The sequence below is a fragment of the Staurois parvus genome, unplaced genomic scaffold, assembly GCF_062004578.1.
Source record: "Staurois parvus isolate SC_StPar_1 unplaced genomic scaffold, SC_StPar_1.0 ptg000070l, whole genome shotgun sequence".
NCBI classification, from domain to species: domain Eukaryota; kingdom Metazoa; phylum Chordata; class Amphibia; order Anura; family Ranidae; genus Staurois; species Staurois parvus.
The window spans coordinates 3,660,978-3,733,066 of record NW_028317866.1 but is presented as its reverse complement, the minus strand read 5'-3'; positions in this window follow the sequence as shown (position 1 = coordinate 3,733,066).

Here is a 72,089-nt window from a genome sequence, read left to right as displayed (position 1 = left end):
GGTCATGGCAGAAGTTTCTGGTTTGATTTGAATTCTTCTGATATCCCGCAAAAATGTCATCCTTCTTAGTGCTCAGTTATGAGTAGTGTGTCTTTTTTTCATCAGTTGATGAGAGAAGTAGATCATTTTAAGCCTAGGCATTTTAGAAAAAAGAAAAGCATGGTTTTTTATTTTATTTTCCTGGCATGTATGGTTCTCTATTACTTGCCTGCCAAGGCTTAATTCTATTCTAGGGTGCACAGTGTCCCAATCCCATTAATTTAATGTAAGTAGACCTCAAAACTGGTCATCACCTTTAAAACCTTTACAAGAATACACAACAGATTTATTTTACCAACAAGCTAGAATAATTGTCTTCGTTTGAGCACCATTAAAAAGGTTTTGTTTTTATTCTTTTGGGCTAAGTAATTCTCTAGTAAGTGCAGGTATTTCAGACCTTGAATAACTCTAATTAAGAATAGTTCTCATTAATGGCCATGAGCCGCAGGCTAAATAAATACATTTTTTTATGTGATGAAAAAAAGTGTTAATTGAAAATCTTCACATCTCCGCAAAATTCATTTGTCCCCTTGTTCTTCCTTTATGGCTGCTGTTAAGATTAAAATTCTTATTGGGGTCTTAAAAATTAACTGAACGAGAGGAAATGTTGCTAGAAGCTTCAGTTAATGACAAGGTCACCACCACTGTCAAAATCAAACAAAATGTCACACTTGAATGAGGCTGAGATGTCTATGTGTCCCAGGATCTTGGTACAGAAAATTAAACAAGTGTTCCTCTGGTAGCATTTTTCCCAGGCCTGCTACTAATGTATTCTCCATTCACTCATTTTGGTTTGCCAATAATCCCAAAACATATGGAGTCTCTTGACACAAGCCTGTAACATGAAATCTATTGAGGACGGGAATAACAAATGATGAACTGATTGAAAAGGTCTGCTAAATGTACCCTGGGGGACATCCGTGAAGAAAAATCTTTTATACTCCACTAACAAATACAAATATTTAACATATTTTGTGCATACTTTGTTTTATGCTGCTGAAGTTATTTTTTTTTCAGTATCTATAAAATGAAACTTCAAGTAGATCTAAACTCCTAACTGGGGGAAATTGAAGTTGAAGCACTGTGCATACCACGAACAATTGTCTGTTGTTTTTTTTTTTTTTAACAGTTTTGATCTTTTGTTCAGCCCGTTTTGCATTGTAACTTTGCTAATTTTCTTCAGCATTATTAACCAACTTCCTGTCTTCATGCATACAAAATGAGTGTTGGTATGATGGTTGTAGTTTCCAGTAAAATGTAAAGGGACAGGATGACAACACTGGTTAGAAATTTACAGACAAGGTCAGAGTGTTGTCACCCCATAACAGGAAGTGCCCAAGCAAGAATCTTCATTACAGGATTACCAGGTACTGTTTAACCTCCCTAGCGATATTCCCGAGTGTAGCTCGAGGTAAAATGTCAGTACCAAAAGCGGTAACCCCGAGCTACACGCGGGCTTACCATGCGGCGCTGCATAGGGAGTCCCTGCAGAGCTTACCTGGTCCTGCGCTCCCGCGATGTGTCCCCTGCAGCGTCCCTGGCCATCTCCTCCGGCCGATGCTGCCATCCAGCTTCTGTGTTCCGGTCCCTGTGACGTCGGGACGTACGGACGCCGCCGCAGCCGCGGCGGGAAATTTGAAAATTTAAAAAAAATTTCATTTTTTTCCAAACAAATTTTACATAGTAAAACATTGCTGTTTCAACCCATTTCACATACATTTTGTCCCTAGTGCTTTGTCCTGTGCCCTGCCTGCATTTTGTCTGTTCTTTCTGCCTGGAAACTGTCCATGGCGTCCAAAAAGCGTCCCTTTAGGTCAGAAGCGGGTTTAGACCAGCTAGAGAACAGCGATAGTAAATGAGAACCATTTGCAGAATTGAGTGATAATGATTCGTGGGGAAATTCGTCATCAGACACTGAAAACGATTTTGTGACTTTGCTCAGCAATGTGTGAACTTGGCGCTATATTTCAAATTTCAGTGTTTTTGGTTTGATTATTGAATTAAATTTATTATTATATTATTATTTTTCATGATTATTTATTAAATTATAATTTATGATTTTGTGTTTCAAATTTTATCCTACCCGGGATGTTTACTAGACTCTTGTTCGGACAGATTTCAGTGAATTATTCCTAAAAATTACAGCCTACAATAAAAAAACTACATATTTCCATGCAAAATAATGGTACCGCTTTCAGCACCAAAAATCTGAAATAATCATACCGCTAGGGAGGTTAATGAACACTGCAGATTTAAAGCTTACATCAACCTTGAGCAAAAAAAGAAATAATGAACTGCCCAGCCTTTCGGCAAAGTAAAAAAGCAGCTCTGGCTGCTATGCTTTCCTTATGTCTAGCATTGACCCATGCAGACTTATCCACTTACTGATTCAGAGCTGCTCATCCAGCATCATTCAACCCACTTCCTGTGAACTCAGAGTGTCAAGGACCCACCCACTACCCTGGACCCACAAGAGAATACTGTAGGGATGTAACAGAACATATCATAGCACTGGTTTCTTCAGCAATTAGGATCCATTCACCAGTGAAAGTGAATGGGTCAGGGGTGTTCCAGTAGTGTAGATGGACAAATAGGGGAGTCAGTCCTAAACATGAAGTTTAAAAAGATTGAAAATAAATGTTGTATTTACTTTGGCTTGTCAAATGTTATCTGAGATTTTAATGAGTGCTTTAGGTTTGCTTTAAGCTTGTATTTATTACATACACTCACCGGCCACTTTATTAGGTACATCTGTTCAATTGCTTGGTAACACAAATTGATAATCAGCCAATCATATGGCAGCATCTCAATGCATGTAGGCATTTAGACGTGGTGAATACAACTTGCTGAAGTTCAAAGCGAACATCAGAATGGGGAAGATAGGAGATTTAAGTGACTTTGAATGTGGCATGGTTGTTGGTGCCAGACAGGCTGGTCTGAATATTTCAAAAACTGCTAATCTACTGGGATTTTCAAATATAGCCATCTCTAGAGTTTACAGAGAATGGTCTGAAAAAGAGAAAATATCCGGTGAGCAGCAGTTTATACTATTGTATTCTGACATTGGCTGAAAGCACTGATCGAATGCTGGTTTTACAGTATTACTATTTGACAGAAGCCATTCTGTTGAACAGACAACAGTGCACTCTGATGTAGAGACAGCTAGTTACTGCTCAACCAGCTGATTTTTGGTCTTTGTATACCCTGCTTTACACCATAGGAAACAATTTATTCTATTGGTGTAGCAATTGATTGCTACTCTTTCTATGGACTACTCTTAAATAAAAGTTGCATTGAGGAAGATGTCAGTGCAAATGTTGTCAATCATTGTAGCAAACAGGACAATTTTTTTTTTTTTCGCTTAGTAATAACTCATTTACCTAGCACAGAAAGGAGAAGATTTAATGGGGTTTTGTTAGTAAACTCCAATGAAATGAGCCTATTTTTAGTATGCTACTCAGTTGGCATGAAGGTTTGGCATCTCAGAAAGATTAGAAAGGTGGAATCTCTAGTTCATTTATATATTGGATGTAATTTTAAATTGTTTTTTACTCAGTTTGTGAAGTTACACATTACATCTTAAAGTAGAACTATAGGCAAAACCTTTTTTCTCATTTTGGATAGCATAAAGGGTGGTTATTACAACTGTCAGATTTTTTTTTGCCATGTGTGTCGCATTGGCAAATCCTTGCAAATTAACATAATCCATTGGGGCCCCCTAGGTCACCAGAACTAGTGCCCCCATTGGGAGATTTCCCCACTATTACTTTTCTGGGGAAATACCAAAATTTGGGATTTCCTTTTTTTTCACTTTCAAGGATAACTGTAAACAGAAAGAATAGGGTGAATCTCCCTAACGGGGATACAGACAGTAATAAAATATATGCAATAAACATAATAGGTGTTCTAATCCAGCTTTTCCAAAACTAACACAAATGTTTTGTCTTTAGTTAGACATTAAGATCACAGATCCTGTACCTGTGGGATTTAAACTTAATTTTCCTGTAAGAACTTTTTTTTTTTTTGCTTTACTTCAGAGTTCTGCTGGTTAGCATGTGTAAACTGCTCTGAAATCTCCTCAACAAGATGTTGGGTTTACTAATCAGTAGGTTTCAGACAGGAAAACTGAGTAATGATGGACTATAGCAGATGTAACAGGCTGATGGTCAAGTAGGTACAGACAAGCAGAGCTGTGGATAAAGGGGTACCACCAGTCCTCCTGTACGTGGCCCAGGAAGCTGTCTGAATCAGATGTGGGCAGGGAGGGTGATCAGCGTGGCGGGGGGGAGCAATTACTGAAACCGATCCCTTGTATGGCTCCCTCTGCAGCAGCTGAAAGCTGGCTTCTTCTCTAACTCTTGCTGGCTTTCAGCTGCTGCAGCTGGAGCCATACAGGGGATTGGTTCCAGTAATTGTCCACCTGGTGTGCCTATCACCTTTCCCGTGCATCATACATTTCCCCCTGCTGCCCAGGCCCACCTGTGTGCCCTCATCCCCACAATGTTGCTGGCTTCCCTCCCCTACTTCCCACCAGCAGCTGCAAGCGCACAATAGGATCCTTCAGGATGGAGAGTTGGGGAAGGGTCTTCTAAATATGCCACATTTACCAGCCCCTTCCCTTTCTGAATGAACACAATAAGTGATCGGTACCAATCACTCATGGTGTTCATTCATAACTGAAGCATAGTAAACTGTGTTGTTTTTTTCTTTGAGGAGGGCCTTGCCATGTTGCCTGTATGGGGCTCCATGGTTTCTAACAGCAGCCTTGCAGACAATCTCACAAACACAGTCGAAATAATACGCTGGAATAATCCAAGGCATGAACAGTGAGACAAAAGTCAGAGACAGACAGACTTCATCTAGTTTGTCTTTTTGCTCCATGCATGAGCAAACAGACAAACCTGTTATTCGGGCTTAGACCTGAAACTGTGGCCTCTCTTTAAAGTCCAATAATTAAGGCAAGTGAGGACAGGCATGCACAGCAGTGTCCTGAGTAGTGACAGGCAGATGGCAAGAGTTCAAGGATGAACATAAAAGAGAATCAATGCAGGCAGGGAAGCCTGAGAATGTGTATGTTTTTCCCCACCCCAAAACACTTAAATCACATTTAAATGAAGAAAACAATAAATAGTAAAGGTCTGAGTCATTTTAAAATAAAGAATATTTAAATAACATATATCTCATTAGAAAAAAAAACCTTAAATATAATTCTTATGATTGATATACAGCTTGTAAACTTGCTAACATATTTTTTTAAGAGAACATAATTGGCACTGTTGAAAGGTCTACCATCTGTTTTGTTTCTGTCACACATACTTTCCATGATAAGATCAGTTATACTTGTTTACCTTTTATGTTTTGTACATATAATGCTATGGCAAGACTTATGACACTAAGCCCAACAGGACAGAATACAGCCAATCAGGGGTTGATAGTGCATTCTTGGAAATACAGTATATCCATTCTCCAATTACAGTAATCATTCTCAGAACAGCAGAGAAATGGTTCTTTATCCATTAACAGAGTATTCATATTCTCATGAATATTCTTAAATATTTATTTCTGCCTAGATGATTGTAATATCATGTTGGCTTATGAAAATGTTAGGTCATAGCTACATGTACTGTAGACAATGTAACTGTTCTTAAGCCTGTGAGGTTATAGGGTTCAACCACAGCTAGCTACTCTACCCGATCTACAAGCTGGCTTCTTATATTACATTCTATACCCCAAAAAAACAACATTTTATTTTTTTTATACCTTTTTGGCTATGATTTGAGCCTTTATTTGTTTTATCAGAAACACATATATGCCCCATTTCATTAAGCATCTCAAGGGGGCTGTTTAAAATACATAAACAAATGTATACATTATAATCCATCTCAACCTGTTTGGTTTTTTTGATAAACAGGTATTTTCAAGGAAAGATAGTGTTTTCATGTTTTGTTTTGTTTTGTTTTAGAAATGTTACTTCCTTTTTTTTTAAGGGTCATGCAGCTGGGAAGTCTGTGTGATTTTGTAATTTGATTTTAGCTCTACTTAATATCGAATAAATTAAAATGTGTGGAAAGTTACATTATTTTATTAGGAAGGAAGAATAGAAAAGCATTGTAAAGATGCAGAAACATAAAAATGGTTCTAAAGACAGCTGATTGACAGCCTTAAGTCTGTTCCTGTGAGCTGTGTGGAGGGGGTATGTCTCTTCCCTCTAATCAGTTCTCAGAGCTCTCCTGTAATTTCAGCTCTCCACCCCCTTTTTTCTAAACACTCAGACAAGCTTTATACATTCTGGACATTGAATGGATGTAGAAAAGAGAATACCGCAGATAAACAGGTACAGCTTATGTAGAAGGATTTGTTTCATCTCCGTGAATCACCTGAGGCCAGTCACTTCACTGGGTATATGTGAGGATTTACAAACACTTGAATGCATTAATGCATTAACCCTTCTGGGTGCAGCTTTTCCTCAGCCCCTTTTATATATATCTGAGCCCAATCTTGATTTAACAATGTGCATGAGAGCTTTGGCTCTCCCAGATCTCTCTCTGCTCATTCTCTCACACAGCAGCAGGAGCCATTGGCTCCTTCTGATGTCAATCACAGCCGGTGAGCCAGTGAGGAAAGAGCGGAGGGCAGGGCCTAGCCATGCTCTGCGTGCAAATAGACAATGTCCATTCACACAAGCATGGCTTGCGAGTTGGGGGCACATAGCGGGGGGGGAGGAACCAGGACCACCAGCAGGGGACCCAAAAAGAAACCATTGCACAGAGCAGGTAAGTATAACATGTTTTTTTTTTTTTTTAATTACAAACTTTAGAATTACTTTAGGCATGATGCAACATTAGCCAACCAGTTGTTGTTATGTGCATGTATCATTTATGTATTACATTTTACACAATAGAAAGATATTAATTCTCGGTGATAATATATTTTTACAATAATCACATCAAATTTGCAGGTTTATTAAAAGAAAATAAAGAGAATGAAACAATTCAACACAGTATTATACATAGCTTATAAAAGTCATATTTCAACATTTAAAGGGCAAGTATAAAAATTTCATAAAGCCTATTATATGACAAAAGCTTAATGATTAAATACAGTTTAAAAATAAATACCTTTTGCCCTGAATGAGTTAAAATATAAAATAGCTCTTGCTGCAATATTTACCCTAACTCTGGTGATGCTCCCTGCAGACTTATTGCTTTGTGTTCCTGAACCAGTCCTCCTGCAGGTTAAATGATCAGTGAGAATGGAACTCATTCAGAATATCATTCTTGGGCCTTATTTACACTTGTGGTTGGGGACAATAAAACTGTACGGTTGAGCTGAGTTTTTAAGTCCTTCCAACCACTTCAGCTTAAGTTGCAATGGCAGTGAATCTGGGTGTATACATACTGTTACAGCAATGCTTTGCATCACAGCATGCCAACATTTATTGCCCCCATCAAGTAAACAGGGCTTCACAGAAAACACTCTACAACATTGAGGTTTATAGAAGATAAAACAGGTGGCGAGGAATGAAAATATTGGAGTGGAATTGCTAAAGACTCTTTGTCCCTAGAGCATAGTAAATGTGGTAAAACTCTGCTGATTTCCACCATCCAATCAGGTCTGAATGTCTTCAGTTTTAGGAGAGGCCCCCATATAAATTTAAGGGAACTGGATGCTCAAGGGCGAGTTAGGTAGATTAGGCCAGGGTCCTCACAGACTTTTATAGGTATGTTGCCTGACCACCTACAGTCTCCAAAGAGGACTCCATACAAATTTAAGAGGACTGGCTGCTCAGGGGGCGGGTTGAGTAGTTTATATCAGGGGGACTGGGCAAAGTGTGTTAGTTAGTTTGGATCAGGGCCCTGGTACACTGTATAGGTCTTTCATCTGAGCATCTAGTCTTAGGAAAGGACCCCATACAAATTTAAGGTGGGTGACCACTCAAGAGCAGGAACTGGGAAAAGTGGATGTGTTCTTTATCAGAAACTACACTTACACTTTCTGGCAACTTAAAAAGACTTTCATAGTAGTTGATTGGTTTTACTTGTTGCTTGAACTTGCTCTTTAGTTTGCAGTCCCACATGTTTTAGATTAAATATAAAAACAACAAGGTCAGTTTATTTTCCAACATTTTTGTTATGCACTTACTTCTGAAAAAGGCATACGTAATATGTAACTTGTGTTTTACATGGACTACATGTGTCTTTGTTATAAACTCAGTTATTGAAAAACATTACAAATAAGTAACATGACATTCTGCTAAATGAATATTAAAAATATATATATATATATATATATATATATATATATATATATATATATATATATACATATATATATTTGCAGAATAATAAATGCCTAAACGTGCTGGCAAAGAGAACATTGTCAGGCATCATGAATATAAAACAGACTTTAATTCTTTTGTCAGGCTTTTCCATGTTGACAGTTAGAGAGGAAGGTTAATGAGTTCTAGGACCCAAACTGTTTTACAGTGTTAATGAGGTCACATACTTACAGTAAGTACACCAATTTTAAATTAATCCCAGGTTTAAATGTCTCAATTAAATGTATCACTTTTGGCAACCATTTATGGCTAGACAGTATTACACTGGCTGAAAGAACAGAACTCCTTCCTATTTTTGATAACCAGTTATAGGGATAATTGTGCATGTCACAGCTGGCTCTCTGTAATTTTACAACACCATCAGTGTTTCTTTTAGAGGAATGTGAAATGTTATAAAGTAAAGAAAACTATAACAATATTGCTTAGGGTAAAAGGGCTTTATAGTCTGTCCTTTCTGTTTGTAAAGGATGTCATCTTTTATAAAGGCCACATAGTCCTGGGCAGGGTTGCTAACTCACCCCTTTAATTACTGACACTTCTCAATAAGGGCATGGTCAGCCTAAGGCATAAGTGAACTAGAAGGCTGCTTGGTGCCTTTGGCTATCACAGGGGCCCCAAGTGAACTTGCATAAATAATTTATATTGCCACATGGTTTTCTAACCTAGTTAATATGTAAACACAAAACATGAATAGAATGGAAATAAGCACACCTTTTGCTCTGTTGTGAAACCAACTAAGGCATTACAATATGTTACATGTGTTTGTGTCAGCTAGAGCATAACGTCATGCTGATAAAATAAACTGTACACATTGCGATGTTCTGTTCAATAGCACTATGCTGTTAAACCTCCACTATGGAATGACAAGATTGGTTTCTCCATGTTTGATTTCCCTATCTGTACAGACTCAGACAGTTAAAATGCAATTCTAATCATACCAGGAGCTTCATTAGTACTTACATTGGTAAACATTCCTTTTCTTTTGCCCCAACCTATGGTGCAGCTATATTGCAGATTGCTAGAGGGACCTGATATACTGTTAGAGGCAAACACTCAGCTCATTCAACAATCCCTCTGCGATCAATTCCTAGTAGTTTAACGCTAAACTCCAGGTTGGGCACACATCTGACCAACCACCCCCTCGCTTGCATGTTCTTTTGTATATATTGTATAATACATACTAGTTTTCTACATCTCTTTGTTTTGATAACAGAATGTGTGTGGTTTTCTACCTCTTTCATTTGGTGGTGGGCATTCCTTATCCGTGTGCTCAATGGCAGCTACGTGATGATGTGTATGCGTCACTTAGTATGTCAGTATTATGAACCCAGAGCTATATGATGATGAACCCTTTAGGGGTGTACTTGGCTTTCTAGAATCACAGAAAGTGGCATCCTACTATTGTGCTGTTTACTTTATTTTGTTTATTTTTTGGTTTACAGTTGAATTGGGCTTGAAAGACCTACAAGCACAGATGGCTGCATGTTGTCCTATTGAAAAGTGGGAAACTTACACAATTAATACTTGACAACTGTCACAGCTCTGTCCACAGCAGAAGTATGCAGAGACCTGGCATTCCTGCAAGTACCTTGCATGGCCACAAAAATGCACACTGGCGAACATCTATGCGCATTGGCACACAAATGAGAGCCAGAACACGCATGTGCACTGGCACACAGTTACGCATGCATTAGCCCAGTTTGGTGCCAGGCGGCCTTTATAAAGAAGCCCATCACTCTCTCAAATTGCTGGTTGATCTCTGGCTCCCCAGTACCATTGTCCCATGTTCCCTGGCTATTGTGATCTGCTGTTATTGACTCGACTTGTGCCTGGACCTGTCTTCCCTGCCTTTTTCCTGATCTGACCTTTACTTGGCTAACAGATATTCTTACTTGCTCTCGTTTGTATGACCCCTGCTTGGCTAATGGATATTCTCACTTGCTCTTCTGTGTATGACCCCGGCTATCCATCTGACTACGTCTGCTCTAATCCCACCTGGCATCTGATCTTGGCTCCGACCAGCTACTCTGCTGTCCTCTGCTACTCTGAAGGCCTGCTATCTCTCACAGGTGCCACCTGTCTGCAGACACCATTCCAGGGAATCAACTCTGCTCCTGGGTGTACCTCTGACAAGCATCCTCAGTCAGATCATCTTTACAAGCACTCCTGCAGGCGATCCATGATACTTTGGGCCTGACTCCTTCTGTCCCATCCCCAGGAGAGTCTGGAACTTAGGCATGAGGAAAGCCCTCTCTTCATTGGCCTCCAGCACCAGGCACGTCATAACAACTATTAACTGGTTAGAAAAAAAAGACATTTTTACATTTTTCTAAAACCTTATTGGCAGACTTACTGAAGATATTCCATAAAATAGGGAAAGACTGGGTGTAAAATGTTTGTATTGCTTGCAAAGTTGGAAGACAGATTTCTTAAGGCTCACTCACAAGGGTAACTGGGGGTGTATTAAAGGAAGTGGTTGAGCCATGATATTGCCACCTCCAAATTGCCTACCTAAACTGCAGCATTCAGCTGCTCAAAACTGTACACATTTCATGTGTGTGATGCTTGTTTCGCAGTTTCTTCAAGAATGTTGCATCTGGCAGTCAGTACTGCTGACAAATGAGATCTATTTGCTTCCCTTTTCCATTCCCTTTTGCAAAATAGGACAAATAGTCAGCTAGAAATATTATTCAGAGGGTTTTTTAGGAAAAACATAACACATGGGGATATTGGGGTAGGGGCAGGTGAAAGGGCCATAATGTTGAGACAAGGGTGTGACATGGATGGATGACATGGGAAAGGTGAGGAGCCAAATGTGTAAGCGATGATGGAATGATGGAGGTTGGTAGGGATAACTGGGAGTCATGAGAGGGACCCTGTGAGGTTGATTTACTAAAACTGGAGAGTGCAAAATCTGCTGTGGCTGTGCATGGTAGCCGATCGGCTTCTAACTTCAGCTTGTCCAATTAATCTTTGGCAAAAAAAAAACCTAGAAGCTGATTCTATGCAGAGCTGCACCAGATTTTGCACTCTCCAGTTTTAGTAAATCAACCCCTATTTGTGCTTGGATCAGGAGGAAGGAAAGCAGTGTGGAGAAGGCTGGTGGCATACTCTCCATGTGCATCTAAGAAAGCCTCTCCTTGCAGCTGAACTGCAAGTCAAAAGATAAGTCTGCATTTCTCGCTTTAATGAGAGGCTTGCCAGTCTCAAAATAATGCTGCAGCAGAAGACTGCCCAGATGTTGTTTTTATCCCACAATGTATTCACCTACTGACAGCTTAAGAGATGGTCCAACCTTCTATGTATTGGGGCTCGCTCCTATTCTGTCTCAAGACCCAGAGAACACTTTATTAGAGTTTAAGATAGAGACAGATGCATATACTATATTTGTGATAAAGTTTAAGAAGATAGATAGACAGATAGATAGATAGATAGATAGATAGATAGATGGATAGATAGATAGAAAAAATGAACGTAGATGGACATACAGATGAAAACTGTAGGTATAGTGATAAAGAAGGCAAGATACGTATATGCATATCTCTATACCTGCCAGATTCATGGAGCCAAGGATGACACCTCCTCTAACTCTACAGGTGTTGGTGGGTTAGATAACCACTTCAAGTCCGACACATACTGTACCTCCTTGGCATAATGATGTAGCATAACTGTTATATACTTACTGCCATTTTGCACTCAGGATAACCCCTATATTATCAGATTACAAACCAAACAAGCCCCTGCTGTCATTAAGACCAAGTGTATTATTTTGCAGTACTAGTACAAGGTGGGCGAGGGTAAATAGAATAGTGAAACTCTACTACTAATCCCCACTTACTGAACTTGGACAATGCCCATAATTCAGAGTGGCATCCATTATCATGGCCAGGGGCGGACTGACAACTCATGGGACCCCCGGGCAATAGGGGATCAAGGGGCCCCTGTGCCCTTGCCCACACTCAAAAAAGCTTATAAAAAAGGTACCAGGGGCATTTCATGGGGCCCCCTACTGACCCCGGGCCCTCGGGCAGTGCCGAGTGCTCGAATGGTCAGTCCGCCCCTGATCATGGCTATCTTCACTGAACTGCTCACTCCTGACTCCATTTTGAATGATTTGTTGTGCTGGACCAACCAGTGTGGGTGATTTGAATGCCATCAGTACCTCCTGCAGAAAGGAGAGCTGCACCAATGGATGCAACCCCAAATAGCGCAAGAAAGGTAACTGAGCAGAGGCTGTGATCAGTGGTTCTTACATTACACTTACTCATGCCCACCTTGCACTTAGTCCATAAAATATAGATGATGTCTTCAAAGATACAGTGGAAAGTTCACACAATTACACATCCCAGTGCATCCCTTATTCAGATAAAAAGTAGTCACTTATTAGGGAGGGATAAATATTTGAATTGAATGCTCAGGAGGACTCAGTCCCTAAGCATGGGCTATCATGGTCTCTAATTTAAGTGAATGGGAGAGAAAGGACAACCCATCTTTGTGGCTGGTAGCACATAATTTTTCATGCCCATGGTAATGAGGCCTTAGCACCACATCTACATTTTAGTTTATTTATTTGTTTTATTGCACTTTTGATCTTGATGGTTTCTGACAATTTTTATACTGTCAGAAGCAAATGAAATACTGCCTTTATTCCACTGCCAATCTATCATGTCTAGCTTTGTGCAATAATGACCACTGAAATAAAGGCAATTATCACATTTTTATTAAAAACCTAAAGAAAACTAAACCAATCTGGAAAATTATTAAAGACTAAGCAAAAAATCTGTCACCTGCATTATAATTTAGACTTTTTAAAATATACTATAGTAATGTGGAGGTCCCATTGAGCACAACAAGGAACATGTCACATTTCCACTTCTGGAAATGTTTCTGCACAGTCTTCGGGGTATGGGTTCTCTGCAACAGAATGAAGCTCTGCAGTGGAAGAGGTTAGAAAAGGTGAGTATTTACTTGTTTTTTTTGCAGACAACTTTTGCAATATATTTAAAGAATAACTTCACTTTTGTTGAGATAAAAACAGTCCGCTCTGGGTAATCACATGGCATGGATTTTAAACTTTGTTGCAGATTCCTACCTGTTTTTGCTCTGAAGGAATAGCTCTTTGTTAGACAATGTCCTGTGAAGAGTGGGTCTTAATAGCAGTGACTAATTAATTTTAATCAGCTGCTGAACTTGTGTGAGAACTGAGTGTTCTGAATAGAAAAGTTGCAGTGTTTGTATCCCTTTGAAAGTAATTAACCCTTAGGGAATATTTCACCAAAAATATTTTTTTTGTTGCTGAAGAGGAAGCCTAAAATCTGACTTGTATCTTAGTGCAGACTTCCAGGGAAATCAGTGAGCCAATCACACAGAAGCAGAAATTCACATTTCTATGGAAGTTCTGTATATTAAATGTGTACAGAAGACCTGCAGATTGTCATATTGCATTTTTACAGAAAATTAAAGCAGCTGCAGATTAAAAAGAAAAGGTAATTTTAAAAAATAAAATTAATTAAAATATGACTTGTGTAGCAAGTGTATATACTATATTATCTTTTTTTATTTGGTATTTTTTTCCCGCAAAAGTGGAGTTACCCTTTAAGCAACAGAGCCACTTAAAATGCTTGCAAGGAGAATATACATATGTATTCCATGCACAATACCTGGAACTGTGTAGCTTAAATCTGAAGTCAGGGATAAGCAAATATTGTCTAAATACAAGAGGCTTGAGTATTCTTACTTGCATTGTGGCTTGCTTTGTGAATTTATTCCAGATCTGTGCAGTAATTCAGTGAGAAACTTTGCCTCTGTGTAGGAGATTCCTGTAAATGAATCTCAGACACTGCAGCTCTTCTTTTCTTGTGCAGGTTGCAGGAGGACTGGTGATTTTTTTTTTTTTTTGGGGAGGGGGGGCTTTGTTGTAACTTAAAGTGATTATAAACTTTCATGGTCTAAAAAAAAAGGGTCATACTAACCTGTTCTGTGCAATGGTTTTGCACAGAACAGCACTGATCCTCCTCTTCTCAGGTCCCCAATGGAGCTCCTGGTCAGTACCCCCATAGCAATCCGTTTACTATGGGAGCACTGTTGCATGTTCACTTCTGAGCCAGCTCTGTGTCCATTAACACACAAAGCGTGGTTCGGCCTGCACCACTCTCTCTTCTCACTGGCTATGATTGACAGCAGCAGGAGCCAATGACTTCTGCATTCATTAAAATAAATTCTGCTTTTAGAACCACTTTAAAGGTTTTATACTTTTTTCCACATTTTTTTATTATCACATGAGTGCAGATCATGCTCCATTAGCTTATTCTCCTGCCACATATGCTGGCCAAAGTGACAGCAAATCCTAGAAGTGGTGTAATACATGTTGCTGGCATGTTCATTCTAGTTAGGGAAGATCAGTGAATGGGTGAATGCAATGAATAGGATTGGGTGCTACTGCTGCATTTAAGTCAAGCTAAATGTGAAAGTTTTGCACAGAGCAGCACTGATCCTTTTCTTCTCAGGTCCCCAATGGAGCTCCTGGTCACTCCCTCCTGCTGAGTACCCCCACAGCAATCTGTTTACTATGGGAGCACTCGTGCATGTTCACTCCTGAGCCAGCTCTGTCTGTCCATTGACACACAGAGCGTGGCTCGGCCCTGCCCCACTCTCTCTTCTCACTGGTTATGATTGACAGCAGCAGGAGCCAATGACTTCTGCATTCATTAAAATAAATTCTGCCCTTAGAACTACTTTAAAGGTTTTATATTTTTTTCCACATTTTTTTTTATCACATAGGGGACTAAAAGTCCCCTATGTGACAGCATTTTGTTTAGGTGGGATCTCTTTAATGATATATCAGAGGTCTATTTGAGCCCTGATGTCTTACCTGAAAGCCAATTGAGTTCAGATCATGCTCCATTAGCTTCTTCTTCTGCCACATATGCTGGCCAAAGTGACAGCAAATCCTAGAAGTGGTGTAATGCATGTTGCTGGCATGTTCATTCTAGTTAGGGAAGATCAGTGAATGGATGAATGCAATGAATAGGATTGGGTGCTACTGCTGCATTTAAGTCAAGCTAAATGTGAAAGTTATAAAAACAAGTACACATCCTAATCACATAATGCCAAAATTTGATGTCATTAATGCTGTCTGTAAAAATGTTACCATTCCATAACACCATATACAGCTTCCTGTCTGCCCTATAGCAATAATACTGCTACAGGGCATCACAGGTGCGCTAAATTACATATACTGTATATATACATACACGTGATTTTGCACTTCCGGGTAGGGGGCGTGCGCGAGCTGCATGCACGCTCTACCTGCGGCACTACTATTCACCAGCATCCGGTGATCAAGGAGCATTATCAACAGTGGGAAAGAACTGTATGCAAACAATACAGTTCTCTCCCCTGTCAGCTCCTGCACACTGTTTTGCATGGCTCTGCATAGCAGAGCCAAGCAAAGCAATGTGCTTACAGTTGAAAGCACTAACACAGCACACAGTAAAACAGCACACAGCAGACAGTTAACCCTTTGATCGCCCCAGATGTTAACCCCCTTCCTGCCCATTGCCATTAGTACACTGTCAGTACTTTTTATTAGTACTGATCACTGTATTGGTGTCACTGGGGATGTCAGTGACACCAAGCCAGTTCCCTCCAGTGTCAGAATGCCCACCACAGTCCCGTTATAAGTCGCTGATCGCTGCCATTACTAGTAAAAAAAAAATTCCAGTTTATATACCACCATTTGTAAACGCTATAACTTTCACTTAAACCAATTAATTTACACATATTGGAATGTGTTTTAGCAAAGACATGCAGCAGAATAAATTTTTACCTAAATTTATGCCGAAATTTGATTTTTTTAATTTTTTACTGGACATGTTTAATAGCAAAAAGTCAAAAATTGTGTTTTTTTCTCAAAATTGTTGGACTTTTTTTTTTATAGCGCAAAAAATAAAAAATGCACAGGTGATCAAATACCACTTAAAGAAAGCTCTATTCGTGGGGAAAAAAGGATGTAAATTTAATTTGGGTGCAGTGTTGTATGATCGTGCAATTGTCAGTTAAAGTAACAAAGTGCCATAATGCAAAAAATGGCCTGGTCAGGAAGGGGGGGTAAATCCTCTGGAGGGCAAGTGGTTAAAAGCATTTCCCAAACATGTAATGTAAAGGACTGGTGTTTTTTCCATGTTGCCCATGAAGTTGCATTAAAAGGTCTAATGATGAACCAGATGTACCTGTGTTCGGTTTGGGATACGTTTGGCAAACGTTACCAAAGTTGGTAGCTGAAACTCAGAAATCAGTTATTACCATTTTCTAGGTTAACCACTTGCTGTCAACTGTACACATATATACGACCTTATTGAAGCAGGTCTTCTTTCATAAGACCTCATGTATGCATATATGTGTTTGTGCTGGGAGTGCAAGAGTCCCAGGTCTCGTACTAATGATCTGGAACCAGGAGTCCTGTTCTAGATCACCTGATCACTGTGATAGCCTCTGGTGATCAAAGTGATCAGTCACTGTTTAGTTTACTACTGTGTTTTTTCTCTTCTGAATGCGAGTGTTTTTTCACTCCTTGCGAGTGAAAAAAAATGAAAACAAACCAAAGTGTGACCGAAAAAAAGAGAACTAAAAAAAATTAAAGAAAAAATAGATAGATCAGGGTTTCATCTAGGTCAGTGTGAGGGTTTGGGTTAGGTTCAAAGGTCAAGTTCAGAGTCAAAGGTCAAGGTATTTTACGTAGGATTAAAAAAAAGCATTTTTAAATTAGTATCATCGTCAGTTGGTGTCAGTGAGTTTTATATAAACAAAGCAAAATGCACACTGTTGTTTCTTGACCCTATTACGGGTACAGAGAGCAAATAACATCCATGTATGTGGCATCTCTGTGATTGTCAGGAGAAGGAGAATTTATTTTGGATAGTTCTTTGGTTGTAGGCTATGGTAGGTTATGGTAGTAGATTGATTTTTTTATTTTTTGTTAGCACTATTTTTTCTGTGGCGTAGTACATAATATAGTTATATGGTAGTAGCAAGAAATATACAGCTTTTAAGACCAGATAAAAGCCAAATTTGTCCTGAAAAGACAAGGTATTTATCTGGACACACTAAGTAGTTGCAATGATATGTACAGTTTTATTACACGTCAAAGTTACATTGTGTTCAGGAGTTAGGATTTGTTTTACCCTCTGTCATGAAGGGGTTTATAGGCAATGGATTGTCAAACAAATGGCATGAGGGACAGCACTGCCCTGAGTGGCGTGTACCAATGCAACAGAAATATTTAAAAATACTTTTTGGAGGGGAGCGGCAACTTTAATAATGAGTAAAATGAATAATTAAAAATGCTAAATTCCTGTAAATAACAAACCTGGGGATATCCTCAACCTGTTTTTGAAGTAGCACATCTGTGCAATGTATACAGCCTACTACAGCAAAACTGACATTTGCAAAGTAAAGAAAAACAATGTTTAAAATGTCAGTAAATGACAGCATCCAGCATCTTCTTTCTGTTTGTAAACAAAATGGTCAGGTATTCCCTTAATCTATAACAAGCTTTTATTCTAGATGAGGGTCTGGTATAGATGTAAAGGGGGATGCAAAGAACAAACAAAAAAAAGTATGGGGTCTGCCTCAAAATCCATACTAGGCCTTCACCTGCACCACACCAGGCTGCATGTCCTGAACATGGGGAGGATACTGTGTGCATGAGTGGCTTATCAGAATATGGAATTCCCCTTTTAAAAATAAGGAGCCCACAGATAATGGCTGACCCTATGTGAATGCTGCTTCTGGAATGACAGCAGTCACTCCGTCAGTTGTTCCTCCGAAGCCTGGATAATATATGACAGCATGGGAATCTTTCCCATTTAATAGCGTGCAGCAACAGCCCTGAAGAAGGGAAAGACTTTTGTCTTGAAACACATTGGTTTGATGTACTTGTTGTTATTCTCAATAAATGCCTCTTAAACACTTGCCCTCCAGAGGATGTACCCCCCTTCCTGACCAGGCCATTTTTTGCAATACGGCGCTGCGTTACTTTAACTAACAATTGCGCGATCATGCAGCGCTGTCCATAAATTACATTTATGTCCTTTTTTTCATACAAATAGCGCTTTGTTTTGGTGGCATTTGATCGCCTCTGCGTTTTTTATTTTTTGCGCTATAAACAAAAAAATGTTTACAACATTGAAAAAAAACAACATTTTTGACTTTTTGCTATACAACATATCCAGTAAAAAAATAAAAAAAATCAAATTTTGGTATAAATTTAGGCCAAAATGTATTCTGCTACATGTCTTTGCTACAAAAAAAAAACATGTAAATTAATTGGTTTACGTGAAAGTTAAAACGTCTACAAATGACGATATATATATACTGGAATTTTGTTTTTATCTACTAGCAATGACGGCGATCAGCGACTTATAGCGGGACTGCGGCGGGCATTCTGACACTGGGGGGGGGGAACTGACTTACTGCCATTGACATCCCAATGACACTAATACAGTGATAAAAAGCACTGACACTGTTCTAATGACACTGGGCAGGAAGGGATTAATATCTGGGGTGATCAAAGGGTTAACAGTGTGCAATTTTACTATGTGTGCTGTGTGTGTTTTCCTAGGGAAACATACTGCTGTGTATCTCTCTGCTGTGTTGAGAAATACACAGCAGCATGTTACTGCTGGCAGGAGAGAGACCTGTGTTGTTTACACACAGGTCTCTCCCCTGTCAGTGGTTCTCGGCGATCGCTGGGAAACCCCCCAGCTGGGACCCAGTGGTCGACATCTGTAGCTGCCAATGGCAGCATGGGTAGGGCAGTGCACATGTGCCCTCTACCCAGAAATGCAGAATCACATATATACATGATTTTGCGTAGCCCTGCTGTCCTGTAGCACTATTTCTGCTATAAGGCGGTGGGGACATGCTTAACCATCAAAATTGCATTTTTTTGGACATCGGGTGCTCCTTCTTTCCTATTATTCCTATGTCAATGAGTAAGGTGAGTAAGGGGTACATTGAATCCTTACTCATTTACAAAGTAAACAGTAAATAAGAACACTGTTTCTTTTTGACCAGTCCTATATACTGCTGCTAAATGTATCACAGATATGACTAGGCCAAACACTCATTTAATTTGTTCAGAAAACCTTCAAACAAGCAAAATTCGAACTGATAGCTCATTCCTAAAAAGGACTCTCCCTGCTGTAAATTTTTCTTTTTAGCTTGCTTTGATAAACATCCCTCATGGCAGTGCTCAGCTCCCTATGATTTTAAATAATATTTTGCCTATTAAAGTGGAACTTCACTCTCTCAGTCAACTGTGACTACTTTGGATCCTTATGCTGCCAACATTAGTAAATAGATAAGAAAGTATTTCATATTTATTTGTTTTAAACTATGTTTTCAATTTCTTGAGTAACTTCCTAATTTCCATGCCTAGGCAAAAGATGTCATACATCCCAGGAGTCTTCAGGAGGGGGGGAGAGGCTTTTTCAGCTAAGCACACAATCCTGCTTGCATGCCTGAACTAAGGGCAGATGAATTCCAGGAAGTAATTGCTATATGAATAATCTGCCCATACTCAAGTTGGCCACAGGCAGAAACGCTAGAGGGTGTTTTTCTAAGTGATTTCTCAGCTAAATAAGGCATGGAGCTATGGATGGATGGATAGGTTTGCTTTAAACATTAAAAATGAATTAAATACTGCTTTTTGTTTGTTGTGCTCAGATACAATGTAGCTCCGCTTTATCTGTGAAAAGGCCAGAATTTAACAACAGGGTTAGCCCCTATAGATTTCAATGTGATTTGCTGTTATGTTTGGGTTTCATGAATTTTAGACAGGATTGATAAACCCTGAAAATTTAACCTGGGAAGATACACCCATCTCTAATTGTTCGCAAAAAATATATGACTGTGTTTTTCTAGAGCTGCAGAGAGTCTTTGTCTCTTCCCTTAGCTGCTTTCCTGCTGTTTTTTGGTGTATGTGTCCATAAGCAGCCAGAGAGGGCTATAATAAATGAAAATTCACAAACTGTAAATATGTTGTTGTGATTCTTCATCTTTATACCTGTGATACAAGCCACTGAGTGTCTGCAATACTAAACAAGATGCATAGGAATTAAAAATAAACAATGTAACTATACAGTATAAAACAAATCAATAAATTATAGCAAAATGTTGGATGTAGTACACAAAGAGACTCACCATTAATACAACAAAAAGTCTTGAATAAATTATTTTACATTAACCAATCCATTTGATAATAGCAGTATAACGAGATAAAGAATTACAGTATATCACAAGCAAATGATTAAAGGGTCATTGTAAAGTCTCCTTCACAAAATAATAACAATTCATATTCTAAGCATCTGTCCTCATCCTTTAATTACCTTTGACTAATAACTTGTTACACAAGTCCACTAAGAGTACAAAATGTTTATACACTTGAATGCACTAATGCTCTGCTTTTAATTACGAATAAATTCTAAAATGATCTGTTCAGGTGAATATTATTTAAACATGTACTGTAAATACTCACTTTGATGGATACATGTGGTATTTCAAAATCTTTACAACTATCACGGAAATCACCACTGATCTCAGAAAATCATGTGTTTTAGCATTTGTTTTAGTTTTCCTTTACTTTTGGTAATGTAAGAATAACATGGTACAATTATGCTAAATTTTCCAAGTTAGCCATATTATCAAATGGCATCACTTTAAAGTTTTCTGTGCATTCTCACAGGAGACTGTTCTACTAAAGATGTGAGTTCCACTGGCTGTTGTTCTCTGAGGGTGCCACAGGAATGGCTCTCCCATAGTTATTAAAGCTCAACATGATGCACATCTAGCTTTGCAAATACAAATTGACACAAGTTTAATGACACAATTGACACAATCAATAAATGTTTTTTATTCTGACATAAATCCCCTTAATTTATGATAGGAGATCAGGGATTGAAGAAATAAAGTGTGTATAGAAAATAATCACCCCCTTTAAAATAATCATATTTTGTTGCTTTGCAGCCTGAAATGAAGACAGACACAGTTTTTGTTTTATCCAGCTGTATTTACTCAGTGCAGCCTATAACATCCAAGTGAAAGATATAACACCAACATGTCAGAAATATTTTTTATAAATTCAAAAACAGAATCACTGAGTTTGGAAAAAGGACCACACCCTTGTGTTAGTATTTTGTTAAACCGCCTTTTGCTTTAATTACAACCTTTAGTCTGTTGAGTTATGTGTCTACTAACTTTGCACATCTAGACTTTGCAATATTTGCCCACTCTTCGTTACAGAACTGCTCACCTTCAGTTAAATTTGATGGTGACTGGGGGCGTGGTCTGCCGCGGCTGGAAGATGGCCGCATAGAGAGGGAGCTCCCGCCGGCCGGATCCCTCTGAATCGCCGCACAACGGAGCGGGGTGAGAGAGAGCTGCCACAATATGGGGAAGACTGACCGGACCTCATCCGGTGCCCGATCGCGCTCCCCATGGAGCCAGGGTGTGCAGGGGAGACACATACAGGAGCTCTTCCGCTCCCAGCAGCAAAGGGAAGGGCCGCAGCCATCTCATTCTCCTGCTGCATCCCCCTCCCCCTCCCTCTCTACGGCTGCTGACACACCTCACCCTCCCTGATCTGACATGCAGGCAGCCCCAGACACAGTGCCTCAGCATGATGTCCCCCCTGCCTCACAATCTCTGTCCCTAAGGGATCTTCAGGCTGTGGCAGCTGACATTAAGGCCACCCTGACAGCCACACTCACTGCAGCATTGGGGGATCTGCATAATGATTTAAGGGCCATGGGTTCGCGATTGGAACACGTGGAATCCGCATCCAGGCAAACTGGATCCGCCATCTTTGATTTACAACATCAGTCAACGATACACGCGTCAACTATCAGAGAACTCCACAGGCATATTGAGGATTTAGATAACCGTGGCCGCAGGCGTAATATCAGAATCCGCGGTCTCCCAGAATCAGTAGAAAATGCAGATATTCCCAAGGCAGCAATGGCCATATTCAATAACCTCCTTGGTCGCCCGCCAGCAACCCCGATTGACATCGAACGTGTGCACAGAGCGATCCGCCCCAGGAGGGGAGACGCAGACCCACCCAGGGATATCGTTTGCTGCCTAGTAAGTTTTCCGCTCAAAGAAGATGTCCTCCGATGTGCTAGAGACAGAGGGCGCCTTCTATATGAGGGAACAGAAATACAATTGTTTCAGGACTTATCCAGCACCACCCTACGCCAACAGCGCGCTTTACGCCCTCTTCTGGATACGCTCCGATCGCGTAACATTCCGTACAGATGGAGGTTCCCCTTCTGTCTCTCTGTACAAGTTGGTGGTCATTCTTATAACCTGCGAACCCCTGAAGAACTGCCCTCTTTATGTGCCTCCATAGACATCCCACTGATTGACCTGCCTGATTGGTTCAGCTCCATGAGACTACCGCTATCCCAGGATTTGGTAGCCGAGGACAGTGCTATGGATTGGCGCGGTCAGTCTTATCGTAGAGGGCGGATGGCCCCATCGACCCCTCCGAGACCCCTCATAGGGGACGCCACGACTACCTTCAGCCCGACGGCCTCTCCGGCGCACAGGAGGCCACGACGCGAAACCTAATGGTCCCTGTCCTTCCCTCAATACTGCTTCTTCGATGCATACCCTGCTGAGTGTTTACATTCTACTGCGAATGCGCACCTTTTTTCGTCCACTCGCCCCAAATGTTCCAGTTGCGCACTTGCGCTCTCTGACCAATGCTCGTCGGACTCCTATTTTACTGTCTTTCCTACTTATCCGTCAAGATTACAGCCTGCGATTCATGGGACTCTGTCACTATCCTATACGAAAAATTTTGGGCCTCCACAGTGCCTTCCTGCCTTCCAAGAGGTCGGGCGTTGGCCTCATTCTAGCTGACTCGTCCTCTCACAAGAGGGAACAGTTTCTGGGCTCTGCCTTGCTAATCGTCACCTAGTTCTCCGCATCCCACAGCGAGTCCTCCGCCTCCAGTTGGTTATCGATTTGTGCCGTCTCCCAGCCTTCTATCTCCAATTACCATCCGGATGCATCCTGGGCGATGAAAGTCCTCCAGCCTCGTCTTCCTGGCAAGCTCTGAACTTCGCCCTCACGTCTTTGTGGACGTCCTGCTGCTCGCTTGGGGCTGTTCTGTGTTGATTTGTTCGCCCCCCCCACCCTCTCTGTGGACATTGAAACGCCTGGCCTTCCCAATCCTTCAGAAGTGATCCCTGCTCAATTTGTAACGTATATTTTATATTTTCTGTGTGCATATGTTAGTGTCTCTAAAATTCCACCGGGGGGTGGTTTGAGGGGAGGTGGTTATTTTAGGCGGGGACGGGTAACTGCTTTTTTTTAGGGGAGTGTTACTGTTCGTATAGTCAGTGGAGTCTGGTTGTGTGGATGAGCACCACCTCTCCCCGCTACTGGTTAGCCATTTCAACATGTCATTGAACCATATCATTCTCTCCAGCCCGGCTTTCACTTGGCCGAAATGGCATACCTAAGGGCCTGTGTGCCTTTGCTCACCCCCATGCTCACTTCCCTCCGCCTCCTCCTCCCCACTCCTACGCCATTCCGAGAGAGGTGATGCTCGCCCCCTTTGCTTCCCTGAGGGCGCCAGCTACTATATTTGTGTGTGGGGGAAGGGGGAGGGGGGTTTCCTGTGTCTTATTTAGTCCCCTTGATACTTATATTTTTGTGGGATTGATGACGGGCCCTGATCATAGGGGTCTTCATTGGTAACTGCTGAACAGGGGCTTATTGACTGCTCTTGTCATGCTCATTCATGTTTTGATATTGTTGACTTGTTATGTTTTTGCCTTGTGATGCGGTTTGCCTGTAATATGTGCAGGGGTCTTTCGCTATTCTCCGTTTAGCGAGGTGCCCCTTTACTGTCTCGCGCTCACCTTGGCTTAGGCTGTCCTTTCCACATGCGTTCACTCTGTATGTGCCTATACACTTCTTTCATACTAAGTGTAGCTAGACCCCTCGCTCGGCAACATTTCACTTGCGATACTTCTAATAAATTTGCCCAGGTCTTCTTCTTCTGCATGTTACATAACACTTCATCCCCCACGGAAGACCGGTACCCAAACCTTCTCTGTGCTCCACCCCTGCGGACTCCTGACACCACTTACCTCTCTCGAACCCCGCCCCCTTATTCTTGCCTTTTTTTTATAATTTCTTATAGGGGGCTACCGGCCGGCGGATGCGCACTTCCTGGTTTTACGCCGACCTCGTTCCCCACACAGTGAGCTCGGCGAGCTTCCACTGATCCTTTTCTTTTGGCTTCTATCTTTATCTTTTTTCTGAGCTTCTTTTTTTATCTCTGTGCTCCTCTTCCTTTTCCCCATCCTTTTCCCCTTTTTCTGTTTCTCTTTCTCTCACGTGGAACAGCGGGTCTGTTCCTCAAGCCGTATCCTATCTATAATCTTCTTTTCCACCCCCCCTTTTCTTTTTTTTTTTTTTTTCTTCTTTCCCCTCCCCCCTTTCTTTTCCCATCCCCCGAATCCTCGGCATACCGAAGCTTCGGGCTCCGGCTTCGCCTTCCAGCAGTCATGCTTTCTTCCACCTCACAGCCGGGACAATTGTCTCTGAAACTCCTTTCACTTAATATCAAAGGTCTGAACATACCCGAAAAGCGCTCCATGCTCCTCTCTTACTTACACAAACAGAAAGCGGATGTGGTCTTTTTACAAGAAACGCATTTTCGCCAAGACTCCATTCCAAAGCTTTACAATTTCTGCTTCCCCACGGTCCTCCACGCCACCAACCCCCTGGCTAAGTCTAAGGGGGTTGCGATACTAATCGCCAGACACCTCCAGTTTCATATAACAGATTCCATGGTGGATCCTGAGGGTAGATACCTGTTTATAAAGGGAGTATTCGCTAACAGACCTATCACATTCGCCAATGTCTATGCCCCCAATGTTCAACAGGTCTCCTTCCTGCGCTCAATCGTCTCTGCCCTAGCCGCTTTCCAGGAAGGGTTACTGGTACTTGGAGGCGATCTGAATGTCCCTTTGAGCCCCGTGCTAGACTCCTCCTCGGGTAGTTCTTTTTTACCCTACAAGGCTCTCAGGCAAATACATATACAATTACAGCTTCTACAATTACATGACACCTGGCGTACACTTTACCCCACTGTTAAAGATTATACTTTTTTTTTCCCCACCACACAATAAGTATTCTAGGATAGACTATTTTTTTTTGTCGCAACCAGATCTCCCTCTCCTCCATGCTGCTACCATAGAACCGATGGTCCTTTCCGATCATCATCCTATCACCATGACGCTACGGTTCCCCATCTCGCACCCGCGCTCCAAATACTGGCGTTTGGATGCTTCCCTTCTTGCAGATGCCGCTATTGTTCAAGAGCTTCGCTCTAATATGGCTGAATTTTTTTCCTTGAATGGCTCGTCAGACACCTCACCCATCACACGATGGGAGGCCCACAAGTGTGTCATTCGGGGCAGTATCATAGCCATTGCGACGAGACGTAAGAAAGCCAAACAGGAGCATCTGAAGCTCCTCTCAGATAGGATCCGCTCTTTGGAAAGAGTACACAAACAGACTCTGGCTGCGTTGACCCTTTTGGAACTCACGAGTACACGCACACAGCTTCTCACGGAACTGGGTAAGGTGGTTAGAAAAAGGTACATTCTTTCACATAAGCTGTATTATGAGTTCGCAAACAAGAGCGGGAAATTTCTAGCCAGAGCTCTTCGTGAGAAACGGGCTAGTATGACGTTGCATAAAATCAGAGGCTCTGATGGCATTGAGGCTACATCCAACCCCGATATTGCCACCCATTTTGAACGCTACTATAAATCTTTGTACAACCTCCCTCAGGAACGTCCCCCTATCCATTCGGACAAATCTAGAACTGCCTTGATCTCTGAATTTCTCCATCTCTACGGTTCACCCGCCCTCTCAGAGGATCTGGTGCACGCTTTGGAAAATGATCTCACTTTACTTGAACTGCAATCCGCAGTAAAACAGATGAAACCGGGGAAGAGCCCGGGCCCTGATGGTTTTTCAGTAGCCTATTATAAATCTTTTTTAGATATACTGGGTATTCCATTTCTCGCTGCTTTTAACACTCTCGCTCAACCTTCAGGGTCGCCTAACCACCTGTTGGAGGCTCACATTACAGTTATCCCCAAAGACGGGAAGGACACCACCCAGGTCTCCAATTATAGACCCATTTCCTTGCTGAACGTGGACGTCAAACTATTCGCTAAGATCATTGCTAATCGTCTTCTTCCCTTGCTTCCCTCCCTGGTCGATTTGGACCAAGTAGGATTTATCCCTGGTAGAGAAGCCAGGGACAACACTATCAAGGCCCTTAATCTCCACCACTGGCTTCGCAGGTCTAACACTCCGGGTTTTTTCCTCTCCTTGGATGCAGAAAAGGCCTTTGACAGGATTGCCTGGGATTACTTGAATGCATCTTTAGTGGCACTGGGTCTGGGTGAGAAGATGCTTAACTTTATAATGGCCCTCTATTCTGCACCTACTGCCCGGGTCCGGGTGAACGGCCATCTGTCAAACTCCTTTCATCTACGGAACGGTACACGTCAGGGATGTCCCCTCTCCCCGCTTTTGTTTGTCCTATCCCTTGAGCCCCTGTTACGGAAAATTCGTTTAAACCCTGATGTTAAAGGAATCACGGTGGCAGACAAGGAATATAAGCTTGCAGCTTATGCGGATGATATTCTCTTGTTCCTGGCAGACCCTCATATCACCCTCCCGAACCTACTGAAAGACTTTGCCCTTTTCAGATATTTGTCGAATTTTAAAATTAATTTTTCCAAATCTGCCGCCCTTAACATTACTTTGTCTGCTGAGCTAGTCTCTGCTTGTGAGGCCCAATTCCTATTTCACTGGGAAAGGGATTCCCTAACTTATCTCGGTATCCAGCTCACCAGTAACCTTGATGACCTTTATGTGAAAAACTATCTTACCGCTCTTCGCTCTATGCAAGAAGACCCCCAAACACCCCCATTTGAGGATATTACCACCTCCATGCTTTACTGTAGGAATGGTGTTATTTGGATGGTGAGCTGTATTGGGTTTACATCGGACATATTGTTTAGTGTTGAGGCCAAATAATTCAATTTTAGTCTCATCTGACCTTAACGCCTTTTTCAATGTGGCCTCAGAATCTTCAAGGTGCGCTTTTGTGAGATGGGGAAACAGCTCTCATTGTTTGAACACTGTTTGTGTGGAAGTAAATTAATGTTTTGACAGACATTCTGCGGTTTAGCCACAAGACGTCACTGTTTTTTTAATACAGCCTCAGACTGCATAGATATTTGTATATTCATGAAGAGGTGGGGTTTTTGCACACAGAGTTGGAGAGAACAGGAAGGAGAGAGGGAAGCCATGTTTTAGGGCATGGTGAATAAGGGACCGTGTGAGCTGAGAATCTGATGACATCCAGGTGTGAAAGCATCCCTCAGTAACCAGAGCTGCAGCTGAGTGAAGCTGATGAGATTGCTGCCAGAAAGCTGATGAGATTTCTGCCAGGAATGCTGATGAGATTGCTGCCAGGAAGCTGATGAGATTGCTGCCAGGAATTCTGATGAGATTGCTGCCAGGAAGGCTGATGAGAGCAGAGGAACTAAGCAACATATACGGCGAGAACGCATGCTTGTTGGAGAGACATTTGTGCTGTTCAGAGTCACCAGCGGATGCAAAGCAGACGCGGGTCGGTAAGATCGTGCACGCACCTCATTTCAGTGTTGGCGCCTTGAGACTGAGTCTAGGCCTATAGTTAGCTAGTTAGGGTCTCTGTTTGTGTCAGGCCACAAGTGTTGTTACTGATCATTGGAAGGACTCCTCAACTTAAAGTGATTTATCCCGGAGATCTTTTGACAGTGCCTTGCCAGTTGCCACCCATAATTCAGTTGCACAATCAGGGGTTGAAATGCTCCAGGAAAGCTCTTTTCATGCTGAGCTAATCAAAATGAACACAGCTGATCACAGTTGAAGGTCAAATAGCTTTGTGTGCCATTGAGAAAGTGATTAGCTACTACTGGTTGAGTTTACAAGTCATTTTTAGAAGAGGGGTGATCCTTTTTCCAACTCAGTGATTCTGTTTTTGATTTTTTTTTTTTTAATTTTCCTGACATGTTGGTGTTACATCTTTTACTTGGATGTTATAAGTTGCACTGAGTAAATACAGCTAGATAAAACAAGAGCTGTGTCTGTCTTCATTTCAGGCTACAAAGCAACAAAATGTGAATATTTTAAAGGGGGGTGGGGTGATTCTTTTTTATACCCACTGTATATAAAATATGTTTTTCTTCTTTTTGTCATTGTAACAAAATCAGGTTCAGTGAGTTAAAAATTAAATAGTCCTTGCCATTACGTTTTATTTTATTTAACTCTTGGGGCATATTTATAAAGCAGTGACTGTGACAATCACTGCAGGTGAATAAATCACTGTAAATGAAAAGGCATGATCCTTGAAAGATTCACAATAATTATAAAATATGTACTATATAGTAATCATCATTTTAAGATTACTTTATGGTTCTCTAAATATATTTGAAACTGCACATTATTATTATTACATCGAGTTTATATAGCGCCAAAGGGTTTGCTCAGCGCTGTACAATAGAGGGGGGGACAATACATGGCACAGTACAACAATAACAAACAACGTACGAGGGGTAAGAGGGCCCTACTCTTTCGAGCTTACAATCTAGGAGGGAGGGGGTAAAGGTACAGTAGGAAGTGGCTGAGGGGAATGAGGGGTGGGAGGAAAGAGGGAGAATGGCCGTTAGGTGAGGGTGGGGTAGGCTTCCCTGAAGAGATGGGTTTTGAGGGAGCGCCTGAATGTGAAGAGGGAAGGCGACAGTCTGATGGATTGGGGCAGTGAGTTCCAGAGGATGGGGGAGGACCTGGAGAAGTCCTGCAGTCGTGCATGGGAGGAGGAGACCAGGCAGCAGGATAGAAGGAGGTCCAGTGAGGAGCGAAGGGTACGGGTAGGTCGGTACTTGGGGATCAGGTTGGTGAGGTAGTCAGGGGCAGTGTTGTGAACGGCTTTGTAGGTCAAGGTTAGAAGTTTAAATTTGATGCGTTGGGCAATCGGGAGCCAGTGGAGGGAGAGGCAGAGGGGGGTGGCAGAGGTGGAGCGGGTGCTGAGGTGGATGAGTCTAGCCACTGAGTTCAGGATGGTCTGGAGCGGGGAGAGCCTGCACTTGGGTAGGCCGGTGAGAATAGAATTACAGTAGTCAAGGCGTGAGATGATTAGGGAGTGTACTAGAAGTTTGGTGGTGTCAAGGGTGAGGAAGGTACGTATCTTGGCAATGTTGCGGAGATGGAGCCTGCATGTGTTTGTGAGTGATTTGACATGCGGTTGGAAGGAGAGGTTTGAGTCAAGAATGATGCCAAGGACTTTGGCTTGCGGGGCGGGAGTGATAGTGGAGTTGTTGGTGATGATGGATAGGATGGGGGGGGGGTGGGCAGGGGGAAAGACGAGGAGCTCAATTTTGGAGAGGTTGAGCTTGAGGAAATGTAGCGACATCCAGTCTGAGATGTCATTTAGGAGGTGAGTGATGCGGGCGGAGATAGTGGGGGTGAGGAGAGGGGTGGAGAGGTAGATTTGGGTGTCGTCAACGTAGAGGTGATAGTTGAAAAGATACCTGGATTGTTGTATCATACCTATTTTGAAACCAAATTTAAAGCGAAATTAAACCCATCATCTTAACAGTTTCCCAAAATAGTTACATTCAAGGCATGCCATGAAATGGGAGGATGTTATCCATCAAAATAAAAATGCCCATTTCCTTTACTAATAGTCAAGGGAGTATAAAAACAAAATAGCAGGGGGGTGGGCAATATGTACAGATGCATAAACAATTTTAAAATTGTATTCAACTAGGAGCAGTGATTTTTATATGCTTAATGTGGGACATTAAAAATGTCCAATTCATTACCACTTACCGTCTGGAAGATTTACCCCAACCCCCCCCCCCCTTAATGACCAAGCCGTTTTGTGCTATTGGTACTGCGGTGTTTCAAATGGTAATTGTGCAATCATGCAATGCTGTACCCCCAAAAAATTTGTGCCATTTTTTTCACACAAAGAGAGCTTTCTTTTGGTGGTATTTGATCACCACAGAGTTTTTTATTTTTTTTGATATAAACAAAAAAAGACCGACATTTAAAAAAAAAATTTACATTTTCTACTTTCTGTTATAAAAACATCCAATAAGCTCAAAGTTAGTCATAAATTTAAGCCAAAATGTATTCTGCTACATGCCTTTAGTAAAAAAATCCCAATAAGTGTATATTCATTGTTTTGCGTGAAAGGTATAGCGTCTACAAACTATGGTATAGATAATGGCATTTACGAAGCTTTTACTTTCTGACTGCCTATCACATTTCTTGACTTGCTAAAATGCAGTACAAGCAACCCCAAATTACCACTTTTTGGAAAGTAGACACTCTAGGCTATTTGCTGAGAAGTATGTTAAGTCAGTGGAATTTTTTTTTCACACTTTTTTGGAAAAAAAAATTTTTACACAAGGTTGTCATTTAAATGATATATTGCTCACACATGCCATAGATATATGTGGAATTACACCCCAAAATATTTTCTGCTACTTCTCCTGAGTATGATGATACCACACGTGTGAGACTTTTTAGCAGCCTAGCCGCATACAGGAGACCAAAATCCAATGACCACTTTGAAAGCCTGAAGGTGTGTAACTTCCTCATTTCACTTCCTCACTACCTATCACAGTTTCAGAGGCCCTGAAATGCCAGGATAGCACAACCTCTCCCTCTAATTATCCCTTTTTTGAAAGTAGACATTAAAAGGAATTTAAAAAGAGGCATGGTGAGTATTTTACCAATCTCAATTTTTGTCACAAGGATTTGAAAAAAAAATACACTTTCGTTTTCTTTCTTAATTTTCCAAAAACTTGTGGCAGCAAATGAGATCTGCAAAATACTCACCATGCCTCTTAGCAAATACCTTGGAGTGTCTACTTTCCAAAAACGGGTCATTTGTGGTGGGTTTTATACTATTTTGGCATTTCAGGGCCTCTGAAACTGTTATAGGTAGTCAGGAAGTGTAATGAGGAAAGTCCTTTAAAAGCCTGAAGGTGCTTATTGGATTTTGGGGTCCTGTACATGGCTAGACTGCTAAAAAATCCTCACAAGTAGTATCCCCTTCCTCAGGATAAGTAGCAGAATGTGTTTTGCGGTGTAATTCCACAAATACCCATGGCATGTGTGAGCAATATATCATTTAGTTGACAACTTTGTGTAATTTTTTTCGGCATTTTCCAAAAACGTGTGGTAAAAAATTAATTATTCTATTAACTCAGCATGCCTCTCAGCAAATATTTTTGGGTGTCTACTTTCCAAAAAGGTGTCATTTGGGTTGGTTCTGTGCTATCCTGGCATTTTTGCCCAACATTAGCATACATCACTCACTCTTTCAATCACTTGAAGCAAGGTCTTTTCAGACATGCTTTGTTTGCATGAAAAAAATCTGTATTTTTTTGCTAAAAAATTATTTTGAACCCCCAAACATTATACATTTTTTTTAAAACAGAGGCCCTAGAGAATACAATTGTGGGTGTTGTAATTTTTTATGTCAAACAGCGATTTTTATGCAGCGATTTTTAAAATGCAAATTTTTTGGAACTAATACTTGCTTTTGCATTTTAATGCACAAAAACACAATATATTGGCCCATTGTTTGGTAAAATATAAAAGATGATGTTATGCCAAGTAAATAGATACCAAACATGACATGCTTTAAAACTGCGCACACCCCATGCAAAGGCAACAAACTACAACAAACTAAACTTACAGAGGAGGTCTAGTGCTAGAATTACTGCCCTCGATCTGATGTTCGCATCGATACCTCACATGCATGGTGCAATCACTGTTTACATATTGAGATGGGGCCAACGCTTGCATATACCTTTTGCGCTCGACAGGGCACTTGATTTTTTTAAATTATTTATTTTCCTTTTTTACATTTTTATTTATTTATTTTTTGATCACAGGGAATTTAAATATTCCCTGTGATAGCAATAGACAGTGACAGGTATTTTTTCCTGAGAAATCTTGGGTCAATTAGACTGTAGATCTCTCCTATGCCCTTAAAGAATCTGATCACACCAAGATTAGTGTGATCAGATGCTTTCCTATTTTAAAAATGGTGCTGTTTATATCAGGCAAAACCAAAGTGATGAAATGCTCGGAGCTTCCGATTTCTTAGACCATAGAGATGATTGGAGCCATTCCAGTCTCTGATCAGCTCTATGGTCAGCAAGCAGAACCACCAGCTGCATTCCTGGGTTCCCCAGTGGGACAGGAGATCCTAAGAAAGCCAAAGAAGGCATACCCTCCCTCTGCTTGTAAAAGCAATCCAGTGGCTAATTAGCCACTAGGATTGCTTTTACATGAAGGCCGACGATCTGCTGAAAAAAATAATACCAGGATGATGTCTGTAGCTGCAGGAATCATCCTGGTATAACCGCTCAAAGTTTCATGCAACCTGTGGGCTGAACCAAAACACGAGAACCCAACAGATTCCTCCATTCACAGTGATGTGGATGAAGAAATCTCTGCCAGAAAGTGTGTGGTATGCTCACTGTTAGAATATACTGCCCTGCATCCACCCACTTCTAATGTTGAGCATATATGTAATATTCTTTTTTTCCTTCAGCCCATGGAAATATAATAAATATATTGTTGTGCATATAAATTGCTTTGGCCCTCAATCAAATTGTACAAATCTTCTGTGAAAAACAGCTCCAAAAAATCAAGGGGAGTAATTAAATTAGCTGTTTCCACCTGATTTCCAGGTTGCTCAGTGAACGGGGGAAGTACGGGTGCAGTAGAATCTGTGGGCTGCCAATCAGGATCTGCAAGCACGTCCAGAAGGACACTATGGGCTCCCTGGGCCTACAATATATGCAATTTCTTGGTGGCTATGGGATGCTACTTGTGCTCGCCACTGTACAAGCTTGTACTGCACTAATGGAACTCACCACATCAGCAAGTGATACTGCAGTGCTGGTATGAAAAAGACCAGGATGTACTAGGCGGCTAGTGCTCGCAAGGTAGTACTAGTACTGACAATCTGCTGTATATGAGACAAGTCATGTGTTCCTTGCACTTCAGCTTCATGGGGTCAGGTACGACTGAACTTAACAGGGACCTCTTCTCCATCATCTGAGATACCTGATGGGGTGCCTCTGCTTTCTAAAGGTTTGTATTCTGAGGCGGATTCTGTCAGAGAGGTTTCCCCTTTGCTTTCATCTGACATGCTCAAAATCCTGTAGGCCTTTTCACTAGTGTACCTTTTTTTGGACATTTTGGGCTCTAAATTTACAGGTACCTAGTCCGACTCATGAGAAAAAGATCACCTGGCTGTCAGGGACTGCTTGAACCGCTACCAATAAAATCCACCTGCTAGTGCTAGCAGAGATCAGGCCTGATTCTACTAACTCTGTGGTTTTGCATGCAATGTATCACAGGTTACAGTGATCAGAAATTACACTGACACTACACTTCTTGTTAGGGGTGGGTGGGGGATTGCGGTTAAACGCAAGTGCTGGCAGCGAACAGGGCTTATCCAGCTAACACTGCATTTTTGGGGACACTATTTCTAAGGGGGAACTGGTATAGTTCTGTTTGTGATCAATATATTGATCCGTACAAAATTATATTAGTAATGATGGTGCTCAGTGACCTATAGCGTGAGTGTGATAGTGTGCAGGCAATCTAACGATAGTTGACCCTGCCTGGGAGGGGAGCTAACTAACCTTAATGCTATCTGACGCGGACGTCTCTAGTGGCAGTAATACAGTGATCAGTGAAAAATACTGTAAACTGATACTGTAACTAATGGCACTGGCAGGGTGACAAGGGGTAATAAAAGGGTTAATGTGGCAATCAAGAGGTTAAATGTCTCTAACTAAGGTGTGTGGGTGCAACGTGCTGCTTTTACTCGAGTGCATTTTGTCTTTCTTCTCCCTGGAACCAGCTAGATCCTGTACCTGTATTTACAAATACAGGCACATCTTTGTTTCTCCATTCGCTGTCAGAGATTAGCAGAGTTCTAGCCAAAAATCACTGTCTGAGACCTGTTGACGTGCATCTTCTACAGCGAATAACAGCAGGGATCAGCAAGGAGGCACGAAAATGCGTGCTCTAAACCCAGTAGAGCGAAGCAACGTACGGGTATATCACTTTACCTGTAGCTACCGCCCATCCATAGTACATTGTGGGTGGGCAGCATGCAGTTAAAACAACATGCTTGGAAAGGAAGGGAGGGAGTCCTAATTCTGCCTGTGGAGGAGTGCATCTCTGTAATGTACAGAAAGTGATGCAACAGCACTGACATTTTACAAAGGCAAAAACCTTTAAAATTGCTGGCAGATGACTTTGAGAGCTGTCATTGGCATAAACAAGAGAGAAGCAGCGCCATCTAAGTGCAGCAGTAAAAGCAAATAATTTATTTCCATAAAATTGGCAACTCACAATAGTAGTCAAATGAGCACTTGTCAAAGTGGTGTAAACCGCTGTGCAATGCCTGGCTGGTCCCGCTGCAGGCAGGTCTCCAATGCACTGTCCTTGGCTGTGCTGGTGGTTCCCAGTACTTCGTGGTCAGTGTGGATCCACAGGGCAGGTGGGCATGATGTCTGCTCCAGGTACAGCAGCAGTAGACGTGGCATGCATTCAGAGCATGCATGCTCCTTCATCAGGCCTGATGACAAGCATTCATTTGACTACTACTATTGTGAGTTGCAATTCTGGAAATAAATTATTTTCTTTTATTGCTGCACTTAGATGGTGCTGCTTCTATCTTTTTTATGGTTCACACAAAGTTTCTTCTAGCTCTTTTGAATCGGCTGCCACTAAGTCAAGCATTGCTGTATTATTCCTTAACCACCTTTGGACTTTAGGGACTTTACTTGTGTGGTTAATATACTAGCCATCACTTTATACATCTGGTCTTTTTCTTCTTAGTGTTCCAAATATTTAACTTGTTACAGCTTTCATTGGCAGCTTCTTTGTTTTTTTTTTGTTTTTTTTTATAAAGCGCACATACCTCTCTAATAGTGTATGTATTTTTAAGGGACCTTTGAAGCTATTTTTGTGCTTTATTTAAACAAGGAAGCTGGCAATGACAACTGTCAAAGTAATTTGCTGCCAACTTAAATAGTATAATTTATTTTTCATTTTTTTATCTTCGTAGATGTAATTTTTGCTGTAGCACATCCTACAGCAAGAATGATCAAACAATGCATAGAGTCCCCCAAAAATACATATAATCTGGTATGGATTTTATGGGGTTACCTAATGCAAAAAAAAAAAGAAAGAAAAAAATGTATGAGGTCCTTCAGGGAAATCCATACCAGACAACCAATCATCAGTTAAAAACTTGTCATAAACAGAAAAAAAAACAGATGACCTGGAAGATGCAACTGATCCAAATGGTGACACTAGCCTAAAGTCATCAGCTATATAAGGGAAGAAGCAGGAACAGGGGTGACATAATTTACCAAATTTGGCCATGGCCATGTTTGGTCAATGACAGTACCCAATTATAGCCAGTGATTATATTTGGGCAGTGATGTCACTGATATCCCCACCCCTTTACCTAAAAAGATTGGTGATTCCCAATGATCTCAGTGGTTCCTAGGGACATGGCAGGTGCAAGCACCCATGCCATATTTAGGAACAAGTGACAGCCAAAGTTCAGTCAGTTGTAACTGATTGCATGTGTAGTATTATGACAACTGCAGTCAAAACAGGCCAAGATAGCAGCTTTTTGGCTGTAAAGGATAAGAGAGTTAGTTTTTTTTTTAAACACATGTTTTTTGTTATTGCAGTTAGAAATGTTTAACCCCTTTCCATCCTTTATCTGTATGTTAATGTTCTGCAGCAAAATTTACTTGCTGGCTATACATTAATAAACACCCTCTGAAACACTAATCAACCCATTGCAAGGCTGGTGACTTTCAATCCAGGCTAGTGACAGCTCTGACCTCTATTGATGATCGGGACCCTTTTAGCATGGTTTTCATACATGAGATTACTGTCAATTGTAACACGTGCAGATGGCAGAGCAGATTCCAAGGTGAAGGCAAAGGTTCCACATACAATTGCAATTAAATAAATCTGAACTATAAAAAATAGAATTTTAATTGTTTTTACAGATATTTGTACAATTGCCAACCTATTATATAAAGCAATTTTTTTTTTTATTAAAGAGGAACTTTAGTCCTCTTAATCATCTCTCCGCCCTCTTTCACAATACTTCTATTTTTGATTGTCCAGCGCATGTACAGATGCATCAAAGTGCTCTGCCTGACCTTCAGGGTCCTGGCAGAGCCATGTGTGTAAAAAGCCAGGTATACTGAATCCCTTACACACAAACAAAGTTTTTCCAGCTAGCCTGCAAAAAAACCCCAAAAACACAAAATGGCCCTATCTGCCAATCTACATTAAAAACAGAGGTTTTATTTACACATACATTTGTACCTCCGTTTACGAATTTAATTTGTTCTGTGGGACTTTTCGTATTGCGATAAATTAGTAAACCGAAACGTGGTTTCCCATAGGAATGCATTGAAAACCAATGAATCCATTTCGGAGGTTAGAAAAAAGTTAAAAAAAGTATGTTATCTCTTCAAAACTCTTTATAAAGTGCACTTTAAAGGCATAAATAATGTACAAGGACATGATTAAAAATTAATTCGTAATGCATTGAAAACCAATTAATCCCTTCCGGAGGTCAGAAAAAAGTTAAAAAAGTCTTATCTGTTCAAAACTCTTTATAAAGTGCACTTTAAAGGCATAGTACTGTACAGGGACATGATTAAAAAAAAATTGTAAATGCATTGAAAACCAATTAATCAGTTCATATTGCGAAATAAAATTGTAAACTGAGCCATTATTTTCAATGGATTTTCATTCGTAAACCGAAAATTACGTTAACCGAGGAGTTCGAAAACCGAGGTACGCCTGTATTTACAAATATATGTCGAAGTGGCACTTCCTCGTCAAATCTCCTCTGTAAAGTGTGGTCCTAAATCTTATATTTGAGAGTCTCCATACTAGAGGTTATATAGCAGTGTTTAAATTAAGGGCACATATGCCTGGAGGTTGCCCATTCCTCGTGAAAAGACACAGAGACACATTAGAAAACCCAGCAAATGACAGATGAAAGTGTTCAGTGTGTTCCCATGCCAAATTCATTGAGCAAACTATGCAAAAATGGCAACCACCCCAATTTATATCCAGGTTTTAACAATTTGCCCTCCAGAGGATTTACCCCCCCTTCCTGACCAGGCCATTTTTTGTGATATGGCACTACATTAATTTAACTGACAATTGCGCTGTCATGCAACGTTGTACATACATTAAATTTATGTTCTTTTTTCCCACAAATAGAACTTTCTTTTGGTGGTATTTAAACACCAGTGAGTTTTTTATTTTTTACGCTATAAACAAAAAAGACCAACAATTTTGGAAAAAAAAAATATGTTTTACTATTAAACATGTTCAATAAAAAATTAACAAAATCAAATTCCGTCATAAATGTAGGCCAAAATGTATTCTGCTACATGTGTCTGCTAAAAAAAAAATCCCAATACGTGTAGATTAATTGGTTTACTTGAAAGTTATAGCTTCTACAAATGGTGGTATATATACTGGAATTTTTATTTTTTACTAGTTATGGCGGCGATCAGCGACTTATTGCGAGACTGCGGTGAGCATTCTGACACTGGGGGGAACTGACTAACTGCCACTGACAGTGACACTAATTCAGTGATCAGTGCTAATAAAAAGCACTGAAACTGTACTAATGACACTGGGCAGGAAGGGGTTAACATCTGGGGCAATCAAAGGGTTAACTGTGTGCTGTGTGTGTTTTATGTAGTGTGTTTTGTGTTTTACTGTGTAGACAAGCTGCTTTATATTTCTCTGCTGTGCAGAGCAATACAAAGTAGTCTGTTCATGCTGGCAGGGGAGAGATCTGTATTGTTTACATACAGACCTATCCCCTGTCAGCTCCGCCGGTGATCACCAAGTCCCAGCTGAGAATTGGCATCCAGGACCTTGTGAATGACATGCCAAGGAGCCAATAGCGGCGCAGGTAGGGACTGGCACGCGCGCACCCCCTACCTGGAAATACAAAATCACATATTTGCACATGATTTTGCGCATCCCTGCCGCCCTGTAGCAGTACTTCTGCTATAGGGTGGTTAAGTAGTGGTTAAAGTATGATGCACATGGAAAGGCTTTGCAGAGTACAAAGAAACAAAACGTTTTTCCAGCACACTTACCAGGTATCCCGAAAAGAACAAAATGGTGCCTTGATGAGGCAGTGAGGCTTCTGTATATATTTGCAAATGTGTGCAACTAAAACCTCTGTTTTGAATGAAACTTTTTAAACAGCATAAGGTAGTAAGTGTGCTGGAAAAAATGTGTACATTTGTACTGTGCAAAGCCTGTCCATATGCACCTTAATTTAAAATTTAGTCTTAAAGTTATGCCATTTTTGTATAGTACTGGAGACCCTTGACTATCCAGGCCTCATGCTTGTGTGAAGGGAAACTTGCAAGGGCCAAAAGTTTCTGCCAGTTCTTTAGGCTCAGCAGATATGTGGGCAACATCATTTTTTCCTAGGCAAGAAAGAAGGAAGTTCTGCCTTGTAGCACAAAATAATAAAAAAGCAGTTTAAAAAAAATATCCAATTGTGGGAGAGGGAGGAGACTAGGGCCAGGGGCACACATACACTGTCTTTTGGGGGAAAGGTCTGGTTTAGAAAGCCTGTAGTGTCAAGATCTCAATAGCTCAAGCTACAATGAATAAACACAAGTGAATGACATAAAGGAGTCAGCACTTATTCGATAGCTGTGTCTGAAATTTTAACCTGACAAAATTAGCCTCGAGGTAGGTATCCTCTGCCATGCTGGAAGTGCTCTGAGGATTCTTTATTGCTTATGTTTTATTGTATACATGCTTATGTTTAAAACAAAGAGTGTATTAGTGTATTAAAAAAACAGACATAAAACAAAACAAAAATTTCAAAACTGACCCCAATAATTTCCTTTATAAGATAACTTCACCTTTAAGGGGAAAATAATAAATTCACAATTTTTTTTGAAGAAAAAATGTCCATTTATTATTTTTCCTCATCAGGAGCCTGAAAAGCATTTCATCGTGTTCATGATCATTAGATTATGGATACAATGTCAAGCTCCTGCAGACACATCCTTCAGCTTTCTGTCCTTGCATGTACAGGCTGTCGATGGAAAAGCTGGGGGGCATGTGAATGGACTACAAGGGCACTGAGCAGAGCACTTGTAGCCCATTGAGGATTACAAGCTGCCTGCCGCAGTGGCAGATGGGACTTAGTTTATTCATTCACAGATTGCTATGAATGAATTGAATGGAATGCAATGGTGAGGGGGGGGCAAAGCCATGCAAAAGCAGCACTGATTTTAATTGTGACAGAAGCTGTGGGGTGAGGAACCCCCACCCACTATCACAGGAAAGGGGCAGCTTAGGAGGTGAGGGGGTGCTGGAACATGTTAAATGTTACACCCAAAATACAAATGTAACATGTAGCATGTTCCAGAGGTAAATTTAGCCTTTAAAGCAAAACTCAAGCCAAAAATGATTTTTGGACATTTGTACTGTAAGCAGGGGTGGACTGACCATTCGAGCACTTGGGCGCTGCCCGAAGGCCCGGGGTCAGTAGGAGGCCCCATGAAATGCCCCGGTACCTTTTTATAGGCTTTTTTGGGTGTGCTTTGAGTGCGGGCAAGGACACAGGGGCCCCATGATCCCCTATTGCCCGGGGGCCCCATGAGTTGTCAGTCCACCCCTGACTGTAAGCATAAATTACCAATAATGAAGCGTGGAACTGCTGCATTAGGGAATACTTTTACTTTTGTTCAGTTTGTACAGTACAATAAGGGCCAAACTTCTGGTGCTGAAATTACAGATCCAGCTGTAATATACAGATCATAGCAGGTCGCTTGCCAAGCACCTCTTTCATTCAGGGGACATTTTGCATTCTTTTCACAAAATGCAAGAGATTTAGTGAATGGAGGAGATGTGGATAAACGTAAAAATTTCTCCTCCTCTGATCACAGAACACTTTGATTTCTGTGTAAGTAATGCAAGATGTTTTCTGAACTGAATAATACCAAGTGACTGGCTATATTCTCTATACTACAGTAGAATCTGTAAATTTAATTCCCAGAATTTTGGGGCTTACTGTACTGCATTAGCTGAATGAAAGTAAAAGTTGTCCCTGTGAAACAAAAGCAAATCTTGTGGATACAAATCTGTGAGCCAACCACTGTGAATGCTGGCTAGCACAGAGCTCATCCCAGCTCATAACATCAGTGTGTGGGTAAGAAAATTTCCTGTAAGTCACACATCCCTGCAAGTCCTGTGTAAGAGCGTGTAACAACCTCAGCCCGGGCTCCAACCAGGCAATGCATTTTGCTCTGCCCCAGAGCTTAGTCATGGGGATCCCCATGATTAAGCTCCGAGGGTGCAGCAAAATACATTTGGGGTATGGTATGGTTGGAGCCCAGGCAGCTAGAAATGTCACCCAATTTATTGGTGGTAATTTATTTTCACAGCGCAAGTGTTGTTTTTTTTCCAGAGTTCAGCTTAAAGTTGCTTTTCACAGACATTGTACATATACCCATCTAGTCTTGCTGTATAGTGCTCAAGAACACATTTGCACTTCCGAGAACTTCTTGCTAGCAATAGCTAGAAGAGGAATGTGTGAAGATATTCATTTTTAGCACATGTAAGGGGTCCTAAAGGTTGCATCATTCTTTGCATATACACTGCTCAAAAAAATTAAAGGAACACTTTGAAAACATATCAGATCTCAATGGGGAAAAATATCATGCTGGATATCTATACTGATATGGACTGGGTAATGTATTAGGAATGTAAGGATGCCCCATCGTCTGATGGAAATGAAAATTATCATCTTACAGAGGACTGAATTCAAAGACACGTAGAAAATAAAAGTTAAAAAAGTATACACCAGGCTAGTCTATTTTGCTGAAGTTTGTATGGCCCCATGTGCTTGTATGCATGTCTGACAATGTCGGGGAATGTTCCTAATGAGACAACGGATGGTGTCTTGGAATATTTCCTCCCAGATCTGGACCAGGGCATCACTGAGCTCCTGGACAGTCTGAGGTGCAACCTGGAGGTATTGGATGGATCGAAACATAATATCCCAGAGGCACTCTTTTGGATTTAGGTCAGATGAGAGTGGGGGCCATTCAATGGTATCAATTCCTTCATCCTCCAGGAACTGCCTGCATACTCTCGCCACATGAGGCCAAGCATTGTGGTGCACCAGGAGGAACCCAGGACCCACTGCACCAGCGTGGATCCATCCAAGGATTTTATCCTGATACCTAATGGCAGTCAGGGCGCCATTGTCTAGTCTGTAGAGGTCTGTGCGTCCCTCCATGGATATCCCTCCCAAGACCATCACTGACTCACCACCAAAACAGTCATGCTGAACGATGTTACAGACAGCATAATGTTCTCCAACCCAAAAATAAAAGTGAAAAAATTATGCACCAGGCTAGTCCATTTTTCAGAAATTTCATTGCAGCAACTCAAAATAGTACTCAGTAATTTGTATGGCCCCCACGTGCTTGTATGCATGCCTGACAACAATGGGGAATGCTCCTAATGAGATGAGAGATGGTGTCCTGGGGTATTTCCTCCCAGATCTGAACCAGGGCATCACTGAGCATCTAGACAGTCTGAGGTGCAACCTGGTGGTGTCGAATGGACCAAAACATGATATCCTAGAGGTGTTCTATTGGATTTAGGTCAGGCGATTGTGAGGGCCATTCAATGGTATCAATTCCTTCATACTCCAGGAACTGCTTGCATACTTTCGTCACCTGAGGTCGGTCATTGTCATGTACCAGGAGGAACCCAGGACCCACTGCATTAGTGTAGGGTCTGACAATGGGTCCAAGGTTTTCATCCCGATACCTAATGGCAGTCAGGGTGCCATTGTCTAGCATGCATAGTCTGTGTCCCTCCATGGATATGCCTCCCCAGACCATCACTGACGCACCATCAAAACAGTCATGCTAAATGATGTTACAGGCAGCATAACATTCTCCACGGCTTCTCCAGACTGTTTCACATCTGTCACATGTGCTCAAGGTGAACCTGCTCTCATCTGTGAAAAGCACAGGGCGTCAGTGGCAGATTTGCCAATTCTGGTGTTCAATGGCAAATGCCAGTTGAGCTCTATAGTGCCGGGCAGTGAGAAGAACAGGGCCCACTAGAGGATGTTGGGCCCTCAGGCCACCCTCATGAAATTTGTTTCTGATTGTTTGGTCAGAGACATTCACACCAGTGGCCTGCTGGAGATAATTTTGTAGGGCCCTGGCAGTGCTCATCCTGTTTTTTCTTGCACAAAGGAGCAGATACTGGCCCTGTTGATGGGCTAAGAACCTTCTAAAGCCCTGTCCAGCTCTCCTAGAATAATGTCCTGGAATCTCCTCCATGCTCTTGAGACTGTGCTGGGAGACACAGCAAACCTTCTGGCAATGGCACGTATTGATGTGCTATCCTGGAGGAGTTAGACTACCTGTGCAATGTCTGTAGGCTCCAGGTATCACCTCATGCTACCAGTAGTGACACTGACCCTAGCCAAATGCCAAACTGGTGAAGTACTGTCAGAAAAGATGAGTATGGAAAAAAATGTCAGTGGCCTCCACCTGCAAAACAAATCCTGTTTTGGGGGTCGTCTCATTGTTACCCATCTAGTGCACCGGTTGTTAATTTCATTAACACCAAAGCAGCTGAAACTGATTAACAAACCCCTCTGCTACTTAACTGAGCAGATCAATATCCCTGGAATTTCATTGACTTGTTTCTATACTCTGATTAAAAAGTGGCCCTTTCATTTTTTTGAGCAGTATAAAAGCTCAATAGCCAGTGAAAAGCTCATATACAAATACAAGTGTTCTTGTACAGACTGTGTTTTGCAGATTTTGAATGAATGTATGCATATTTTTTGGCTGTCTTAACAGATTTATGCTTATGTAGTTAGTATATGGATGCATGGGTTTTGCACATGCCTTGCAATAGAAAAAAATGTTTATCAGCATCATAACACAAATGGTAAGGGAAATAACCACTGACTCAGGTCTAGTAACTGCCACTGCAACTTTAGCAGACACTTCTCTGGAGTGCTCTATATGTGGGGTCCCTACATGTGTGCCGCCAAGTACATATGTGGTAGATCATGGAACCTGGATAGGATAAGCATAACCTTACAAGGTTCAAACAAGACACCGATAGGAAGTCTAGTAAACTAAGATTTAACCTGAATGATATGAACAGAGTCCAAGAGTATTCTAAGGTTTAACAGTGGTAAAGAGAAGGGTCAAAACCAGCTGGACATAGATGGCATTACTACAAGGTGACCCCTAATTATGCACCAATGCAAATTAAAACAAGATCATGGTTTATTTCTGGAGAAAGAGTTAGAACAGGTGGAATTTAGATGTGTTTGTGAAGGTCACATCAGAAACAAGTAAAATTAAGAAAATTTGTTGGGAAACCCTAGGGAGGCTCCCAAAAAGAAGAGGAAATCACAAGAGCAGAAGAGCAAGCCATGGGTGGGGGAGGTTGACCAACCTGACATGCAAACGTGCAAGTTCTTAACAAGCGTTACATCTGTCACTGAGGCCAGCAAATGTACAGTATGTATAGTAAATTTCCTTTACTATGCTTTGTGTTCTTTACTTAAAGGAGAAGTTTGTCAAAAACTGTGGGTCATGGGAGCTCATTTATTTCTGGACTCCTTTGACCCAAATTGAGCCAACAGTGGGTTAAAGTCCATTGTTGGCTGCTGTCGCATAGCCGATCAAGGCTCTGAAAGGATCCAAACCATAGTTTAGATCTGAAGAAGAGGGTGAGTACCCCAAAACTTGTCAGCGCAGCATCACAGTGTGTTTGGACACATGATTCCTGCACTGGATTGTGATTTGGGGTTATACAATACTTGTACACAATTTACCTTTGTGAGTATTCATTTAGCTGCAAGTTTTTTATTTAATAAACTTTCGTTAATGCACTAACCTTCCTGGGTGCAATTTTACAGGGGTTCACCCAGATTCCTGACTGGAAGCTGGCTCTGCCTCTCAGCACACTACTGAGAGCCTGAGCCAGCTGCTCCACCCCCTGCACAGGCAGAGCTTCAGAGAGGGCCAGAGTGGCACTGACAGTCACTGCTTTCTGCTCAGTGAAGACTGAGAACTGAGCGATCAATGGTTATGTGATCGCTCTGTTCTCAGGCTTAGTGCTGCTGCTTCAGACTAATGCTAGTGAGTATGTATATTTTTTTTTTAATCTCATACTTCTCTTTTAAACAAGATTAATATACAATATACTACCCTTCATACAGTTTTACTATTTTTTTCACTATTCTCATTGCTTGCTTAGTAGGAGAAACAAACATAAAATTATTTTATTTCCATTAAATAAAAACAGTACTAAAATATTATTTTACTACATAATGCAAATACACAAATCCAACAATAACCAGTTTTGGTAAACAAATATTAGATTTTAACATAAATAAACATTTAAATCTTTGTAAAAGATAATTCAGAATTGTTCATCTAGATGTAAAATTCAAATCTCCAGCTTCATATTTTATGAGTGAACTGGTTGCCAATGCAGCGGCTACTTATTTGTCTTTTCATGTGTGTCCCTCTGATGGGAATATTTTCTTAATTGCAAATATTTGATTGACAAACATAGGATGCAATTAATAAGCAGACACAGTTTGAATGTGCAGTGAACTGGATCTTAAAGCCAACAGTTCCTAACTCACCCAGCTTGATCTGAAATAAGCTAGAGTATTAAAACCATATGTTTGCATGCATTAATTTTTCCTCTACTTATAAAAAATCTTATTAGACTGATTTTAATTTTAATCAAGACAGCCTAACTGTAAAGTTCAAACTTTAAAAGGAATGTCAACATTTTTCTTAGATCCTCAGCAGAAAATATTACCTGCATAAAAAATGAAGTTACAGTTCTAAAACCTCTCAGTAGACAGGTACCTGGTTTATGTGAGATAGGTGATAATAACATATCTGGGCAGTGTAAGTGTGCCTTTTCATACAAGTTGCATACGCCTTCTTTAATATTCAAAGTCTGATTTTAGTGCCATTTTTGTGGCCAATATAATAAACCTTGTATTTTTACTATTTCGTATTTTAAATACAAAAATACTGATAATTTATTTATTGAAGAGAAACATGATTGTGGTTATTTTATTCTGTAGCTTCAGTATCAGTAACCCCTATACTAAAAAAAAAACAACATAGGACACTATGATTGTTGAATGCATTCCCATGATTCTGAAGTTCAGGCTTATCAAGTCCACATGTCCTTCAGCACAGGATTGGTATTTCCTGGGGGAAGGGGGTTCTCCTCTAAGAGCATCTACATATTGGAGGGGTTCTCCTCTAAGAGCACCCACATATTCGAGAAATTTTGTATTAAATTAACTTAGAAAATAAGAGTGGAAACTGGACTGGACCTCATGGCCCAGTTACTGCAATACGTTTTTGGTATATTCAGATATTTTTACTTGGTAGTTCCGAACTACAGACATGTAGTTCTCAAACTTAGCAGGTCAATCAGTAGCTCTCTAGTCAGCACATTTCCTTTATTTAAAACCAAATAAAAGTCTAATATCGTTTTCTCTCTTTACAGTCTTGTACTCCATCTGTTAAAGATTTAAGATGGTTTTTTCTTCAATTTCTTCTTTGAAAATGCTGCTTCTTGCACTCCCAATCTAAAGTACCATGCCAGAATAGCCACACCCATCACAAATGTCTTTAAACAGATGCGTATTGCAAAGGAGGAGAGGGGAAGTGTCTTATCAAGTCTGTTACTGAGTGCTGATTACTGAACTCACCAGATCAAATTCTGGCCATATTGCCCACAGTAGAATGGTCTTAAAAGGGCATGATTAAATAAAACTCAAGCCTACTCACCGTGTACACAGCACACATACACCGATCAGCCATAACATTATAATCACCCACCATAACCCTTTAAGGCATGAATTCCAATAGACATCTGAAGGTACGTTATGATAGCTAACAATCTGTCAGTAGCAGATCCTGAATTAAACTTGTTTTTCCATTACATCCCATGGATGCTTGATTGGATTGAGATCTGAATACTTTGTAGGACAAGTGAATACCTCAAACTCACTGTTGTGTTCTGTAAGCCATTCTTGAATTAATCAGTCCAAGCCACCTTCTTCCATTGCTCCATGGTCCAGTTTTGATGCTCATGTGTTCATAGTAGGTGCTTTTGCTTGTGGGCACAGGTCACCAAAGACACCCTAAGCAGTCTGCGGCTACACAGCCTCATATACAATAAACTGTGATGCACTGTGTGTTCTGACACCTTTCTATCAGAGCCAGTATTAACATTTTCAGCAATGTGAGCTACAGTAGCTCTTCTATTGGATCAGTCTACATGGGCCAGACTTTGCTTTGCTTCAAATGTGCAACAATGAATCTTGGCTACCCATGACCCTGTTGCTGGTTTGAGTACAGAGCTCTTATCTTCCATTCTCAACACCCCCACCCACCCCAGGGGAGAACTCTCTTCTTCCACCCCCCACCTGTACATAGCTCTCTCCCACCACCAACAAATCCCTCCATTAGGGTGAAAAATATAGGGGCTGCTGTGGATGAGCAGCTAGTACTCAGTACAAGAGGGACAGTTGTTCCTTTGGGTTGTGAGTAATGAAACAATGGTAGAGGAGAGTAGGAAGATGGTACAGAATAATCCTTCAGATTTCAGTCCTGAGAAGGTTGCACAGAGCTTCACAAGTGTGGAGAAGGAGTCCTCAGTGTCAGCTGCCAGCTGGGGGTTTAGGGACACAGGAGGAGCCACTGTTGCAGGACTGATATGGCTGTGAAAATGCCTTACCTCCCCCTCCGATGTCAGATGGTGCAGACAGGGTTCTGTGTCTGAGAAACCCAGAGAGACTTACTGCCTCCTATAAAAACAAAAGCCAGCAGAGATAGCACATAGTGGAAAACATTCTCTGCCAGCTTCTGTGTTTAAAACAAGGCAACAGAAGGTCAGTAATAGCAATGAATGAATTTGCTGGGGTTCAGTGAACATGTCCAAAAGTCCACAAATTGTGAATTTGAATGTGAACCCAATTAAAGTTAATAGTTGGAGAATGTTGAAAATCAATTCCCTCCATTTTCAAATTTAAAAAAAGACATGGGGACACATGTTTCATCAGTTCTAGCAAACTGCCACTGTATCGCCTTTAAAAGTTGTAGCATAGGAATATAGATTATACTTTCCAAAGGTAGCTCTTATATCTGTATTGTTCAGGGTTATGTCCCTTTAAGAGTGCTGGGAATACCACAGATTGTATCTTCAGCCAAAACACCTTAATCAAAGTATAATATATCAACTGCGTGGGATACAGAGGTAGTTCGCTAGAATTGATGTTTGGTGGAACATGTTGATCTTCCCCTATGTCCATTCTGGATACACAATACCTTTATGATCCTATGCTACCATGTACTGTATATGTGTTGGGCCTATGGTACCTGCACCCTTAATTTGTGACTCACCCAATAGTCCGTTGAAAATCTGCTCCTTGGGGTGGTGTGTCCTCTTATATGCTCCTGCATCTGCCTCAAAGACCTTTTAACCATCCACTCTCTACATATGTCCTGATCAGTTTACGGCAACACCTATCTAACCAGTCCTGAGGGAGGAAGTGAGTAAAAATTTTTGAAACGTATAGAAATTTGAGTGTGGAGACTCTGGTGGCATTACTCAGAGAACTCAATTATGTTACAACTATTACATTACACAATTATGCAGGGTTTGGTATACAATGCATATGTATGCCTATTCCAGACTCTACCTCCGGGATGGGTGTTTGCTATCTCAGCCATAATATTTAGCTGGTGTTGTGTTGTTTTTATAAAATTTCTTACGTTTTTAACAATGTGGAAATAAAAAATTTTTATTATATGAAGTTGCCTCGTGTTATGCCGATGCTTTTTTCTTGGGAACTTTCAGTCCCAAAGTAGTATATACACTTTCATATTTCCCTCTAAATTATTTTTGTTTAGAGTATACACTTATAAAACAGAAAAAATGGTTTTTATAAATTTTTTAAATATCTATACACAAATGCTCATTTCTGAATGGGTGGTTTTACAATGTGAGGATTTACATATACGTTTACACTCATTAGCTTGCCTGCTTATTGAGTGCCTTAAATATACAACCCTTCCATCTACTGAATAGGAACACTGCACCTTTTTCTTCTATCTACCTTTCTTTCTTTCCCTCTTAATTTTTTCATCGTAAGGTCTACAGCTTTATTTTATTTTATTTTTTTATGACTAGCGCTTGATCAAAATCTTTAGAACAATATTGTAAAGGCTTTTATTTCAATCATTGAAAGTCAATATGTGTAAAATTACCTTACTGTTTAATATCCTTTTATATGGAAAACTTAATAAAAATACTATAGTATTAAAGTAAAGGAAAAATTAAAATACTGGCATGGAGCAGCTCTTTTAATAAGGCTTGTAGTAAAACACTAAAAACGTGCAATTCTTTTAAATAAAATGCTTGAGAAAAGCCTTAAACCTGCCTGTAAAATGCGCACATGTAGGATGTACTACAGCAAACTGACAGATTACCATTTTTTAACTAAACAACATTTCCTTGCTGGCTTGGCTTTTTGTTATAGAAAAAAGTATGAGGATCCCTTAAATCAATGAAAATGGCATGAGTATTACACTGCTGTGGGGGACAAGTGTTAGTGCAAAAATAAATGTAAAAATACCACTCAACAGGGAGCAGTTTTTTTTAATGAGGTTTAAAGGGCAGCTATAAAAATACACAACTCCTTTAACCTCCCTAGCGGTCTGATTATGTCCATATTTCTGTGCTCAAAGCGGTACATTTTTTTGCATGGAAATATGTATTTTTTTTATTGTAGGCCTGTAATTTTTAGAAATAACTCACTGAAATCTGTCCGAGCAAGAGTCTAGTAAACATCCCGGGTATGATAAAACTTGAAACACGAAATCATAAATTATAATTTAATAAATAATTATAAAAATAATAATATAATAATAATAAATTTAATTCAATAATATAATCAAACCAAAAACACTGAAATTTCTGTTCCGTTCCTGTACGTCCAGACAACATCCGGCATCCGCCGGATTACATTGCCGGGGACACTGCAGGAGGGACATCGCGGGAGCGCAGGACAAGGTAAGTGATCGAGGAAATGCGGAGCAGCGCCACATGGTAAGCCCGAGTGTAGCTTGGGGTTATCGCTTGTGGTACTGAAACTTTACCCCGAGCTACATTCGGGAATACCGCCAGGGAGGTTAAACAATATGCTTGAGCAGCGTCCTAAACCTGCATGTGAATAGTGACATTTGCTAGTATAAAATATAATATTTAAATTGCTGGGCACTTAATTCTGTTTGTAAACAAGGCAGCCAGGGATTCCCTTAATTTTACCAGACCCTTATCTTAGATGAGGGTTAGTTATAGGTTGTAGCAGAGACCCCATGAAATAAACAAACAATAATTTTTTAAAAAAATGGACCTGGCTCTCCCTAAAACTATGGATCAGTCTCTTATCTTTGTTGAGAGTCTGACATGCATTTTAGATAAGACCACATGCAAAAAAAAAAGAAAATGAAAAAAAAAGGTTGCCCCAAATTTACACCAAACCCTTATTCAAGCATGCAGTCTGGCTGGCCAACTCTGGCTCAGCCCTTGCTGTTGGGGTTTGCGAGTGGGTCATTTTCAGAATATGGAAGCTCCATACACCCCCCTACATGAATTAGTAACGGATACTCCTGGCTACTCATTCACACAAACACACAGAATGTCTTTTTTTAGCAATAAAAAAGCGATAAGGTTTTTTATTGAAAAAAAAAGCCCATGATGTAAATTCATAATTTATCATTTAAATCATCCAGCAATGAGCACCACCTATTGAACCACCGCAAAAAACACATTGACCCACCTACACATGCACTCCTGATGACTGTTTGCAGCAAAAGATAGCTCCTGGACTCACTGCTGAATAGAAACAAAGGGCCAGGGTTCCTTGGGTGACTTGATTGTATATGGATTTACACTGTATTTGTTTGTGAATGAGTAACTAGGGGTACCATGCACCCCTTTCTGTGGAGAGGGCAGTAGTTGGGTGCCCACTTAATTTAAAGAGGGCTTCCAGTTTCTGATAGGTCACTTCCCAGAACCACTATACCAGGTAAGGTACCCTCCCCATGTTGAAGGCATGTGGCCTAATATAGTTCTACTTTAACCTTTAATAAACATTTTAAATGGAGAGAACTATTTGTTATTAATTTATCTTTGGAGAATATATCTTTGCCTGCTTGTGCAGTGGAGGAGATGGAGTGGTTTTGCAGTCATCCTTTAAAGGGAAGAGACACTACCAGGACCTTCTGTGCAGTGGAGAAGACCAGGTGGTGCTATTTTGTATATCCCCTTAAAGCAGAAAGGCACTGTGTGGAACTATGGTAACCGGGTCCAACAATGAAAGGTGAGAGTCCATCTTATTATTACATTGGGAAAGGAACACAAAGCAGTGTGTACCAATAATTTCATGCAGGATCCATGTGGGACAGTATATCAAGACAGGGCACTGAGTAGCACATTGCATACCTTTTGGGTCACTTTTTATAAAAGGGACAATACTGTATAATTGTAAGAATTTAGAACTTTTATGATTCTTATTTATTATTGTGACATGTTAACACTGATGTATGTTTTTCACTAAGGTGATTATCTGTTTATTGACTATATATTTGGTTTTTAACACTAGTGAGTGCTGCACCTAATTTGTGTTTGTTTGGTTGATTTATTTGTGCTAGAATAGCACATAAAGTGTTGGCACATCTCACACTTACTGAGTTCATTCATATCGGCTTTTTAGCGCAGGAGAGCATTATTATATAATTTCATGCCAATCAATGACCATGCTGCGGCTGGCATCCTAGCAGCATTGCTATTTTTAAAAATATTGTGATTATTACTATACAGGATTTATATATCACCTATAGTTTGCACAGAGCTTTACAAAATAAAGAGAAAAAGTAAAATTACAATACAGTTCAAGACAAGAGAGTTTGGAGGACCCTGTTCTTGTGAGCTTACCATCTAAAAAGGGGAGGCAAAAGATAAAAATGGTAATAAATGTGGGGGATGAGTTGATGGAGGAAGTAAAAGTTTAGTCATTACGTGAAGGCAGGATAGATTTTCCTAATTCATTTTCGGGGATCACCTAAAGGTGGACAGAGTAAGAGACAGCTGGACAGGTTGGGATAAGAACTTCCAGAGGATGGAGGAGGTTCTGGAGGAGTCCTGAAAGCAAGCATGGGAGGAGGTGACTTTAACTACCCCATAATTTGTCTTCCCAGATGTATAATAAACCTCTGTATCTAAACTGTGGCCTCCTGCATAATTTACACCTATAGTTTAAAGTGTTACTAAACCCAGGACCCTGCATTCACTATATCTGGTCTCCGACAGTACACAGAACATGGAAGTGCAATTATTTTAGTAAATATAAACTGCTAAATACCTTTTCTCATCAGCAGTATATAGCAGTCTTGTGACTTCTGTCCAGCCAATCACATGTTAAAGCTTGAAGGAGGAGTTGTCATTCTGCTGTAGGAGGATTCAGGATCCCTGACCTCTGTGTGGACAGGGCTGATTGGCCCTGTGCTGATCATATGCACTCTCCCAGGAAAATAAAACCTCTCTAACAATGCATACCAAGCTGAGCATGTGCAGAGTGAATGCACAGAATATGCCTTATCAGGAGGTAAAAGGGGCACACTTGAAGAAAGGGAGGATCAGAGAAGACAAGCTCAAACAGCATTTTTACACAATGCAGAGGATTAACCCCTTAGGTTCCATAGTGAGTGTAACGAGCATGCTTTACTGCATATACAGACTGATATTTACTGTTTCATCTTTGTTAACACTTTAAATGTCTGCACTAGCAAACATGAGCAGTAGTTATGGGGCCATTTCCTGAGTTTCTTTGGCCTCATAGCAGTCTGAGTTTATTTACTTCTCAGACATGGCTATCGCAGTTATGATTTTCGCTGAAAGGGTTAATATTGCAGTGGGCCACATCTGGATATGGGAAGGGGAAGAGTAAAGTACTTTAGGTCATGGGGAAGAGGCAAAAAATATAAATGCATTTTGTTTAAAAGTGCACTCATTTAATGTAAATTACTTACAGTACAACTACTGTTGATTTGCTAAAGGAAATGTAGCTTGTTCACTTAGCATTGTGAATACTCACTAAGTTTAGTCATGGAGTCCCCCCCCCCCATGCAGTAGTGTCCCTGTAGTCAGTCTGAGCTATGAATTGATAGTTTTACATTCCTTAACCACTTCCAGGCCGCCCTGTAGCAGAAATACTGCTACAGGGCGGCACGGGTGCGCAAAAATCACGTATATACAGTGAAGGAAATAAGTATTTGATCCCCTGCTGATTTGGAATGTTTGCCCACTCACAAAGAAATGATCAGTCTAAAAATCGCATTGTAGGTGTATTGTAATACTGAGAGACAGAATAGCAACAAAAAATTCAAAAGAAATGCATGTCTAACAAATTATGCACTGATTTGCATGTTCATGAGGGAAATAAGTATTTGATCCCCTTCACAAAACATGACTTAGTACTTGGTGGCAAATCCCTTGTTGGCAATCAAATCAAATCCTGCCGCAGTCTCGCTATAAGTCACTGAACGCCACCATTACTAGTAAAAAAAAAATAATTCCAGTATATACAGTATACTGCCATTTGTATACGCTATAACTTTCACGTAAACCAAATAATTTACATGTATTTTTTTTATTAGCAAAGACATGTAGCATAATACAGTTTGGCCTAAACTTTTTTGCGAAATTTGATTTTTCTAATTTTTATACTGGACATGTTTAATAGCAAAAAGTAAAAAAAATAGGGTTTTTTTTTTAAATTGTGTCATTTTTTGTTTATAGCACAAAAAATTTAAAACGCACAGGCGATCAAATACCACTGAAAGAAAGCTCTATTTGTATCATTTGGGTGCAATTATTTAAAGTTACGTTAAAGTAATGCAGCACCGTATCGCAAAAAAAATGGCTTGGTCAGGAAGGGGGGTAAATCCTCTGAGGGAAAGTGGTTAAGCTTTTACTAGCTCAGTTATATTGTTTTCTTTTCTGCTGTTGGGGAGGACAATAGTGCGATAAGATCCATTAGAGGTTTAAATGATGACCAAGATATTGTTTTATTTTTTTCTGGTGATTTACTATAAGATAAACATGAGCCGAGTAGCTATAGAGCTGCTAAATTACTTTGCCAGGCATCGGATGGGGGTGCCCCTCCTTTTGCCTCCCACCGCCATCCTGGGGCCCTTGTGTGGGGAGTCCGAGAACAATGCAATCGAGTCACACTTGCTGAGAAGAGAGGAAGGAATGGAAGTTCCTGCTCCTTTTCTCTGATGCCAGAAACCAGAAGTGATGAGAATTTGGTCACTTCTGGTTTTGATTCATTGTGTACTTGAGGTTACTGGCTTTTACAAGCATCTGATTAAACCAATCTTGGTTTGATCAGATGCTTTGGAGGTTATAGGAGAAATAGGAAGTCTAAAAGGCCCCAGATCTCTCCATGAAGAGGACCTTTCATGCCCTATGCTATCACAAGGGATGTGGTTCAAGTCCAATAAAAAAATAAAGCTGCAATGTAAAAAAATTATTACATTATATAAATAATAACATTAAAAAACAGTAAAGTTCTCCTGTACCTCCTCCCCCCCCCCACACATAAATGCCAACACTCATGTTGGTTCCGCACATAAATGTCAGTGGTGATCATACCACACATGTGAGGTTTTACAGCAAACGTCAGAGTGAGAACAATAATTCTAGCACCAGACCTCCTGTGTAACTCAAAACTGGTAACCTGTAAAGGCTTTTAAAGAGCCACTTATGGAGATTTCTAGGTATCATAGTTTATCGCCATGGGTGTATACAGTTTTAAAGCTTGACATGTTAGGTATCTATTTACCTATATAACATAATTTTTAATATTTTACAAAAAAATTGGGTATTATATTGTGTTTGCGTTCACTAAAACTCATGAAAGTGTATTTTTTCCTGGAAAATTTTGTTTGATAAACTGCTACACAAATATCATGCAACATAAAATATTGCAACAGCAACCATTTTAATTTCCACAGTCTCTACTCAAAAAATAAATATAATTTTTTTTTGGGGGGGGGGGTTTGGGGGTTAAGTAATTTTATAGCAAAAAATGCTCATTTTTAGATGTATGAGAGAAATGTCAGAATTGGCCCAGATTGGAAATGGTTCAAAGAGCAACCATAAAGTCTCATTCACAGCTAAACATACATGATATCACTCACACATAGGTATTATTGAGCTGTTAATGTTAATAATAGATACATTAAAAATCACCTTGTTTTTTCGTATTAGTATTGTTGTTTTAATTTTTTTTAATAAGATAAACTTCCCCTGTTGTCATTTTTTTGGTCATTGTTTTTTGTTTTGTCCTAGTTGAACTATAGCATTTTATTTAAAATAATGTCATGTAATAAACTGAAATAATCACTGAGAAATCCTCTTGACTTTACTGTCTTTAAGCTCAGAAATTGACTAAAACACTTGAAGCAGAAAATACTGAAGTCTAAGCATTTTCGTCTCAAGATGCTAAAAAGATGCTTTGGCGTTGCTATTAACTCTGGACCACACCTCTGAAATATGCTTCTTATATGCCTAAAATTAGGTCTGGAGACCTTGCTTATTAAAATGATCAAAATATATACACGTTTAAAGAGAAAATTGTTTTTTTTAAAGTCTCTTTTTTATGAAAGTTTTCTTACATAGAAATATGTAGTTTCAAAATAAAATGCAGCATTCCCTTTGTTCAGTGGTATCTGTTTGATATTATATTGCCAATCTCCATCTTGTGCTAAGTTATTCCTTAGTTTGTGCCAACAACTTAGGTACATCTCTGTGCCTTCTGTAGTATGCATTCTTCTACTTGATGATCATCTGTAATTAAAAGCATCTTCCAACACCAAGCTTAGTGTAAAGTCTAATATGCAGAATTTTATAAGTAGTCCAGCCTTATATGGCGAAGAGTGTATGTCAATCCAATAACATAAATTTAATATACAGCAGCTTACTTTGCTGTCATGCGTTGGCTGCTTTACCTTCCTTTTTCAGCCTTTTTTCCTTTATCATGGTGATCATGCCAGTGACACAATTTTAGTCGTAGAGTGACAATGTTCACTATACTGTATGCACAGAGAACATTTTACCCTAGTCTGCAAGCTCCTGATTTGGAGTACAGAGCACCTCCCTTTTATCCTTGGTAACATAAGGGGAGGGACTGTGAAGTCGAAAAAGAAAATACTGCTTGGGATTTCAGTGCAGTACAAGTAGAGTGTATAGAAGGTTAGGAGTTCACTGGATTTGTGGCTGAAATAAAACATGTTTTTCAGTACCTGTAACATTTTAAAGAGACAAAACATAGGGAAATGCACATGTATACTATTTTCAGAACTTTAATTGGAAAAAAAATTTGAATGTGATCATTTTAATTTTGTACTATAGGAGTCTTCTAACCAGGCTAAAGACATGGGTCCTGTTAACCTTTAACCAGCCCAAGGGAAAGAAACTGCTGAGAGTGTTAGATCAACAAGCTTGCATACAGAACAAATTATCTGGACAATGGAGTTCCTGGTATTCACACAACACCAACCAAAGAGAAGCAGATCAATGTTTACAAGGACCTTCAGATCCCATAAATGTGTATTGTGAAGAGACATCACATTTGCCCAGGTGAAAGAAGTCAACATTCTCTCTATTGTTCCACTAAATGAAGGACATCGAGTTTCTATATTTCAATGTTATGTGGACAAGATAATTACTATCCAGCAGTTGCCATTGTCTCAACACTGGGGATTAGAAAACAAGAGAGAAGACCTCCACCAAAAGAGATGACCTGATTTTAAAAGTCTACTATTTCCCTAGCTCAAATTATTCATATAACATATTGTAAGCCAGTTCCATGGACTCTATATTGCAAGTCATAAGGCTAAGACCATGACACTGTCATAAAATATATGCTGTACATACTGTATCTGCACCTGCTTACAAGTCAATGTTTTATAAACTCTTTTACCGGACAAAATCACTATAGCTATCATGGACCTGTTTATAAACATATTACTTGAAATAGTAACACAATGTTGTAATGTATATACTTTGGGTTTATCAGATAGAAAAATGTCTTATTCTTACAAAAATACAGAAATCAGAAAAAAGGTTTCTTAGTATTAATATGGTCTGTTTGTTAGTGATCACCATTGTTAAAAATATATGTGTGTTATAATGTAGCCATAATCAAGTACTGGTTTAGGTATGTAATTTTTTTTTTCTTTAGGTGTATCATCAATATGTGAATTATTGACTGAAATGTATGAAAACCCCACCTCTTTCTAGATAAAACTTTTCCATTTAAATGCTGCTACCACAATTTAGAAAATCACCATACCCTTCAAGGCATTCTATATATTTTAGATAAACTAATAGCTGTAGCTGAGTAGGAAAATATTAACTTATCATATAAGGGTTAATTACTAGAAAATTAATTTCCCAGATAAATTCAGGATAGGCATTTCTGATTCTAGGGTGCCATCTGGTGGTCAGGTCAGGTATTGATTGATTGCACAAACTGTTAATCAGTAACATGAAGATTATACCCTCTGGATGGGGGTTTTATGAGTGTATTGTTTGCAACAGAATATATGACAGGTCAGGTAGACAGAAAGGGGACACGCTCCTATCATCTACAGAGAGACATTATCTGAGACATAATCTGAGACATCATTTAGATCTGATCACATCACCTCATCTAAGACACACTTCATCATCCATAGACAACTCCGCCCTTTGATTGGCAGCCATCTTGTGAGAGTCTGATCCACAGCCATTCAAAGCCTACCTGGTAGACTTGGAGGGTAAATAAAATATATTATTTCCTTGGTGATTTTTGTAGGCTTAAATTAATAGGTCAATTGCAATAATCCTTGCTATTACTAAGTATTTCTCCCATATTAACATAACCACTCAAGTTAGGTCATTTGTTTTAATTTATTTTTGGTTATTATTTTTCTTTTCTTTGGCTGTATTGATGCACTCTTTTTACTGTATGTATTTAGACATTTATTCTTTCTGCAGGAGAATAACTGTTGAATGCCACATAACACAATTATTGTCTGTTAGTTAGTTATCTATGGATATCCTGTCTCTAAGGGAAAATTTAATCCAATATGTACTGTATACTGTGCTGTATACTGTGCTGCCACAGATAATTTTAGAAGTTCTTTGCAAATATCTGAGCATCTATGCATATCCCAATCTATTATTTATAATGTTTGTAAAGTGACTTCTGTCAAACAAATAATAGTTTATTTTTGATAGTGTCAGTCCATACTTACAGTGATCTTATTGTGTTATTTGAAGGATTTCTGCATGGGAAAAATTAACTTGGTAATAATTCATTAAGTCAGTTTAATTATTTTATTTTTTTTATTATTATTTTGAGGCACTGTTGCTTATTGATCAATTAAAAATCAACATAGCCAACTAAATTAATCAATCAGACATTGAGATATGTACTAAAAAGTGTTTTTTTTAAAATTTTGCCCTTACATACACTTTAAGAATGTAAGACTATAGTACCCTAGATTATATAATACACTGGAGTTGATTTACTAAAACTGGGGAGTGCAAAATCTGGTGCAGATCTGCATAGAAACCAATCAGCTTCCAGGTTTTATTGTCCAAGCTTAATTGGACAAGCTGAAGTTAGAAGCTGATTGGCTACCATACAAAGATGCCTCAGATATTGCACTTCCCAGTTTTAGTAAATCACCCTACTGTGTAATATGTGAAGTACTTCTATTCAGAGTTTGGGAGTTGGTAGAAGAGCTATTGAAGAAAAAATGTCAATATTGCTACAAAAACGAATCTCCAAGAGTATCAGCCATTTCTAAAACTAGGCAACCATTAAAATATTTCTGGAGCATAAACCTTGAGAAAGCTGAGCTAAAGTCTATGCGGCCCCTAGAACTATAATACAAATCCAGATCACACATATTAATAATAAAGGAAAGTTTAGGAAGTATAAGGCTCAGTTCATTAAGATGGACAAATTATCATTTATCTTTATCCTATCATTTTCACCTAAAAATGTTTGATTCACAAATGTAAATATCACTCAGATGTGAACTAAGTATTTTTTCACATGATAGGACATTTAAATGTACAAAGCCTTTTTTTCTAATGAATAATGATTTCACATATAAAACAGTATTTTATCACCACAATAAATGGCTATATTTCCTACTCTCCCCAATAGGTACCGTATTGAAACTTAGAGTGCTTATGAGACAGACGCTATTGGTATTTTAAGAAGTAGTAATCTTTGTGATCATTTTTGTGAACTGACCTTTGCTTTCAAAAGTCCTCCAAAAAATGATCCTTTTTTTTTTTTAGCAAATGCATCCTTAATGAGGTTAATGATTGAAATTCAGAGTTTGCGATTTGCAAGTTTACTGTAGATTAAACTGGTATTTTTGTGCTGAAATCTCTCTGCTTATTCCAAGTTGAGAGAATTGGGAATAAACAGAAAGATCCATCCACCCGTAGCTGATCATTTCTGCAGTATAGGAAGACATAGACATCGGTGGTCCATCATACCTGTATTTTGGTTTAAACTGATTGGTTCATATAACTTTTAACACTATTGATTTGAAACAAAGAAATATAAAGTAATAAACAGTTTTATGTAAGTTTAACCCCTTCACGCCTAAGGGAAAAACAAATCTAAATGCCTAAGCACAATTTTGCAATGTTGAGATGTGCTAGTAAAACTGTCCATATCATCACAACTACTTTGTACATCCAGGTGAATTATACCTTGTTTTTTCAGGACAAATTGGGCTTTCATTTGGTAGTAAAGAGTAATGGATATCTCCTGATTTTTTGATATTATCAAAGGAAAACTGGCCCAAAATATTGAAAAAAAAGTTTTTTTTTAAAATTTAGCTGTGTATTTCTTGTTACTACCATAACCTACCATCAAATAACAACCCAAAATAAACTTTCCAGCTCTTGACGATCATGTGATACCATATATGTGTATGTTATTTGTTGTTTGTACCCGTAGTACAGCCCAGAAACAATAGTGCACATTTTGTTTTTTTTTGTTTTTTTACCTAAAACACACTGGCACCAATTTTTTTTTAAATCCTGACCTTTGACCCTGACATTTTGACCTTGACCTTTGACCCTGGCCTTGACCCAAACACTTACCCTGGCACTGAACTATATCAAACCTTGATCTAGGTTTTTTTTCTTTATTTTGTTATATATTTATTTTTTTTAAAAAAAATATTTTTTCTCCTCTATGCCAGGAGTTAAAGAGATACAATGTATCTCTCTCCTCCATTCATAGCGAGAGAAAAAAAACACAAGGGGGCCGAGCTGTACAGTGACTCATCACTGTGATAGCCAATCAGAGGCTATCATAGCGATAATGTGACCCGAATCGGGAGTTCCGGGTCCCAATCGTTAGAACGGGACCAGGGGCTCTCAGCGACACTGCGGTCTTTGTGCTGGGAGCGCACTGTGAGGAGAGCTCCCAGCAGATATGCGGCCCCAAGGAAAAAAGCCCAGTTCTGTGAGGCAGCATACTTGTGTTACGTCGGCGTCAAGGGGTTAATAATGATTTTTGCCCTAAGTGGTCTTTTGAAGCTCCATTAGATAATATGGCATTTTATAAAAAGAGTGAAATTGTTGGGGAAAAAAAGCATTGAGCTACTTTTGTTTCATATGCATTTATCATGGTGGCAGCTCTTCAACTGCATCTATGCTCTATGTGCAGGATATAACCATGTGCTAAATTTCTGTTCCATTAAAAAGTCTCATTACAGTCACATTATCAGCATTAAAATGTGAATCCAAGAGAGATGCTCTTGTATAGCAGGAACAGAGAGCAACTAAGAGAAGTATTGCTTCTCCCCATTAATAAGCTGTCTTTAGGGATCGAACATTAGTGAGATTCAGAGGATAGAGCACAAGGGTATCATTTTTGCATGATTACTCTAAATTTTTAAACTAGAGGCTTAAGGACAAGTCTTCTTACAAAAGCAGCTGTGGGAATTGTTAAATGATTGGCCCAGTACTTAATTCAATAATATATATATTTTTTTCTCACATTGATCAAGCGCCTTTAAAAAAAGTGACGCTTTGCATATCTTAAAAAGTGCTGTTAACATCCTATGCCGGCAGTTTGTTTGAGAAAGAAAAATAATGAAGAAAAAAAAAAACGTGTGATGTTGCAGAAGAAGTAATTTGCTTCCATCCATTCAATGATGGCTTGCACTTTATGCAAATTGGTGTCTGGGGACAACGAATCCAATTTAATACATATGCATAGTTCATAAAAAAATGATGTGGAAGAAAAAGAAGGAAAGAGAAAAAAAATATATAAAGTAACGAGTCAGCAAAAGGCATAATAGAGCCAGATCTGAGGAAATTTATTGTCCCAAATTGGACATTTGTAACAGATGATGTAAGCAAGTGCTAACTTTGTTTTTCAGCAGTTCTTAACGAACATGCACCAGTCATTCCACAGATTATGTTTTAAGAATCTGATCTGTAATAAAAAATTGTCTATGGGATTTGTAGTTATGAGTTCCATATGGCTAGAGAGCTGAGAAGTTACAGTGACAAGATTTTTTTTCCTTTTCAAGCTCATTACGCAAGGCGGTGTTAGATGCGAATTACTGTGCATAGCTATGGGGTACTTACATGACATCCCACAGTCAGCAGATACTGAATGGAAATGAAAGATATAAGGTGCACAGTACAGCTTCAGGGAACATGTTAAACAAAACATCTGCTGGTATCAGAATGCAGTATTATCAGATCATCAAGACTATGAATTTTTCATAAAGACATTTTTTTAAAAGCTGTAACTTTTTAAGTGACATTTTCTGAGCAAGTCTTTCCAGTGCCATGTGAAGGGAAGGGCCAGTCTAGTTTATTATCTTAGTAAATGGCAACATCGGCAAATTGAAATATGTTTTCTATTTTTACAGACTGTATGATATACTTGTTGGTTATGGTTGCTCGTATTTTGCATTGCTTCAAGTAATTACTATGTAGTGAGCAGGAAAAATCCACTTGTGTCACTTTGGAGTGATACATAGATGGAGATATTGCTCCTTATACTGCAGCAGATGTTTTGCAGTTGCAAAAGACAGTATCCCCTTTTATTACCAATAATTTTGGGAACATATTCTACAATTTGAATGTATTTGATTGTAAAGAGTGTTTTTTTTATCATCTAGATTTGTAGTACCCAACCTATGACCCTTGTATCATATGCGACCCTTTGGTAATTATTATGTGGCCCAAGCTAGTGAAGGAAAATATTCTTTAGACTGCCTTCCAATGGACAAGATGGTTTGGGTTATTTTATCACACTAGCTTACTTTTTCTGTTTTTATCCTTCTTCTGTTTTTATATTTTTGATTGGAAAATATCAAATGTGGCAATATTTAAGGGGGCTACATTGAGCCTAAATGGAGAAGCATTTATTTGTAGAGGGGCTGTAATAGCAGGGATTGCTAGCAGTTTCATGTAAGATGTCTCCAGTCATATGCACAGCCCTAAAGCAGTTCCGCAGTCTTTGACTATCTTCTGTTGCATATCGCTTGCCTTTAGTCACTACCCATCTCCTGTTATATATCTGCTTTTTTCTGACAACTTTCTGTAGCATTACATTCACTGAATTTTATATGGGCCCTTCAGTGAAGTCAGGGGCTGCACCTGAGGCCCTTTATATTATTGAAATTAACCACCATTGATCTAGCTCATAATTCTTTTTGTGGATATTTTGATAACAATTAGTACTTGGCTATTAGATATATCATACTATAGCTGATTGTGTTGTTATTCTGAATGAGAAATGCTAAGGTGATATTTATGGATGCGCTGGGTTTGGTTTGAGGGGGCTTGACAAACGTTGGTGTCAAATCCAAACCCTTTGAAAGTAATGTCTGTCAAATGTTAAAAAACACTAATAACCATTTACTAGGCTAAGATACAAGTGATTGTCAAACAAATGGCATGGTGGTGGGTGGTTGGGTGGGGGTTGCAGTGCTGCCTTGGGGAACATGTACTAAAGCAAATTATTTTTTTTTTCATTCTCTTTGGCAGGAAGCAGTGATTTTAATAACAATAAAATGGAATGGTAAAAACTCAAAGTTGATTAAAATAACAATTAAGGGTGTGCCCTTAATCTGCATGTATATGTCTGTCTGATGTGCACAATCTATTAGACTTCTATGGTGTGGTATGAAACCCAGTGCAAAAAAAAAACAGGAAAAAAGCTTGAGATACCCCCAAAACCCACACCAGACATTTTTCTGTGCATGCATCCTGACAGGCTAGGAAAGTGGGGGGATAAGCTGTCCACATGCCCTCAAAATGGGGGGCACCATGCCAGGGGAGGGGGAACACCCCTGGCAAAGCAACTTTTTGATGAGGACAGAAGCATCTGCCCCACAACACTGGCCCATTGGAAACCAGAAAGCCCATCTGAAAATTAGAGAGCCCCCAGATACCTACCTACCCAATAGTACCATGACTCATTCACATAAAGAGTGTAAAGTGTAAATAATGACACACACATTTGAAAATTCCATAATGAAAAACGAACCCCTCCATAAAACTGTAAATTCGTCATAAATAACATCACCCAGTGCTGCAGATCCACGTCGATCACAATGATCAGCCAAAGAAGAAAAAGCTGCTGACCATCAGTCATGTTCGATTCCTTCACTACACTCACCTCACTACATCTTCTGGTCCCCACCACTAATTGTAAAAAGAGGGGCAATGTCTCCCAGGAGATGTCATTGACCAAATATGACCATGGCCATTTTGGTCAAAGTCAGTCCCCAAATATGGCCATGTGGCCATATCTGGTCATTGATGTTAGTGTTACCATTGCCCATTTTTTCTTAAATGAACAGGAATTCCCAGATGGCAAATGAATGGAGCTGGATAATGTCTCTGGTTGCCAAGGGTATTACAGGTGATTTTAGGGATGTGTACAGCAGGACCATTACAATTTGCAAATGTTGTAACATGCAGAATAAAAAGAGGATTCAATTAGTGTTCGGCCTGGTTCACACTACTGTGACTTCATGTGCAACCTGAGTCACACAGAATCACATGAGAAGAGAAATCACATTATTTTCAATGGTGTCCATTCACTTCAATGCAAGTCAGCATGGAGCGATTTTAGAAAAGGTTCCTGCACTACTTTGTTGTGTTTCCAGTGTGATTTGTGCCCCATAGAATATACAAACCTTATCAAAGTTGCATCCAAGTAGCACTACATAATCACACTGAAAGCTGGATCAAAATCATGTTGCAGCAGTGTGAACCTAGCCTTAAAGATAGGATCAAATTATTAATGCCATGTGCACAAGAGATTATAAAAACAAAGGTAATTTAGTGGCACCTGATCAGCTTAAATTGTTATTTGTTTTCTTTTTTAACCACTTGCCTACCAGGCACTTTTACCCTCTTCCTGTCCAGGTTAATTTTAAGCTTTCAGGGCTGTCGCACTTTGAATGACAATTGGACTGTCATGCAACACTGTACATATGACATTTTTTTCACACAAAAAGAGCTTTCTTTTGGTAGTATTTAATCACCACTGGGTTTTTATTTTTTGCTAAACAAACACAAAAAGACCAACAGCCACTATGACGCTGTTGGCCCTTTATCGTGACATGTGATCAGCTGTGTCCGAAGGACACAGCAATCACAGAGAGCGCCAGGTGCACGCTGCAGCAGGCGCACAGTTCTGGGAGCACATCATATGATGCCAAACTGGGCGACCACACTGTAGCCATCATTCAGCTACAACATGGTAAGCATTGTATGTTAATATGGGACATTTAACACTTACAGCCTACAGGTGGTGTCAGTTCTCTATCACCTTTGTTTAGTCATATTACTACATCTACTACTATTGCCTCTACTACTATGTAGAAGTTATTTTGTGATCTGCTATTCAAACCACACACACACAGCTGCCTGAGTCAAACAAGGAACCACACACTTCTATGTGTCTGTTTCATTTAAACATTCAGAGTTTTAGAATTTAAAGGAACATGCCACTTTTGTTAAAAGTAAGCATATAAAATGGTTACACCTGCTATTGTATAACTGAACCTTTCCATTTCAATCTGCTTTCACTATAACTTTCTAAAACTGTCAAAAGATTAAATGCAATATGGCTACATGTTGGCATTCCATGCGCAGCAGGTGTACAGAATGGCCACAGAAATGTAATTACCTGTTTGTTTGATTGGTTCACTGCTTTACTTGGAAGTCTGCACTAAGACATAAATAACATTTTAGGCATCACCTGCAATAGGAGATTGTTGGTGATTGTAATAAACACAGATCCTCCCGTTCATGAATCAGTCTAGAAGGGACACAAAACAAATGCCTATATCTTCAGAACATAAAAAAGTAGGAAACTATAAAAAGTTTGCTAAAATCCTTGTAATGTAGTTAGATCATCCAGAGAGGATTGATATTTCCAAACGAAACTTGTACTTTACAGCAAAAACAGTCATAAAGTGAGCATATATTTCTTGGCTGTCTTATTAGAAAGCATACTCTCAAACACTATCATGAAAAATCCCTGATTTGAATGTTCATTTGTAAAATCAAGCTATTTGCAAGCAATAAAAACGTGATATTGAACATCAGAGTACAGGCTTGTAAACATTTAAAAATAAGTAATTAGTAATAAATACAAAACGGCTGGAAACTTGGAGGGGATTCATTAAATGTAGATATTTTCTCCTAATTGTTGGGTACCCAATGAATGCAGTGTTAAACTTTCAGGCTCATTTTAGGGAAATTACGGTATGTATGAAAGTTATACATAACTATAGTCTACAGATGTAAATAGAATAAAATGCAGGCTTCTAGAACTTATACATGGAATGTAGATTGTTTTTGAACTGTATTTATTCATGAATTATGCAAAATTGTAAACATTCATTTTTTAATGTTTTAAATATTTTTATTTGAATATATATGAAAAATTTTACTATTTTTTATATATATTTTCAGTCAACAGTGAAAGCTTTTTATTCTTAACTGCCCTGTTGAAAAAAAAGTAATTTCTGGTGCTCAATACCTTAACCAAAAAGATAAAAAAAAGTCACCGGAGTAACTCTTCCCCTTTTTCCACCTTCCTATGTTCAGATGAGCTTTATGATGTTTAATTTAAATATGAAAAAGTTAGAAAATAAAAAATAATTTTAAAAAATTGATCCACTATTGTAAATTCCCAATAATTTGGTCTGCATTTTCACTGGAATTTAGGTATCCATGTATATTAAACAAACAGGATATTATAACCTTTTCTTATGATATGATATCAATCCCATGCATGCACAGGAGTACAATCAGATTTGGCATTGCAGAATTTCTACAGTGAACTGCCGCTGTGAGCAGCTCACTGTACAGGGGTGAACATGCAGGTGGGTCATTTTAATGCAGAAGAGATAAAGCATGTCTTTTCTGCAATAAAATTCTGCCTGTTTGTCCATTTTTGTTTTCACCATAAAGTTCCACTTTAGCTCTGGTTCACATCTGTGAGGTCGTGTGGGCTGTGATTTTCGATTTGCGCGGGCACGAGAGCCCATTCCCCGGGACACGCAGGGAAGCAGTCCCTGCACTACTTTGGAAATTGCAGCCCGCACGGGAACCGAGGTTCCCAGTACGGTTGTGATTTCCAGTGTGGGCGGGCAGCAAACGAATGGCACCCGCCTGCGGGTCCCGCATTCTTCTGTGTGGGTGGTATGGCTGCAGGTATTTGTGCAGGTCCCGCAGTAGCACCACTCACACACATGTGAACCATGTGTTAAGGAATTTTTAATTACTTTTACTACCTTCTTCTGATGTCTTTTAAGCAGTCACATTACATGCGGTATCACCTTTTTTTCCCATCTTCTCCTGAGAGTGGGTAGCTATTGATGATACAGAAATCAGTGCTATAGTCTGCAACAAACCAACTGTGAAAACCCCTGCACCCAGCCTTTCCCCTTAATATTTTTATTAAAAATGCATACTAGTCATACACATTTCCACAACAGACATACACATAAAAAACATCTTGCTGAGCAGTCTAATATCAGCAATTATTTTAGAATGTAAAAGGGCTATTAGCTCCATCTTAAAGCTGACACGGTAGGTTTAATTTACTAAAGGCAACTGGGTTATTGTCTTTGCAAGAAAAGCTGCTTTTTGCGAAGAAATTTAGTGAATATTACATTTTTAAAAAAAACAGCATTTTGGCTTGCATGTGATTGGATCATGGATGTCAGCAGAGTTTCACTTCATTCGCTAAGCCAGGGGAAAAATCCTTTTGCAAAGTGCAACTTCCTTTGCAAAGTGAACTACCTATCTGCCTTTAGTAAATTGAACCTGATACAGAGTTTTCATCATACTCTCTTCCTATTTTTCTTTCTTTTTATTCTTTACTCCTTTCTTCTTTATTATTTGATTTTTACTTTTTTTTAATATATATATTTATAGTGTTAGTCAACCTATACAGCTGTGTATGGCATTAGGAGCGATATTCATCTTCTATTTGTATTTGTATAGGGAAAGCAAATTTCATGTGCCATGGGAAATCACTGTACTTGCTCTCATGTGTTATTTTGACCTTGTAAAACCAATAAAAATATCAAAACAGAAAAGTGCAGTGGTGTTGCTATTTGTACTGGAACATAAAATCTGAAAGTGTCTATACTGTTTAAAATTCAGCAATGCACTGTCTCACCCTGCTCTGCACATGTTCAATTGCTCTCTATTTTACAGCACTGTACTGAAAATGTAGAGGCTGATTTGCTTACAGCCTAAAGATGTACTGCTGCTCAGAGGCTCTGGGCTTCAGCTAAATGGCAGCCTCCCATAAGAAGAAACAGGAACAATGCTGGAGGCAGGTTACAGCACAATAATTTGGGTAGCATAATTATTATTGTGACATGTATGTTCCTTGCTAAAAAAAACATTTTTTTTAACAGGTTAGTATGGGTAAAGTTCCTCTGTAAAAGAAAGGGTTAGTGTGAGGGAGGTCTTTTGAGTGATGAAGGGATGGCAAGTTTGAGGGCTAGTGTTAGAGTGGAGGGGTACAGTTTGATTCATTCTGTTGTAATGCATAAGAGTCTACTAAAGTATTAAAAGTGGATGTGTATTCACGCATCTTGTCTTCCACATGATTTACCCTATCACCTAGCTCCTGAACCTCAGCTTTATATTGACGGAAACATGATAGCATATCAGTTTTCACGGTGGCACGTAAGGACAGCAACAAATCCTTTAGGGTGGTGTCTGATACTGACTGACCAGTGGTTGGGAACATGGATATAGGGTCAGATTGTGGTGCTGTGGGAGATTGAGGCAGATGAGGATTGTTCACCTCCATTAGTACTGAGGTCTCCAGGTCACCGTTTGAATCACTGCAGGGTCTGTACATAACAGGACTCCTTGTAGATGGAGAAGATGAGCCCAAGTCTGTTTGAACAGTAGATGGACTTATTTTCAGGATGTCAGCTGCAGACTATGCTGAAAGAGCGGCCGCTAGAGTTCCCGTATTGGCCAGAGCTGAAGGATTTTGTTTAAGTCCTTTCTGCATGGTAGAGAAGAAGCTGGAGAGTTTTGTACAGGCATTGGTTTCTGCCAACATCTCCTCATGCTGATATGTTGTGAGGGCGATGGGGATGCCAGAGAGCTGTGCCAGGATGCAGGTGAGTGCCTAGAGGCTCTGATTGATATGCTGTTCCTCGAGTGCAGAGTGGAGCTCTGAGTCTATGTGGTCCTCTTGCCGAGCGGTCACCACACCCCCCCATCCATGGAAAGTTAGTGTGAAGAATGAGGATTAGTGTTAGGAGTTGGCGTTACGAATGGTTTAGTGTGAGGGAGACCTTTGGGAAAGATGTTGCTATCTGCTAGGAGATTAATGTTGGGATTATTTGGAATGTTAATATGAGGTTTTCAGGAATGGCTAGTTAGAGGCTTAGTGTTAGAGTTGTGGTTACAGAAAGGATTAGTGTGAAGGGATCTTAGGGTAAAGCATTGCTAACTGCATCTGGAGCTGTTTACCAATTTGCCAGCCCCAATCTCTCAGCACCAAACACTAATGTATTAGATATGTGTTTTTATATCTAATGTTCTACCATTCCGATATTTTGGTCAGAGAACATTGCATCTACATTGGCTGCTCTTCTAGTATCCTGCTTTTACTAAGCCATCCTGCTGTTTATTACTTGTTTACTACTGACTGGCAATTGAACCTTGGCTTGGCACAAAAGATCAGCTAATAGGAAAACTATCACATGTCCTACTCAGTCCACATCTTAATTCAGATGAAACATGAGAGTTACATATCCAACTCCTTATATCTCCAGAAATAGGAAATGGATATTATAACATCTTAACTAGTCTTGGCGCTCACCTTATGAACCACCAAAGTAAGTGACAGCTTGGTGTCATAATGCATAAAAATTTTAGACTCAATGAAAATATTATTTACTACCAGAGTATCAACATTTATAAAAATACCAATGCTTAAAATAATAAAAACAATGTTAAATAGTCTGTGTATTTGCAAAGAGAAATACAACTAAATTGCTTAAATGGTACAGTATAATTATTCATGGTCAAGATCTCAATGTATATAGTCTCTCAATCACTGTCATTCCTATGAAGAGCTCTTTTCTTTGCCAGCATTATATAAATAAACAAATACAGAAAACAAACATTAACGTTTCTCATTGTGCTGAGCATAAATGGAATGGATTTTAAAAAAAAAACAAGAAAACAACATATGTTAAAGAAGTTTACATTAAAAAAGACATTATATTATTGTTATAGTAATGTCACTATCGTCTTCAAACTTCATGCATTGATGGGGAGTTTCAAATCTTAGACTGGTAAGAATGCAGTTAAAAATTACAACATTATTAATAGTTTTAATATGAAATTAGCAGACTCTTGGCTGATGTCAAGAAATCAGCATGTGTCCCATTAACACAAAATGCATTTATAAGAGATCTAAAAAACACATTTGCACAAACACATTTATCTATCTTGCATGCAATATTAGCTTTATGTATTAACCAAGTAATGAAAACTACATTATACTGTTCTATCTATTTAATGAGAAAGGTAAGATTTAGCCTTTTAAAAGAAAACTAATTTAAAAGTTATATTTATATTTTCTATTTCCTACATTAGGTTCACATTTTTTAAAGTCTTAAATCAAAACATTTTAAGGTAGGTTCAAACGCAAACAGGATGGAGCTTAGTTTGCTAAAGCGCTGGGCATCATAAACAATTGGCATGTTTTAACTGCTTCTTGTCCACCCATAGCCTATAGATGACGGACGGGAAACTGTGTCGATGAGGGCTAATGTATCTGTACTTCCACCCACATCGGCAACTCATGTGAGTGTCACCTGGACACAGCTGATCACATTAATGCTGTTTCCAGGCAATCACATGATGTTTTACCTTGTGATTGCTGTACCAAATCACATAGTAAACAATGAACATGAAATTAAAGATTGGTTCTCTGTGCACTCATTGTGAGAGCACAGAGAACTGATGCTGCAGCCTCTGAGTGTACAGCAGCCTGTCAGGCTGCATGTACACTCACAGACTGCAGTGCCAGTCCTTGATCACTGCCTCAGTGTAGGAACAATAAAGTACACAGCCAGCCCCTGTCACCTGTCCCAGTGCTCAGAATAACACTGCAATACACCATACTAGTGTCTTGATCACTGCCAGCATCCTGATTACTGCCATATGCTGGACCAGCATCCTGATCACTGCCAAACGCCATACCAGCATCCTTATCACCACCATATCCCACACAAACACTCTGATCACTCCATATGCCATACTAGCATCCTGATCACTGCCATGCCCCATACCAGTATTCTGATCACCCCATATGCCATACCAGCATCCTGATCACCGTCATGCCCCATACCAGGGTTCTGATTACCCCATATGCAATGCCAACATCCTGTTCACCACCATACCCCATACCAGCTTCCTGATCACTGCCATACCCCATACCTGCATCCTGATCACCCCATATGCCATACCAGCATCCTGATCACTGCTATACCAATGTTCTGATGACCACCATACCATAGTTTGCAGACTGTATAACTTTCGTACAAACTAAATAATATACAACTTTTTGGGTTATTTTTCCCCCCGAAATGTTGCAGAATACATTTTGGCCTAAACGTATGAAGAACGATTACTTATTTGCAAAAAATAAATATAACAAAAACTAAGCAAAAATTTAGTTTTCACAATTTTTGGTATTTTTTCATTTATATTGCAAAAAAAAAAAGCAAGTGGTTATCAAATACCACCAAAAGAAAGCCCTATCTGTCTCAAAATGCTAAAAATTTCATATAGGTACAGTGTTGCATGACTGATTAATTGTCACTGAAAGTGTGATAGTGCTGAAAGCTGAAAATTGGCCTGGACTGGAAGAGTGGTGAAAGTGTGTAGACTTGAACTGGTTATTTATTTATTTTTTATTTTGTTTTTACCTTTATTATCCTTTTTTGCATCTCAGTGCTGTGATCCTCTCCAGTCTTCCTGTCTACTTGCACTAGTTCCTACATATTGCTACACATCTTCCTCTGGAACCGACTTACAGTGACAACAGGAACATGCATCTGCAATGTGTGTCAGCACGGTTGATGTAGCCTCAGTCAAGGATAAATGTAATATGGTGAAAACCCAAGTACACAACTGGGAGACAATTGACATCCCATAACAAGAAGTGCCTATAAAAGAACAATTTTAGAAGTTGCATTAACATGTGAAATTTTAGTGACTGGAGTTAAAGGATAAGTTTCCCTTTTAAAAAAATGATAAATGCAAATCTTTTTTGCAGGTAAAAAATTGTATATTGATTAATTTTTTTAACTTGGAGCCTGTAAATTATTGCACCCTTGATCAGCAGATGGCAGGTGTTATAAAGGACTCCTGCAGAGTCAGTGTATCTGCCTGCTCGTACCACATACAGGCAAGCTGACGCACACTGACAGGAAGAGAGAATGTACTACTACAGCTCTCAACAGCCAAAAACGCTGTCGGGACTTGTAGTTTTTTAATTCACAGAACAGATTGTGATTGTGAACAGATTGTGACAGCTAGCAGGGGGAGTAGATACCCCGTTAGCTGTCACAATGGGGGATCGGGGTGTGGGGGGCAGTGCAATTGTAAAATGTTACTCGTTACATCTGAATATGGGTGTAACATGTTAAACAAAGTGAACCTATCCTTTAAATTTACCATTCTGACTTCCCCC